Source organism: Leucoraja erinacea, chromosome 22 (genome assembly GCF_028641065.1).
Source record: "Leucoraja erinacea ecotype New England chromosome 22, Leri_hhj_1, whole genome shotgun sequence".
In the NCBI taxonomy this organism is placed as follows: domain Eukaryota; kingdom Metazoa; phylum Chordata; class Chondrichthyes; order Rajiformes; family Rajidae; genus Leucoraja; species Leucoraja erinaceus.
In genome coordinates, this window is record NC_073398.1 from 35812648 (window position 1) to 35868119 (window position 55472).

The 55472-nt window shown below is 47.2% G+C and overlaps 1 protein-coding gene across 2 annotated transcripts; it reads left to right on the forward strand.

The window, feature by feature from the left end:
- Positions 1-2640: 2640 nt before the first annotated feature.
- prpf18 (PRP18 pre-mRNA processing factor 18 homolog (yeast)) lies at positions 2641-38090 on the forward strand. 2 transcript variants are annotated; one of them, XM_055653481.1, is made up of 10 exons: positions 2641-2788; positions 5556-5633; positions 13007-13111; positions 20492-20605; positions 22543-22689; positions 27640-27708; positions 28858-28998; positions 31625-31696; positions 34836-34991; positions 37562-38090. In XM_055653481.1, the coding sequence occupies exons 1-10, from the start codon at positions 2732-2734 to the stop codon at positions 37640-37642; spliced, it is 1020 nt and encodes a 339-aa protein (XP_055509456.1). In that variant the 5' UTR covers positions 2641-2731; the 3' UTR covers positions 37643-38090. The 2 variants fall into 2 exon arrangements, with proteins under 2 accessions (XP_055509456.1, XP_055509454.1); XM_055653479.1 differs by having other exon boundaries at positions 2694-2780.
- The last annotated feature ends 17382 nt before the right edge of the window (positions 38091-55472 follow it).

Sequence of the window (55472 nt, forward strand, 5' to 3'; positions counted from 1 at the left end):
TTCCTCATCTCCATTCTAAATGACTTCCCCTTATTCTTAAACTGTGGCCCCTGGTTCTGGACTCCCCCAACATCGGGAACATGTTCCCTGCCTCTAGCGTGTCCAAACCCTTAATAATCTTATATGTTTCAATAAGATCCTCTCGCTTCCTTCTAAATTCCAGAATATACAAGCCTGATAATCTGTTCTCCCATTGTTTGTAAAACCCTAATGGTTAGTATCTAGTTTCTTTCCTGTGCTATCTTCAAAACTCCTTGGGACCATCCCACCACAACCAGAGAGCAGTCTTAAACTCTTACGAAAAGCTTTGTAATCACGTATTGTCTTTCCGCTGACTGAGTAGCACGCAACAAAAGGTGACAATAAACTAAACGGAACTCAACTCAGCGCCCCTATCCCCCACTTTTATACTCACTGGTCTATTTGGCATGGAAAATGTACTGTCATCAATGTTGTGGGAAATTCTAGATCTAGATGTGGTACACTGAAAAGCTCTAGGTAGAGCACCACTCAGCACTGGACAATTTTTACATTTATCAAGCCAATTAATCGAGCCAATTAACCTAGAAACCTGTACGTCTATGGAATGTGGAAGGAAACCAAAGTTCTCGGAGAAAACCCACGGGGAGAACGTACAAATTCCATACAGCCAGCACCCGTAGTCACGATCGAACCCGCGTCTCTGGCGCTGCATTTTGCTGTAAGGCAGCATCTCTGTCGCTGCGCCACCGTGACTGCCCTTCCTTCCGAGGTATACTAATGATTCTCATGGTTCTTCATTCTGAAGAAGGGTCTCGACCTGAAACGTCGCCAAATCCTTCTCTCCATAGATGCTGCCTCACTCACTGAATTTCTCCATCATTTTGCGTCCACCATAATATTATACTACCCTAATTCAAATTTATTCATGCTCAGAATATTGCACATATTCATATATTTGCACAAAAACCAACAAAGAAGTAAGAAAAGTTAGTATTAAGGTTAAGAGTCAAGAGTGCTTCATTGTCATATGTCCCATATAGAATGATGGATGGAATTCTTACTTGCAGCAGCACAATATGTAAACATACTGTAAACAATATAATAAACAAGAAAAATAAAGTCTACTAGCGAGAGAGTCTAGGACTGGAGATCACAGCCTCAGAATTAAAGGATGTTGTTTTAGGAAGGAGATGAGGAGAAATTTTTTTAGTCAGAGGGTGGTGAATCTGTGGAATTCATTGCCACAGACGGCTGTGGAGGCCACAAGTCAATGGACATTCTTAAGGCACAGATAGATAGATTCTTGATTAGTGCGGGTGTCAGGGGTTACGGGGAGAAGGCAGGAGAATGGGGTTGAGGGGGAGAGATAGATCTGAAGAGATTCCTCCAAATTTGAGGAAGGACATTATTGCCATAGAGGGAGTGCAGAGACGGTTCACCAGACTGATTCCTGGGATGTCAGGACTGTCTTATGAAGAAAGACTGGATAGACTTGGTTTATACTCTCTAGAATTTAGGAGATTGAGAGGGGATCTTATAGAAACGTACAAAATTCTTAAGGGGTTGGACAGGCTAGATGCAGGAAGATTGTTCACAATGTTAGGGAAGTCCAGGACAAGGGGTCACAGCTTAAGGATAATGGGGAAATCCTTTAAAACCGAGATGAGAAGAACTTTTTTCACACAGAGAGTGGTGAATCTCTGGAACTCTCTGCCACAGAGGGTAGTTGAGGCCAGTTCATTGGCTATATTTAAGGGGGAGTTAGATGTGGCCCTTGTGGCTAAGGGGATCAGGGGGTATGGAGAGAAGGCAGGTACGGGATACTGAGTTGGATGATCAGCCCTGATCATATTGAATGGCGGTGCAGGCTCGAAGGGCCGAATGGCCTACTCCTGCACCTAATTTCTATGTTTCTATGTTTCTATTAGCCATGATTGAATGGCGGAGTGGACTTGATGGGCCGAATGGCCTAATTCTTCTCCTATCCCTTATGACTGTAATTGTGATGCACCCTCAATACTCCACATGTAATTGTGGGCTGCTTCAGTATATTGTGCAGCAGCAATATTGAGGCAAGGATTATAGAGGGGCGCTCCTCTAGTATCTTTGCTTAGAGGTGCTAGCTCCCAATACTAAGTCTCTAAGCGTCACTAAAGGAGGTGCACCGTGAATGTCACGTCACTAAAGGAGGTGCACCGTGAATGCAACGTCACTAAAGGAGGCGCACCGTGAATGCAACGTCACTAAAGGAGGCGCACCGTGAATGTGACGTCACTAAAGGAGGCGCACCGTGAATGTGACGTCACTAAAGGAGGCGCACCGCGAGTGGAACGTCAGTAAAGAAGGCCTACCGTGAATGTGACGTCACTAAAGGATGTGCACAGCGAATGTTACGTCAATAAAGAATGTGCACCGTGAATGCGACGTCACTAAAGGAGGCGCACCGTGAATGCGACGTCACTAAAGGAGGCGCACCGTGAATGCAACGTCACTAAAGGAGGCGCACCGTGAATGCAACGTCACTAAAGGAGGCGCACCGTGAATGCAACGTCACTAAAGGAGGCGCACCGTGAATGTGTTACGTCACTATAGGAGGTGCACCGTGAATGCACGTCACTAAAGGAGGCGCACCGTGAATGCAACGTCAGTAAAGAAAAGGCGCACCGTGAGTGCTACGTCACTAAAGGTGGCGCATCCACTTACGACGTCGCCGACAGCAGCGCATGCGCGGCGGTTGCTGGGCGCCGCCATGGAGCGGCTGCGGGAGGAGATCGATCGGAAACGGCGGCAGGTGGACGGTCTGTCGGTGAGGGGGAGCGCCGCGTGGGGGGAGGGAGGGGAGGGAGGGCGCGCGCGTGGGGGGAGGGGTGAGGGAGGGAGCGCCGCCGTGGGGGGAGGGAGGGGAGGGAGGGAGCGCCGCCGCGGGGGGGGAGGGCGGGGAGGGAGCGCCCGGGGGGGGGGGGAGGGAGGGAGGGAGGGAGCGCCGCGGGGGGAGGGAGGAGAGGGGAGCGCCGCCGTGGGGGGGGAGGGAGGGAGGGAGGGAGCGCCGCCGTGGGGGGGGAGGGAGGGAGCGCCGCCGTGGGGGGAGGGCGGGGAGGGAGCGCCGCCGTGGGGGGAGGGAGGGGAGGGAGGGAGCGCCGCCGTGGGGGGGGGGAGGGGAGGGAGGGAGCGCCGCGCGGGGGTGAGGGGGGGAGGGAGGGAGGGAGGGGAGCGCCGCCGTGGGGTGAGGGCGGGGAGGGAGGGAGCGCGCGCCGCCGTGGGGGGAGGGAGGGGAGGGAGGGAGCGCCGCGTGGGGGGAGGGAGGGGGGGAGGGAGGGAGCGCCGCGGGGGGGGGAGGGAGGGAGGGGGGAGCGCCGCCGTGGGAGGGAGGGGAGCACCGAGGGAGGGAGGGAGCGCCGCCGTGGGGGAGGGGGGGTGAGGGAGGGAGCGGGCCGTGGGGGAGGGAGGGAGCGCCGCCGTGGGGGGAGGGGGGGAGGGAGGGAGCGCCGCCGTGGGGGGAGGGAGGGGGGGGAGCGCCGCCGTGGGGGGGGGGGAGGGAGGGAGGGAGCGCCGCCGTGGGGGGAGGGAGGGGGGAGGGAGGGAGCGCCGCCGGGGGGGGAGGGAGGGGAGGGAGGGAGCGAGGCCGTGGGGGGAGGGAGGGGAGGGAGGGAGCGCCGCCGGGGGGGGGGGGGGAGGGAGGGAAGGAGAGGAGCGGGGAGGGAGGGGAGGGAGGGAGCGCCGCCGTGGGGGGAGGGGAGGGAGCGCCGTGGGGGGAGGGAGGGGAGGGAGGGAGCGCCGCCGTGGGGGGGGGGGGAGGGAGGGAGGGGAGCGCCGCCGTGGGGGGAGGGAGGGGAGGGAGGGAGCGCCGCCGTGGGGGAGGGAGGGAGCGGCGCCGTGGGGGGAGGGAGGGGAGGGAGGGAGCGCCGTGGGGGGGGGGAGGGAGGGAGGGAGGGAGCGCCGCCGTGGGGGGAGGGAGGGGAGGGAGGGAGGGAGCGCCGCCGTGGGGGGGAGGGAGGGAGGGAGGGAGGAGCGCCGTGGGGGGAGGGAGAGGGAGGGAGCGCCGCCGGGGGGGAGGGAGGGAGGGAGCGCCGCCGTGGGGGAGGGAGGGGGAGGGTGAGGGAGGGAGCGCCGCCGTGGGGGGAGGGGGTGAGGGAGGGAGCACCGCCGCGGGGGGGGGGGAGCGGGGTGAGGGAGGGAGGGAGCGCCGCCGTGGGCAGTGAGCGAGTGGTACAGCTCGGAAACAGGCCACTCGGCCCACCGTGTCCATGCTAGCCCCTCCCCCTGTTGTCCACCTACACCAATCCCATTTGCCTGTATTGGGACTGCATCCTTCAACCCTCGCCTATTGAAGTGTCTGCCCAAATGCCCCTAAGTGATAAACACAAAATGCTGGAGTAACTCAGAGGGCCGGGCAACATCTCTGGAGAAAAAGGACGGGTGATATTTCAGTTTGGAAACCTTCTTCTGCCCCGAAACATCACCTATCCATGTTGTCCACAGATTGAGAGGGGATCTTATAGAAACTTACAAAATTCTTAAGGGGTTGGACAGGCTAGATGCAGGAAGATTGTTCCCGATCTTGGGGAAGTCCAGGACAAGGGGTCACAGTTTAAGGATAAGGGGGAAATTCTTTAAGACCGAGATGAGAAAAACATTTTTCACACAGAGAGTGGTGAATCTCTGGAACTCTCTGCCACAGAAGGTAGTTGAGGCCACACAGTTCATTGGCTATATTTAAGAGGGAGTTAGATGTGGCCCTTGTGGCTAAAGGGATCAGGGGGTATGGAGAGAAGGCAGGTACGGGATACTGAGTTGGATGATCAGCCATGATCATATTGAATGGCGGTGCAGGCTCGAAGGGCCGAATGGCCTACTCCTGCACCAATTTTCTATGTTTCTATATGCTGCCTGACCCGCTGAGTTACTCCGGCTCTCTGTGTCTGCAGTTCCTTCCCACACTTCCTGGTTCCACTATGATTTTCTGATTTTCATTTGATACCCAAATCTGACTTTGTCTCTCCCAAATCTTTTTTAAATCTGTTGAACCTTTTGTTTGTATTTAAAATATTTTAGTTTAAAAGTGTTTTTTCTTTAAGTTTGTGATGTTCAATGGAAAGAATAAGATTTGACAGTGCTCCCTGTGACTGCTGCCGGAAAGATTTGGTGGATGCTGCGATGGATGTTGAATCGGGAGCAATTATTTTTAGATTGTTTTGTACATCTTTAGACTTTAGAGATACTGCTTGGAAACCGCTTCGGCCCACCGAATTTGCACTGACCAGCGATACTCGTACTATCCATAGTCGAGGGACAATTTACATTTTTTACTGAAGCCAATTAACCTAATAAACCTGTAGGTGTTTGGAGTGAGGAAGAAAACCCGCGTAGATCACTGGTAGAATGTGCAAACTCCATACAGATGGCACCTGTAGTCAGGATCGAACCCAGGTCTCTGGTGCTGCAAGGCAGCAACTCTACTGGTACGTCACTGTGCCCCCCCCCCCATCAAGGACCGGGGTCTTTGTTGTTCTTAAGGCAGTGCGCAAGGTTTTATTTGCAGATTGCAGTGGTAATTGTTCTTTCTGTTATTACAGGAATCGAAAAAATACTTTAAACGTAGTGACCTAACCAGGAAAGAAGAAGAGAATTATTTGGAAAGATGTGGCTACAAGGTACTTCCTTTGCATTTTATTTTTTTTAAAAATATAAAAGTAGTGAATTAATTAATTGTTATTTCTATATATGCTATGTCCAAATACATTTTGCCAGTGAGATTGGACTGTAAGCACTTACGGCAAATCTTTCCTGTGAAATTGTGTCATTAGGTTGTAAGTGAGGAGCAGCCGATAAAGGTATGGGTTTGAAAACACTTTTGTTTTGAGCTGCATGCAAGTCATGTAGCTGAATGCATGAAGAAGCCAGTAATCTGAGAGTCTGTAGCTTGGCTTTGGGTTTTTTGTGTTGGTTTATGACATTTGCCTGGCCTTTTATTTTGTTTATACTTGTTGGAGTAAAATGTCTTTAAGTTATCAGCTGAATGATTGTTGCAATTCGCGCAAATACTATGCATGCTCACTATTCTCATTATAGTTGACAGAATGTTAGTAGTTTAGTTTAGAGATACTGCATGGAAACACGGCCCTTCGGCCCACCGAGTCCGTGCCGACCAATGGTCACCCATACACTAGCACAGTGGTTCTTAACCTGGGGGTCGTGACTCCCTATGGGGTTGTTTGGGGCTTTGCCAGGGGTCATGAAGGGGACACAAATAACATATCATGTTTAAGAAGGAACTGCAGATGCTGGAAAATCGAAGGTAGGCAAAAGTGCTGGAGAAACTCAGCGGGTGCAGCAGCATCTATGGAGCGAAGGAAATAGGCAACGTTTCGGGCCGAAACCCTTCTGAAAATAGGCAACGTTTCGGGCCGAAATCCTAATGAAAATAGGCAAAGTTTCGGGCCGAAACCCTTCTGAAAATAGGCAAAGTTTCGGGCCAAAATCCTTCTGGAAATAGGCAACGTTTCGGGCCGAAACCCTTCCGGGTTTCGGCCCGAAACGTTGCCTATTTCCTTCGCTCCATAGATGCTGCTGCACCCGCTGAGTTTCTCCAGCACTTTTGTCTACCAAATAACATATCAATTTGTTGAGCCCATGTTTAGGAACCTAACAAAGGTACATACCACACACAGTATTTTGTTCACGTACGCGCGTACTGGTGCCAAAAAGGTTAAGAACCACTGCACTAGCACTATCCCACACACTAGGGACAATTTACAGAAGCCAATTTGCCTACAAACTTGCACATCTTTGGAGTGTGGAAGGAAATCTGAGCACCCGGTGAAAACCCACACAGTCACAGAGAGGATGTACAGATACCACCTGTAGTCCGGATCTAACCCAGGTCCCTGGCGCTTTAAGACAGTCACTCTACTGCTGCACCACTCTGTCCCCCCCAAAAGTAGAGAAGTGATTTCACATTAAATTATCAAGGCAAAAGGCTACATGATGACGTTACTTCAATCTTTATAGGCTGTGCAAGTATATTGTATTAGCATGCTTCAACACAATTAGAGTCTGCTCAGGATTGAGCTGAGTGGGGTTAGCAAATGATACGCACGCGCTTTCTAGAAAAGGGTAGAAGAAAAATTGTGGAAGACGTGCAATCTAACAGATATAAGGTAGACACAAATGCTGGAGAAGCTCAGCGGGTGAAGAAGGGTCTCGACCCGAAACTCTGCAGAGATGCTGCCTCACCCGCTGAGTTCCTCCAGCATTTTTGTCTACCTTTGATTTTTCCAGAATCTCAAATTCTTTCTTAAACATCTAACAGTTATACAAATCTTTTGGGATAATTTACATTCTGGTATCGACTGAAGGTTAGAATCCTTTACATGTGGGAAAAGTATATATTTTATTGATCTGGCGTCCAAAGGAAGTGAGAAGGATAGTTACTAATTTCAGTGGTGGATTACAATCATAGTAAAGAGTGTCTTTGTACATTAATGGTATATTAATCTTGTAAAATGGGTACCTGTAGTGATGAATGTAAGATTTTGACTATTGATTCAGATTGTCCAGAATAGAATCCAGAACAATGTTGGCTAGTGGCTGTCTGAATATATTCTGTTCCGAGGTACAGTGAAAAGCTTTATTTAGCATTATATCCGGTCAGATAGAAACATAGAAAATAGGTGCAGCAGTAGGCCACTCGGCCCTTCGAACCAGCACCATCATTCAATATGATCATGGCTGATCATCCAAAATCAGTGCCCCGTTCCTGCTTTTTCCGCCATATCCCTTTGCTCCTTTAGCCCAAAGAGCTCAACCTCTCGGATAATACCATGCAGAAATTGAGTCGTTTAATGAGTAACCCAATTAAAATAACTCGAGAGGAACAAGAACGGCAGAAGCTCGAATCTTGAGCAGAACACAAAGTACTGGAAGACCTCAGCGGGTCAGGCAGCATTTAGGGAAGGAATCTACAGACAATGTTTTGGGTTGGGGCTCTTCAGACTAATGGAGTGGGGGGGGAAGCTGGAAAAGAGAAGTGGGGCCAGGACAAAGCCTGGCAAGCCTGGTGGGTACAAGGGAGGGGTGGACTAAGTAACAAAGGCTGCAGGTGAAAAGGAAATAAAAGGGGTTAGGTTTATTATTGTCATGTGTATCGAGATCCAGTGAGAAGCTTTGTTCTGCGTGCTACCTACACAGATCAGATATACCATACATCAATGCAATCAGTTCAAAATTAAGTACAATAGATAGAGCAAAGGGGAAGATACAGAGTGCAGAATATAATTCTCAGCATTGTAGAGCATCAATTCCACAGACAAAGTCCAACGGGGTAGAGGTGAATCGGACAGTACCCTAGCTTAAGAATAAGGAGTAAGCCATTTAGAACGGAGATGAGGAAACACTTTTTCTCACAGAGTAGTGAGTCTGTGTAATTCTCTGACTCGGAGGGCGGTGGAGGCCGGTTCTCTGGATGCTTTCAAGAGAGAGCTAGACACAGCTCTTAAAAATAGCGGAGTCAGGGGATATGGGGAGAAGGCAGGAACGGGGTACTGATTGGGGATGATCAGCCATGATCACATTGAATGGCGGTGCTGGCTGGAAGGGCCAAATGGCCTCCTCCTGCTCCTATTGTCTATTGTCTGGATTATGGAAGGACCGTTCAGAAGCCTGATAACAGAGGGGAAGAAGCTGTTCCTGAGTCTGGAGGTGCGCGCTTTCAAGCATCTGTGCCAACGGAAGCAGGGAGAAGAAGGAATTACCAGGGTGGGCCAAGGTTTTGTGTTAGCTACTTTCCCGAGGCCGTGTGAAGGATCTAAAAACCCAGCACCGTGCTAAACTGTTAGCCGTCGTATGCAGAAGGGCATGAGAAGAACTACTGTCCTAAACTGATACCTCTATCAGGCTCTAGGTTTTATCAGTGATAGTTCTTCACTCTTCTTTGCACCAAGACTATTTTGCAAGGTAAGTTTCTTCTCTGCAGCTGGTGGCCATTTGCTGAAATTGCACAATTTAAATGAGCATTTGATGCTTTACATTTGTTTTTCTTGCACCTGGCTGCAAAAGAATAAAATGCTTATTATTTACGTGAAACGGTGTTACTACCTTGTGCATGAATTGAACAGGGGGGGATGTATGTTGTGTGTGTGTGTGTGTGTACTTTGGACAATGTTGTTAGCAAATGGAATACAAATTAGCACCGTGATTTTATAGATGTGCCTGTTTGCCTGCCAGCAGTGTTATTGAGAATTAAGCATCTTTTTCCACTGACAATGAAAGTGTGGATATTGAGCATGGAACATAAGGACATTTATTCAATATTCAATTAAATTTCCCATTTATCACAATGAATTGCAGTACTCCAGAACTAACTACTCTTTGCCTCCTTTGTTCCAAAGTTAGGAAGCACAGTCACGATTATAACATTAGTTCTCACGCGTCGTAAATCTTCACTGCACCTGGTTCTGTTGTTTCAATAGCTTTCCAATTTATTCCTGTTTAAGAAGGAACTGCAGATGCTGGAAAATGGAAGGTAGACAAAAGTGCTGGAGAAACTCAGCGGGTGCAGCAGGCATCTATGGAGCGAAGGAAATAGGCGACGTTTCGGGCCGAAACCCAAAAGGGTTTCGGCCCGAAACGTTGCCTATTTCCAGAAGGATTTCGTCCCGAAAGTTTGCCTATTTCCAGAATGATTTAAGCCCGAAAATCTGCCTATTTCCAGAAGGATTTCGTCCCGAAACATTGCCTATTTCCAGAAGGATTTTGTCCCGAAAGTTTGCCTATTTCCAGAAGGATTTCGGCCCGAAATGTTGCCTATTTCCAGAAGGGTTTCGGCCCGAAACGTTGCCTATTTCCTTCGCTCTATAAATGCTGCTGCACCCGCTGAGTTTCTCCAGCACCTTTGTCTACCGAATAACATATCAATTTATTGAGCCCATGTTTAGGAACCTAAAGCTTCGGGCCCGCTGAGTTTCTCCAGCACTTTTGTCTACCTCCAATTCATTCCTGTGTGTATGGGTTGCGTTGACAATCTGCTTTCCCACTAGGTTCCCCTTTTCTGCACATGCAGCAGTTTGAAATCTAGAAATGCCTGATAATATATCACAGACAATGGATCCCATCACCTGTTGGCAGTGCTGAATTGGTAGAGGACCTGTCTTGCTAAGACTGCCTACTTTGGGTGAAGGCATTCACGGAAGTCTGATGCATGATGGTGTAATAAGTAGAATTGAATTGAATATTGAATCCCAAGAGTATGAAGTCAAATGGTATACAGAAAATGCTGGGGTAACAGCGTGACAGGCAGCATCTCTGCATAGAAGGAATGGGTGACGTTTCGGGTCGAGACCCTTCTGACAGAGTCACGGGAGAGGGAAGCGAGAGATAAGGAAGGGTAAGGTGTGAAAACGAGAGACCAAAGGGGACAATGATTAAGGAAAATGTAGAATGGATTGTTGTTAGCCAGGGGAATATGACAAGAGGCATATTAAGAATAAAGAGTAAGCCATTTAGAACGGAGATGAGGAAACACTTTTTCACACAGTGAGTGGTGAGTCTGGGGAATTCTCTGCCTCAGAGGGCGGTGGGGGCCCGTTCTCTGGATACTTTCAAGAGATAGTCACATAGGGCTCTTAAAGATAGCAGAGTCAGGGGATATGGGGAGAAGGCAGGAACGGGGTACTTATTGGGGATCACATTGAATAGTGGTGCTGGCTCGAAGGGCTGAATGGCCTACTCCTGCACCTATTGTCTATTAATCAGGAGGATAGTCGGACTGGTTGGAGAACTAGGATGGGGGAGGGACGGACAGCGAGGGAAAGCAAGGGTTACTTGAAGTTAGAGAAGTCAATATTCATACCAAAGGTAGACACAAAATGCTGGAGTAACTCAGCGGGACAGGCAGCATCTCTGGAGAGAAGGAATGGGTGACGTTTAGGGTCGAGACCCTTCTTCAGACCAATATTCATACTGCTAGGTTGTAAACTGCCCAAGCAAAATATGTTAAAGGATACGTTTGCTTTTGTACCAAGCGGGATTTGAACATAGTAGCAAAGATGCACATCCAGAGGGGATGATGAGAGCTGAGATTATAAAAACAGGGTGTAGTGTTTACAGGCCTGTTATGCTGCTACAAGTAAAAATTTCAATTGTCCCATTTTCAGTACAGGCTGTAATTAAAACACTTGACTCTTGAAAGTCATATTTCAGTTTTATAAACATCAGTCAGGGTACAGCCTTTGGAGAAACTACACTTGGGGTATAGAAACATAGAAATTAGGTGCAGGAGTAGAGGCCCTTCGAGCCTGCACCGCCATTCAATATGATCATAGCTAATCATCCAACTCAGTATCCCGTACCTGCCCTCCCCATACCCTCTGATCCCTTTAGCCACAAGGGCCACATCTAACTCCCTCTTAAATATAGCCAATGAACTGTGGCCTCAACTACCTTCTGTGGCAGAGAGTTCCAGAGATTCACCACTCTCTGTGTGAAAAAAAGTTCTTCTCATCTCGGTTTTAAAGGATTTCCCCCTTATCCTTAAGCTGTGACCCCTTGTCCTGGACTTCCCCAACATCGGGAACAATCTTCCTGCATCTAGCCTGTCCAACCCCTTAAGAATTTTGTAAGTTTCTATAAGATCCCCTCTCAATCTCCTAGATTCTAGAGAGTATAAACCAAGTCTATCCAGTCTTTCTTCATAAGACAGTCCTGACATCCCAGGAATCAGTCTGGTGAACCTTCTCTGCACTCCCTCTATGGCAATAATGCCCTTCCTCAGATTTGGAGACCAAAACTGTACGCAATACTCCAGGTGTGGTCTCACCTAGACCCTGTACAACTGCAGTAGAACCTCCCTGCTCCTATACTCAAATCCTTTTGCAATGAAAGCTAACATACCATTCGCTTTCTTTACTGCCTGCTGCACCTGCATGCCTACCTTCAATGACTAGTGTACCATGACACCCAGGTCTCGCTGCATCTCCCCCATTCCCAATCGGCCACCATTTAGATAATAGTCTGCTTTCCCGTTTTTGCCACCAAAATGGATAACCTCACATTTATTGTACACAGTTTTGTTTTTCTTGTCTCAGAATAGAGATTTCATATCCTGAGTGGGAATGTAACAAAAGGTTCTCGGGCTAATTTGTGGAATGGCCAAACTACCATAGGGGGAGAGATTAAGTCGACCAGGTTTATATCTGAAGAAGGGTCTCGACTTGCAATGTCACCCATTTCTCCTCTCCAGAGATGCTGCCTGTCCCGCTGAGTTACTCCAGCTTTTTGTGTCTATCTTAGGTTTATATTCAATAGATATATAGTAATGAGGAACTGCAGCTGCCGGTTTACCAAAAAAAAAAGACACAATGTGCTGGAGTAACTCAACAGGTCAGGTAGCATCTCTGGAGCACATGGATAGGCGACGTTTCGGGTAGGGACCGTTCTTCTGTGATTGTACGAGGTCGGAGGAGAAAGCTGGAAAATATCCCTGGACTATGCTTACCTGTTCGGTTTGGGATTATTTGAGCAGGGAACATAGAACAGTACAGCACAGGAACAGGCCCTTCGGCCCACATTGTCTGTTGCGAACATGATGCCAAGACCTCCTCTCATCTTCCTGCATAAAATCAATATCCCTCCATTCCCTGCATATCCACATGCCTATCCAGAGGCCTCTTAGAACACATCTATCCTATCTTTACATCTAAAACAACATGTAATTTGTGCTGAAGATAGACACAAATGCCAGAGTAACAGTGGGACAGGCAGCATCCCTGGAGAGAAGAAAAAGGTGATGTTTCGGGTCGAGACTGAAGAAGAATCTCGACCCAAAACGTCACCCATTCCTTCTCTCCAGGGATGTGGCCTGTTACCCCAGAGTTACTCCAGCATTTTGTGGCTATCTTTGGCTTAAACCAGCATCTGCAGTTCCTTCCTACACATGTAATGTGTGCTGATGTAGCCACTAGGGTGATGGATGATGTTAGTTTGTTTTTTCTTGCAGTAAATGTTAATGATGAATGTTCTCGATAAACAGGTTCAAGCACAAACCAGTGAGCAGGATGAGTCCTCATCGTCACATCCAAGAGTTGAACTGGGACTTACCGAGGAGAAGCTGCCTATGACTCTCTCCAGACAAGAGGTACATTCTGCTGGTTCCGTTTAGTTTATTGTCGCGTGTACCAAGGTGAAAAGCTTTTGTTGCATGCTATGCGAGGAGTACCATCAGCACTTCCCTCTGGAAGGCGACTCCGGACTGTCAAAGCTGCCACAGCCAGACATAAAAACAGCTTTTTTCCCATGGGTACTAGCTCTACTCAATAACCAAAAGTCTGTAGCCTCCTTTTGCTCTATTTTATTTCATTCACATGTTTAATCAACAATGTTTTACTGTTAATGTTTAATGTTTTATGTGTCATTCCTAACTCTCTGTATGCCATATTGTCACTTGTGGGCGGAGCACCAAGGTAAATTCCTTGTATGTGAATACTTGGCCAATAAACCCATTCATTCATTCATTCATTCGACAGACTGGTTCCACCAAGATGCAGGACAGAACGCCACAGGAGATCATTCTTCCTTGTGGCTGTCAAAGTGGACAACTCCCCCCCCCCCCCCCCCCCCCCCCCCCCCCCCCTTCTGTCGTGGGACAGACCGACCCACCCCCCCTAATCTTTGCACATCCCCAATCCTTTCCACTTGTCACTTTAATTTCATGTTTCATGTATTTTGTATTTTATGACTGTTGGCAAATCAATTTCCCTCCCAGGATAAGTAAAGTTCTATCGTATTGTTTACCCAGTCAGCAGAAAGACAATTACAATCAGGAAACGCGGTAAGCTCGTGAAGACTCGTGAAGATTTTTCAACATGTTGACAAATATCCACGAGAGCCCCGAGTACCTACGAGCGGCCATTACCGTAAATCTCCGAGTTCGAATCAGGGGAAACTCGGGAGAACTCTCGAATGAACTCGTACAGTGGGACAGGCCCATTAATATTTAATCAGGATTTGTACAATGAAAACTTTCAATAAGAATGGGAAATGGAACCTTTGTTATTCAATTTGGATCCAAAATGTCAAATAACAGCAGGTCTGTTTCCTTGTTTAATATATTGGATTATACTGCAAAAGAATCTATTTATATTTAAAGAGGGCATGGTAAGTTATTAAGTCCCATTTGTTATGAGTTTTATTTGCTTCATAAGATCCTGCTATGGCTTTGTCCCATTCAGCAGCATTTGGAGCAGTTTTATCATAGTACAGTACAGCACAAGAGCAGGCCCTTTGACCCACAATGTCTGTGCTGAGCATGATGCCAAGCCCATCTCTTGTCTATCTGTGCATGATCAATATCCTGGCACCGCATTCCAGGCCACTACCACCTTCTATGTAAAATATAAAACTTGCCCCGTACATCTCCTGCCTCTCTCACCTTAAACCCATGCCCTCTAGTACTTAATTGAGTATAGAAGCTGGGATGTGGTGTTAAAATTGTACAGGGCATTGGTGAGACCAAATCTGGAGTATGGTGTACAATTTTGGTCGCCCAATTATAGGAAGGATGTCAACAAAATAGAGAGAGTGCAGAGGAGATTTACTAGAATGTTGCCTGGGTTTCAACAACTAAGTTACAGAGATAGGTTGAATAAGTTAGGTCTTTATTCTCCGGAGCGCAGAAGGTTAAGGGGGGACTTGATAGAGGTCTTTAAAATGATGGGAGGGATAGACAGAGTTGACGTGGACCAGCTTTTCCCTTTGAGAATAGGGAAGATTCAAACAAGAGGACATGACTTCAGAATTAAGGGACAGAAGTTTAGGGGTAATATGAGGGGGAACTTCTTTACTCAGAGAGTGGTAGCGGTGTGGAATGAGCTTCCAGTGGAAGTGGTGCCGGCAGGTTCATTGGTATCATTTAAAAATAAATTGGATAGGATTGGGAATGGAGGGTTATGGTATGAGTGCAGGCAGGTGGGACTAAGGGGAAAAAAAAGTTGTTCGGCACGGACTTGTAGGGCCGAGATGGCCTGTTTCCGTGCTGTAATTGTTATATGGTTATATGGTTAATTTATCCGCCCTGGGGGAAAAAAGATATGTTTATTAAAGATGCAGCATTAATAAATATGTGTCACATTGGCCCCAAAACAAAATAATGGCGTTGAACACTGGTGCAGACGTTCACAATAACAGCACTCGTATCTCTACATCATCGTCTATATCTCTTGTTTCCCTTTCCCATGACTTTCAGTCTGAACAAGGGTCTCGACCTGAAATGTCACCCATTCCTTCTCTCCAGAGATGCTGCCTGTCCTGCAGAGTTACTCCAGCTTTTTGCGTCCAGCAGCTGCAGTTCCTTCCGACACATAGCACTGGTCCTGTTGTGCACCATGATGCCAGATAATCTCTTGTTATCCTCACTGCACCATTAAGCAGCTTGCACTTTCATCAACTTTAAGTGCAAAACATTTTTGAGTTGAAAAGTGCAGGGATAAAACGGGGCATGAATGGGATTATCTTACTTAAGATAGGCACAAAGTGCTGGAGTAACTCAGCAGGTCAGGCAGCATCTGTGGAGAACATGGATAGGTGACGTTTCACAGAGTGCTGGAGTAACTCAGCGGGTCAGGCAGCATCTGTGGAGAACATGGATAGGTGACGTTTCACAGAGTGCTGTAGTAACTCAGCGGGTCAGGCAGCATCTGTGGAGAACATGGATAGGTGACGTTTCACAGAGTGCTGGAGTAACTCAGCGGGTGCAGCAGCATCTATGGAGCTAAGGAAATAGGCAACGTTTCGGGTCGAAACCCTTCCGGGTTTCGGCCCGAAACTTTGCCTATTTCCAGAAGGGTTTCGGCCCGAAACGTTGCCTATTTCCTTAGCTCCATAGATGCTGCTGCACCATAACTCAGCGGGTCAGGCAGCATCTGTGGAGAACATGGATAGGTGACGTTTCACAGAGTGCTGGAGTATCTCAGCGGGTCAGGCAGCATCTGTGGAGAACATGGATAGGTGACATTTCACAGAGTGCTGGAGTAACTCAGCGGGTCAGGCAGCATCTGTGGAGAACATGGATAGGTGATGTTTCACAGAGTGCTGGAGTAACTCAGCGGGTCAGGCAGCATCTGTGGAGAACATGGATAGGTGATGTTTCACAGAGTGCTGGAGTAACTCAGCGGGTCAGGCAGCATCTGTGGAGAACATGGATAGGTGACGTTTCACAGAGTGCTGTAGTAACTCAGCGGGTCAGGCAGCATCTGTGGAGAACATGGATAGGTGACGTTTCACAGAGTGCTGGAGTAACTCAGCGGGTCAGGCAGCATCTGTGGAGAACATGGATAGGTGACGTTTCACAGAGTGCTGGAGTAACTCAGCGGGTGCAGCAGCATCTATGGAGCTAAGGAAATAGGCAACGTTTCGGGTCGAAACCCTTCCGGGTTTCGGCCCGAAACTTTGCCTATTTCCAGAAGGGTTTCGGCCCGAAACGTTGCCTATTTCCTTCGCTCCATAGATGCTGCTGCACCATAACTCAGCGGGTCAGGCAGCATCTGTGGAGAACATGGATAGGTGACGTTTCACAGAGTGCTGGAGTATCTCAGCGGGTCAGGCAGCATCTGTGGAGAACATGGATAGGTGACATTTCACAGAGTGCTGGAGTAACTCAGCGGGTCAGGCAGCATCTGTGGAGAACATGGATAGGTGATGTTTCACAGAGTGCTGGAGTAACTCAGCGGGTCAGGCAGCATCTGTGGAGAACATGGATAGGTGATGTTTCACAGAGTGCTGGAGTAACTCAGCGGGTCAGGCAGCATCTGTGGAGAACATGGATAGGTGACGTTTCACAGAGTGCTGGAGTAACTCAGCGGGTCAGGCAGCATCTGTGGAGAACATGGATAGGTGACGTTTCACAGAGTGCTGTAGTAACTCAGCGGGTCAGGCAGCATCTGTGGAGAACATGGATAGGTGACGTTTCACAGAGTGCTGGAGTAACTCAGCGGGTGCAGCAGCATCTATGGAACTAAGGAAATAGGCAACGTTTCGGGTCGAAACCCTTCCGGGTTTCGGCCCGAAACTTTGCCTATTTCCAGAAGGGTTTCGGCCCGAAACGTTGCCTATTTCCTTCGCTCCATAGATGCTGCTGCACCATAACTCAGCGGGTCAGGCAGCATCTGTGGAGAACATGGATAGGTGACGTTTCACAGAGTGCTGGAGTAACTCAGCGGGTCAGGCAGCATCTGTGGAGAACATGGATAGGTGACATTTCACAGAGTGCTGGAGTAACTCAGCGGGTCAGGCAGCATCTGTGGAGAACATGGATAGGTGATGTTTCACAGAGTGCTGGAGTAACTCAGCGGGTCAGGCAGCATCTGTGGAGAACATGGATAGGTGATGTTTCACAGAGTGCTGGAGTAACTCAGTGAGTCAGGCAGCATCTGTGGAGAACATGGATAGGTGACGTTTCACAGAGTGCTGGAGTAACTCAGCGGGTCAGGCAGCATCTGTGGAGAACATGGATAGGTGACGTTTCACAGAGTGCTGGAGTAACTCAGTGAGTCAGGCAGCATCTGTGGAGAACATGAGTACGTGACATTTCGGGTCGGAATCGTTCTTCAGACAAATATCCGACTGCTACTTATTCCGCTGGGTAGGAATAACAAGTGTCAGTGCTAGAAAGTAGCAGTCTCATCTCGGAGTCAGTCCCACCTCAGCTGCTCACGTCCCACCTCAGAGATGTTGAAGTCTAGGCTGATATTGCATTGTAGTACTAACATGATATTATACTGCGTTTTGGATGAGCTGTTAGAAGCTTTTTATGGCATTTTGCTAAAAGAAGAATTTCTTGCCTTTCTGTCTATATCCATCAATCATTATCACAAAACAAAATCTTTATGTTTAGGTTAATTATTTTCACGTGTACTGAGGTACAGTGGAAAGCTTTGTTCTGCACGCTGTCCAATCAAATCAGATAATACTAAACATAAATACATTCAAGTCAAACTCCAGTACAATAGGTGGAGCAAAGGGGAAGATACAGAGTGCAGAATATAGTTCTCAGCATTGTAGCGTGGATCATTATACAAAAAGTAGTAAACACAGCCCAGTCTATCATCAGCTCTGAGCTCCCTTTAATCGAGGGGATCTATCGCAGTCGCTGCCTCAAAAAGGCTGGCAGCATCATCAAGGACCCACACTATCCTGGCCATACACTCATCTCCCCGCTACCTTCAGGTAGAAGGTACAGGAGCCTGAAGATTGCAACGACCAGGTTCAGGAATAGCTACTTCCCCACAGCCATCAGGCTATTAAACTTGGCTCGGACAAAACTCTGAACATTAATAGCCCATTATCTTTATCAGTTTATTTATTCATGTGTGTCTATATTTATACAATTGTATATGGACACACTGATCTGTTCTTTATTCATGCTTACTATATTCTGTTGTGCTGAAGCAAAGCAAGGATTTCATTGGCCTATCAGGGAAACAAGACAATAAACTCTCTTGAATCTTGAATCAATCATACTGTTGTTTGTGGGAGGTTGTTCACCTGAAACCACTTCACAATCACTATCCTACACACTATGGACAATTTTACCAAAGCCAAGTAACCATCAAACCTGTACGTCTTTGGAGTGAGGGAGGAAACCGGAGCACCCAGGGAAAACCCACAGGCTCTGTATAGACGGCACCCTTAGTCAGGATGAATCTGGGTCTCTGGTGCTGTGAGGCAGCAACTCTACCGCTGCGCCACCGTGCCGCACTTCATACAAAGTGCTTTTTGAAATAATAGACATTATCTGTTATATCGACACAAAATGCTGGAGTTACTCAGCGGGTCAGGCAGCATCTCGGGAGAAAAAAAAAGATTGAAGAACCGGAACATCACCCGTCCTTTTTTCTCCTGAGGTGCTGCCTGACCCGCTGAATTACTCCAGCACTTTGTGTCTATCTTTGTTATGAAACTTCATCTGCAGTTCTTTGTTTCTATTTTCAGACATTACCTGTAACTGGAAGTTCCTTTCTTTCCTGTATTAACTTCTCAAATTGCTCACTTGAGTCTTGAATCGTGACTTACCGATCTGACGGGATGAAAGTTTTGAGCGTAATTACTATTCCTATTCGCTTCCAAGTGTTTGGGATGGGATTGCAGTAGATGGTGCTGTTGTACCACACCTAATGTATTTTAAGATGGATGGAGAGGAAAGCTGCTACCTCGGTTAATTCAGCTTGGTTCCCTGAAGGGAAAGGAAACCTCAGTGCCAACGCTTATTTCAAGCAGGAAGTTGTTTTGTCTCCTGAGGGTAACATTAAAAATTGTAGGCTTTGTATTTGGTTTTACTCTCACAAATACAGGGCCCTCCATAATGTTTGGGACAAAGACTCATTGTTTATTGATTTGCCTCTGGAATCCACAATTTGAGATTTGTAACAGAAAGAAATCACATGTGGTTAAAGTGCACATTGTCTGATTTTATTAAAGGGTATTTTTATACATTTTGGTTTCACCATGTAGAAATTACAGCAGTGTTTATACATAGTCTCCCCCCCCCCACCATTTCAGGGCACCATAATGTTTGGGACACAGCAATGTCATGTAAATGAAAGTAGTCACGTTTAGTATTTTGTTGCATATCCTATGCATGCAATGACTGCTTGAAGTCTGCGATTCATGGACATCACCAGTTGCTGGAGGATTGCCGAGCCCGGTATCCGCCCTCGTGTGTGAAATCCTTGGATTTTACTACAAATCTGTCACAACGGGAACCCAACGGGTCCACGGGTCGTCTAGTCAACATATATAAGACCTGCTCAATTGGGTTCAGACCGGCCAATCAAGAATTGACCATTTTTTAGCTTTGAAGAATTCCTTTGTTGCTTTAGCGGTATTTTTGGGATCATTGTCTTGCTGTAGAATGAACCGCGGGCCAATGGGTTTTGAGACATTTGTTTGAACTTGAGCAGATAGGATGTGTCTATACACTTCAGAATTCATTATGGTACTACCATCAGCAGTAGTATCATCAATGAAGATAAGTGAGCCAGCACCTTCAGCAGCCATACATGCCCAGGCCATAACACCCCCACCACCGTGTTTCACAGATGAGGTGGTGTGCTTTGGATTTTTCTTCTCTCCTCCATACTTTGCTCTTCCCATCACTCTGATATAAGTTAATCTTGGTCTCCTCTTCAAAAATAGGATGGCCAGGTTACAGTTTGCCAAGAAGTAATTGAAAGAGCAACCACAGTTCTGGAAAAAGGTCTTGTGGACAGATGAGACGAAGATTAACTTGTATCAGAGTGATGGCAAGGGCACTCTGTATCTTCCCCTTTGCTCTACCCATTGTACTTGAGTTTGACCTGATTGCATTTGTGGTATTATCTGATCTGATTTGATAGCATGAAAAACAAAGCTCGGTGCATGTGACAATCATAAACTTAAACAAATATTATTCTGGAGATGTCCAAAGAAGGGCTTACCAGCGTTGCAATTCCTGTGATTAAAATCATACTTGTTATTTTCCAAGGTGATTCGAAGACTCCGTGAACGTGGAGAGCCAATTCGCCTGTTTGCTGAATCCGACTACGAAGCTTTCCAACGTCTTCGAAAAATAGAAATCCTAACTCCTGAGATTAATAAGGTAATGTTTCCATTTTGTACGAGTGGCATTTTATACAGAAACAGAAACATTCCCACTTGAAGCTTGAATATCACAATGCTATGTTGGAGACTATGTTAATTCATGGATGGACACAGTGTGCTGGAGTAACTCAGCGGGTCAGGCAGCATCTGTGGAGAACATGGATAGGTGACGTTTCACAGAGTGCTGGAGTAACTCAGCGGGTGCAGCAGCATCTGTGGAGCTAAGGAAATAGGTAACGTTTCGGGTCGAAACCCTTCCGGGTTTCGGCCCGAAACGTTGCCTATTTCCAGAAGGGTTTCGGCCCGAAACTTTGCCTATTTCCTTCGCTCCATAGATGTTGCTGCACCATAACTCAGCGGGTCAGGCAGCATCTGTGGAGAACATGGATAGGTGACGTTTCACAGGGTGCTGGAGTAACTCAGCGGGTCAGGCAGCATCTGTGGAGAACATGGATAGGTGACGTTTCGTGTCAGGACCCTTCAGACTGAAAGTGAAGGCGGGGAGGGGTGGGGGGGAGGAGGGAGAGAGGAGGGGGAGAGAGAGAGGAGGGGGGGAGAGAGAGGTGGGGGGGAGAGAGAGAGAGGAGGAGAGGAGGAAGAGAGGAGAAGAGAAGAGCTGGAGGCGACCAAAGACCAGGAACAGTCGAGGCCAGTGGCAAATGAGCTTCAGCAGGGTGTTATCTTGTATGGTTGGCTGGGGAAGGTGTGATCTCAAGAGAAGCATGTGGAGAACTGTGGAACTGGTAAAATGACAGGGTGGGGGAAGGGGGCAGGGAGGGGAGGTGAGTGTATTAGAGAATTCAGTGTTCATTCCGCTGGGTTTTAAGAGATCATTTATGGCTGACCTGATTGGTCCTGGTCTTCTGTCACCTCCAGCTCTCCATCTCTCTTCTCCTCCCCCAACCCCCCCACTCCGCCCCCATCATCTCGTTTCAGTCTGAAGAAGGGTTCCAACCCAAAACGTCACCCATTCTTTGTCTCATAAGATGCTGCCTGACCCGCTGAGTTACTCCAGCTTTTTTGTGTCCATCTTTGGTATAAACCAGCATCTGCAGTAATGTCTTTAAACATACAGCGCAGAAACAGGCCTCTCAGCCCAGCAAGTCCACCCCGACCAGCGATCACCCCCATACAATAGGCAATAGGTGCAGGAGTAGGCCATTTGTCCCTTTGAGCCAGCACCGCCATTCAATGTGATCATGGCTGATCATCCACAATCAGTACCCCGTTCCTGCTTTCTCCCTATATCCCTTGACTCCGCTATCTTTAAGAGCACTATCCTACACACTACGGACAATTTACAGAAGCCAATTAACTCACAAACCTGTACATCTTTGGAGTGCGGGATGAAAACAGAGCACCTGGAGAAAACCCACAGGGTCACAGGGAGAATGCACAAACTCCTCACAGAAAATATCTGTCGTCAGGCACCAACCCAGTTCTCTGGCGCGGTGAGATAGCAACTCTACCGCTGCGCTACTGTGCTGCCATGGTTTTTTTGTTTCTACCTGTGGTGTATATTATATAAATGGTGTTACCTGCCTCCAAGTTAAAGGGGGAGCAGTGTGATATAATTGGCATGTGCTATGTCTTGTGCGAGGGGATTCATGCGCTAGGGAGACTCAAGGTGGCATTCTGGAATAATTAAACTTGTTAGTTTACTCCCGTATCTGAGTGTTACTTTAAGTCAGTTCCAAGCACCCAAACACACAACACTTCCCTTCTTGGAGGAAGATTGAGTGAACTTCATCGGTGAGGAATGTGATTCTACTGTGGTGGATGTTTATGTTACACTCCATCGTGTACTGCGTTTGTGTGACTTGTATGTCTGCACGGTAACTCAAATATCACTGGACCTTAATTGGTGCATGTGACAATAAATGTGGACGTTGAGCTGGAACTTCAGTCTGAACGTTTCTCTATTCCTGCCTGTAGGGTTTGCGGAATGACTTGAAAACTGCCATGGACAAGGTAGACCAGCAGAATCTGAATGAGTTTGCGGCTGGACAGGAGCAGGGTGAACAAGTGGAGCAGAATGACCTGAAAATTCATGAAGAAAACACCACCATAGAGGAGCTGGAGGTAAGTAAGGGCTTTGTACGATGGGGCTATCTGAAGGCAGGAGCTATGAAGGTTTTAAATCTTTGGTTTTATCATCTAACACTACCTTGATGAATAAATGGCAATTTGAAACACAGAATGGTCGCATTTTACAGTGGGGTTAGTTGGAAATTTTTATTCAAGATTATTTTGGGATTATGGACATTATTGACAACCAGTTTACTATCCAACCAAATCGACTTTTACAACCTGATCGTTTGTCTTTATATTCATGATCTAACTCTGGTTCATTTTGTTTAAGAAAGAACTGCAGATGCTGGAAAAATCGAAGGTAGACAAAAATGCTGGAGAAACTCAGCGGGACAGGCAGCATCTATGGAGCGAAGGAATAGGCAACGTTTCAGGTCGAGATCCTTCCGTCTCGACCCGAAACGTCACCTATTCCTTCGCTCCATAGATGCTTTCAGTATCTTGACCCAAAACGTCACCTATTCCTTTGCTCCATAGATGCTGCCTGACCCGCTGAGTTTCTCCAGCATTTTTGTCTACCCTGGTTAATTTTATGGTCGCTCTTTGATCTTGTCAAAATTACTTGGGTAAAAACTAACTGCTTGTCACAGAGCATGAAAAACAGGCCCTTTGGCCCAACTCATTCATTCTGACCATGATGCCCCATCTACATGAGTCCTATTTGGCCCATATCCTTTTTCAACTTTTCCTATCCTTGTCTCCGTCCAAGTGCCCTTTAAATGCTGTTCTAGTTCCTGTCTCAACTACCATCTCCAACAGCTCGTTCCATGCACTCACAACCTTCTCGGTTAAAAGTTTGTCATTTAGGTTTCTATTATACCTTTCCCCTCCAACTTTGTTCTCTAGTTCTTGATTCCATTACCCTGGGTAAAAGACTGCATTCAACCTATCTATTCCCCTCGTGTTATTATAATAATAATAATAATAATAATATATTTTATTGTCATTGCACGTTAGTGCAACGAGATTTAGTATGCAGCTCCAACCGATGTTAATGAAAAGTAAAATAAATAAATAAGCTGTGTGACGTGACCATCCAAGGGAGACAGTCCGGGGGGCGGGATGGGGGGCACTCAGCAGGGCCGGTTCAGAGCCGCTATAGCTCTGGGAATAAAGCTGTTTCTGAGTCTGGAGGTTCGGGCATAGAAGGCCTTGTAACGTCTGCCGGAGGGAAGTAGTTCGAACAGTCCGTTACAAGGGTGTGAGGAGTCTTTATGGATGCTGACGGCCTTCCTGAGGCACCGTGTGTGGTAGATGCCCTCCAAGGCTGGTAGATGTGTCCCAATGATCCTCTGCGCTCTGTGGACGACGCGCTGAAGAGCTCTCCTCTCCGCCTCCGTGCAGCTGAGATACCACACAGAGATGCCATACGTTAATATGCTCTCTGTGGTGCAGCGCTAGAACGTTGTCAGCAGCTGTTGGGGCAGACCAGTCTTTTTTATTGTCGTCAGGAAGAACAGTCGTTGCTGTGCCTTCTTGACCAGCGCAGCGGTGTTTGTGAACCATGTGAGGTCCTCTGAAATGTGAGTGCCCAGAAACTTAAAGCTGGACACTCTCTCCACACTTTCCATACTCTATACACCTCTATAAGATCACCCCTCATCCTCCTCAGCCCTAAGAGTTCCAGCCTGCACAACCTCTCCCTGTAGCTCAGGCCAGCGGGTCCTGACAATATCCTCGTAGATCTTAGGTTTGTTTAGTTTGGAGATACAGCTTGGGAACCAGGTCCTTCGGCCCACTGAGTCCGCACCGACCTGCGATCCCCGCTCACTTCCACTATCCTACACGCACTAGGGACCATTTATTTCCAAAACCAATTAACCTACAAACCTGCGCGTCTTTGGAGTGTGGGAGGAAACCGGAGCACCCGGAGAAAACCCATGCAGGTCACGGGGAGAACGTGCAAACTCCGTACAGACAGCGCCCGTAGTCAGGATCGTACCCGGGTCTCTGTGAGGCAGCAACTCTACCGCTGCGCCACCGTGCCGCCCAAACTCTGAACAGCTTCTCTGAACTCAATCCAGTTTCAATTTCCCGTGATTCAAAGCAGCCGATGCCACAGAAATAACTCCTGATGCTTGCTGCAAGTTGTTAGCTTCCCAGACCTAGCCTGGGGGCTGATCCTAGCTTTATAGACAATAGACATAAGTGCACGAGTAAGCCATTCGGCCCTTCGAGCTAGCACCGCCATTCAATGTGATCATGGCTGATCATCCAACTCAGTATCCCGTACCTGCCTTCTCTCCATACCCCCTGATCCCCTTAGCCACAAGGGCCACATCTAACTCCCTCTTAAATATAGCCAATTAACTGGCCTCAACTACCCTCTGTGGCAGAGAGTTCCAGAGATTCACCACTCTCTGTGTGAAAAAAGTTCTTCTCATCTCGGTTTTAAAGGATAAATTGGACCCCTTGTCCTGGACTTCCCCAACATCGGGAACAATCTTCCTGCATCTAGCCTGTCCAACCCCTTAAGAATTTTGTAAGTTTCTATAAGATCCCCTCTCAATCTTCTAAATTCTAGAGAGTATAAACCAAGTCTATCCAGTCTTTCTTTATAAGACAGTCTGGATAGATCCCTATCTAGCTCTCTCTTGAAAGTATCCAGAGAACCGGCCTCCACCGCCGTCTGAGGCAGAGAATTTCATAGACTCGCAACCCTCTGTGGGAAAAAGTGTTTCCTCGTCTCCGTTCTAAATGGCTTACTCCTTATTCTTAAACTGTGGCCCCTGGTTCTGGACTCCCCCCACCCCTCACCCCTCATCTCAGGAGAAAGTACATGACCTTAGCTTGACAGCGACGCAGTCTAATTTTAATCCCATCGCTCAGACTCCTACCTCCAACATGCTATCTTGGGCAGTGAAGATTAACAATTCTGTCGCCTGAAACAGAAATACAATACTGCTTGGCATGTCAGAGAACGTTTATATTGAGAGCAGCAACATTGAGGTATCAGATTCTCTGCTCCCAGGTCTCAGTGTTCCCAGTATTTTTTGTTTTTTGTTACCATTTAACGGAATTAATTTTGTTGAATATTAAGGAAGTAGTCAATGGACAATAGGTGCAGGAGTAGGCCATTCGGCCCTTCCAGCCAGCACCACCATTCAATGTGATCATGGCTGATCATCCCCAATCAGTACCCCGTTCCTGCCTTCTCCCCGTATCCCCTGACTCTGCTATCTTTAAGAGCCCTATCTAGCTCTCTCTTGAAACGGCCTCCACCGCCCTCTGAGGCAGAGAATTCCACGGACTCACAACTCTCTGTGTGGAAAAATGTTTCCTCGTCTCCGTTCTAAATGGCTTACTCCTTATTCTTAAACTGTGGCCCAACTGTAGGTGTACGGCATAGAAACAGGCCCTTCAGCCCAACTCATCAATGCCGACCAAGATGCCCTATCTAAATTAGTCCCATTTGCCCATATCCTTCCAAACTTTTCCTATCTATGAACCTGGCCATGGAATGGAGTGTTGGAAAGTGCTGCTCGCAGTGTGAGGTCGGCTTTGACCCACTGAAGGTGGAGTAGGCACAAGGGGCTGTGATGGCAATTTGTTCTGCTACTTGTATTCTGGAACTCCACGACTAGTTTACTTTTAAGATACAGCACGGAAACAGGCCCTTCAACCCACCAAGTCTGCGCCGACCATCAACCCTGCACATTAACATTATCCTACACACACACACACACACACACACACACACACACACACACACACACACACACACACACACCACACACACACACACACACACACACACAAGGGACAATTTACAATTTTACCTAGCCAATTAATCTACTAACCTGCACGTGTCTTTGGAATATGGGAGGAAAACGGAGCTCCTGGGGAAAACCTACGCAGGTCACGGGGAGAACGTACAAACTCCGTACAGACAGCACCCAGAGTCAGGATCGAACCCGGGTCTCTGGCGCTGTAAGGCAGCAGCAACTCTACCGCTGTGCCACATACTACCCTGTACTAGTATAGTCCCCTCCTACAGTGTGTAGGAAGGAACAGCAGACGAAGATAGACACAAAAAGCTGGAGTAACTCAGCGAGACAGGCAGCGTCTCTGGAGAGAAGGAACTGGTGGCATTCCAGGTCTGAAGAAGGGTCTCGACCCGAAACGTCACCCATTCCTTCTCTCCAGATACTGCCTGTCCCGCTGAGTTACTCCAGCATTTTCTGTCTCTCCTACAGTGTGTTAGTCATAGAGTCACGTTGCACGGGAACAGGCCCTTTGGCCCAACTCACACATGATGACCAAGGTGCCCAGTCTCGACTAGGCCCATTTTCGTGTGCTTGACCCATATCCCGCTAAACCTTTTCTACCTGTGTACCTGTCCAAGGTGTCTTTTAAGTATGGGACACAAATACATATTTTTAAATTTGAAAAACATAAATCGATAGATGCACAGATAAATGAATAAATAAATCAATAAGTAGATTACAAATGTGGGCAAGTGGCACTAACATCTTGGTTAAGTTGGGCCAAAGGATATACGATTCTGTGCTTATAGTACCTGCCTCCTGTGGCAGCTCGTTACACCCGCCATAGTCTATGATTCTGGCATCAGCACAGGGACAGGCCATTCGGCCCACAATGTCTCTGCTATCAATGGCGCCAATTGCGACTAATCCCAACTGCTTTTACGTGGTCTATATCCCCCTTAAGGGCCTGTCCCACTAGCCGTTTTTTTTCGGCTCAGGGTCGCCAAGATATTTTGAACATTTCAAAACCCAGCTGCGACAAAATAAAGTGTTGAAAAATCACCGCTCGTCAATAAGTCTTTCTCGGTGACCTGATACGCCAGTCGATGATACCGTTAGTCGCCGAAACAAAATTGCCGCGTGGGGCAGGCCCTTTATTCTATTAGCTACTGTTCAGTGTTTCATTTACAGTGCTTCAACATGTGAGCATTCATGGGTTGTTTTTTTAATGCAGGCGTTGGGCGAGTCCTTGGGTCAAGATAACGACTACAAAGACATGGACATCATAACCAAAGTTCTCAGGGTAAGGCTGAATACATTGATGGTATATTTACCGTGGCGCAGCGGTAGATTCTGACGACCGTACGGAGTTTGTTTATTCTCCCCGTGACCGTTCTCCCTGCAATTTACAGAAGCCAATTAACCTTCAAACTATTTATTTGAGAAGGAACTGCAGATGCTGGACAATCGAATGTAGACAAAAAGTGCTGGAGAAACTCAGCGGGTGCAGCAGCATCTATGGAGCGAAGGCATAGGTGACGTTTCGGGTCGAGACCCAGTCTGATGAAAGGTGGAGACCCGAAACGTCACCTTCGCTCCATAGATGCTGCCTCACCCGCTGAGTTTTTTTTTGTTATTTTTATTAGAAGTACGGTAAATTACAATACTACACAACACATATATCACCCACTGAGTTTCTCCAGCATTTCTGTCTACGTAGCGATATACGAGAGTGGACAGTTAGATTTAAATCTTTGATACTGACTGCATTTTTGATGCAGCACCTCCTATAGATCCCTTTAATGGTAGGGAGGTCAGTACCCATGATGCACCAGGTTATATCTTCAGATATGGTATTCTTGCAAGAAGGGTCTCGACTCAAAACGTCACCTATCCATGTTCTCTACAGATGCTGCCTGACCCGCTGAGTTACTCCAGCACTCTGTGAAACGTCACCTATCCATGTTCTCCACAGATGCTGCCTGACCCGCTGAGTTACTCCAGCACTCTGTGAAACGTCACCTATCCATGTTCTCCACAGATGCTGCCTGACCCGCTGAGTAATGGTGCAGCAGCATCTATGGAGCGAAGGAAATGGGCAACGTTTCGGGCCGAAACCCTTCTGAAAATAGGCAACGTTTTGGGCCGAAACCCTTCTGGGTTTCGGCCCGAAACGTTGCCTATTTCCTTAGCTCCATAGATGCTGCTGCACCCGCTGAGTTACTCCAGCACTCTGTGAAACGTCACCTATCCATGTTCTCCACAGATGCTGCCTGACCCGCTGAGTTACTCCAGCACTCTGTGGCCATCTCTGAAGCTGAACTTCACTGTGGAACTCTACTATTGATATATTGATTCAATTTCCTTTCTAAATTTCTGCGGAGAAAAGTGGAATTATTTGAATCTAATTTATTCGGTAATGTGCCGTAATCTACTTTTCTTTCTCCTTTAGTTTCTGCTGGATGTTTGGGCTAAAGATCTAAATGCTAGAGAGGATTATTTGAAGGTCAGTGTACAAGGCAAACTGGCTGGGGCGACTCACAAGCAAACGGAATCGTACTTAAAACCTCTCTTCAGGAAACTGCGGAAAAAGGTGAGCAGCCTCTTCTGCCAAAGCTGCAATCATGTCACTGTTTGTTCTAATTACTAGAGGAGCTGTTCTCTGTGGCTATGGATTTTGTTTAGCGATATACGGAGCAGGAAACAGACCCTTCGGCCCATCAAGTCTGTGCCGACCTGAGCCCCGTGCACTGGCACTCTCCAACACACTGGGGGACAATTTACAATTCTTGCAGAAGCCAATGAACTTGTACATCTTTGGAGTGTGGGAGGAAATCTACGCGGGTCGCGGAGAACGTTCAAACTCCATACAGACAGCACCCGTAGTCAGGATCTGTCTGTACGGAGTTTGCACGTTCTCCCCCTGACCTGCGTGGGTTTTCTCCGAGATCTTCGGTTTCCTCCCGCACTCCAAAGACGCACAGATTTATAGGTTAATTAGATTGGTATAAGTGCAAATTGTCCCCAGGGTGATCGTGTTAGTGTAGCGGGATTGCTGGTCGGTGTGGACTCTGTGGGCTGAAGGGCCTGTTTCCATGCTGTATCTCTGAAACCTAAACAATATATCCCTTACCCTGTGTTTGTACACTGTGGACAGGTTGATTGCAATCATTTATAGTCTGTTTAAGAAAGAACTGCAGATGCTGGAGAAATCAAGGGTAGACAAAAATACTGGAGAAACTCAGCGGGTGAGGCAGCATCTATGGAGCAAAGGAATAGGTGACGTTTCGGGTCGAGACCCTCCTTCAGACTGATGTGGGGGAGGGGGCGGGAAGAAGAAAGGAACAGTGGGAGAGCTGGGAAGGGGAGGGGAAGGAGGGAGAAAGCAGGGACTACCTGAAATTGGAGAAGTCAATGTTCATACCACTGGGGTGTAAACTACCCAAGCGAAATATGAGGTGCTGCTCCTCCAATTTGCGGTGGGACTCACTCTTTTATAGTGTGTTCACTGGAAGCACACCACAAAGAAAGCTTTTCACTATTTCATTCCATGTGATAGAGACAAACATGTAGGCAAGTTTCCCTGCCAATTCACCTGCAAAACTGGGATGTGGGAGCAAACCGGAACAGCCGGAGGAAACCCGGTTACAGGGAGGACGTGCAGACATCAGTCGTACGACAGGGAAACTTGCCCGTGCCGACCAAGATGCCTCATCTACGCTGGTCTACCGCCTTTAGCCCAGATCCCTCTAAATCTTTCCTTTCCATGTACTACCTGTCTTGTCAATGATGTTCTAGACTAGCACTTGTCGCAATTGCCCCCTCTGGCAGCTCATTCCATGCACGCACCACCCTGAGGGAGAACGTTGCCCCTCTGGTAATGATTCCCCTATCCGGGTAAACAACCTTGCATCTGCCCTCATGATCTTAAACCCTCATCATCTCATGAGAATGGGATTAAAAGGTGAAAGGTGTCGTAGACTTGATGGGACGAATGGCCAAATTCTGCTCCTATAACATGATTTTATGCACCTCTTAAAAAATCACTCTTCATCCTCCTGAGCTCGAAGGAATAAAGTCCTGGTCTGCCCAACCTCTCCCTGTAGCTCAGGCCCTCCAGTACCGGTAACATGCCTCGTATGTCTCATCTGCCACTGTGCCAAACATTTATCAGTTTAGTTTTAGTCTAGAGATTACAGCGCGGAAACGGGCCCTTCGGCCCACCGAGTCCGCGCCGACCAGCGATCCCCGCACTCTAACGCTCTCCCATACACACTGGGGCTAAGTAAACTACAAACCTGTACGTTTATGGAGTGTGGGAGGAAACTGGAGAAAACCCACGCAGGTCATAGAAACATAGAAATTAGGTGCAGGAGTAGGCCATTCGGCCCTTCGAGCCTGCACCGCCATTCAATATGATCATGGCTGATCATCCAACTCAGTATCCTGTACCTGCCTTCTCTCCATACCCCCTGATCCCCTTAGCCACAAGAGCCACATCTAACTCCCTCTTAAATACAGCCAATGAACTGGCCTCAACTACCCTCTGTGGCAGAGAGTTCCAGAGATTCACCACTCTCTGTGTGAAAAAAGTTCTTCTCATCTCGGTTTTAAAGGATTTCCCCCTTATCCTTAAGCTGTGACCCCCTTGTCCTGGACTTCCCCAACATCGGGAACAATCTTCTTGCATCTAGCCTGTCCAACCCCTCAGGGGGGGGGAGAACATGCAAACTCCGTACAGACAGCACCCGTGGTCGGGGTGGAACCTGGGTCCCTGGCGCTGTGAGGCAGCAGCACCACCCGCTGCACCGCCCGGTTCTGAACTGCTAAGTGTTTTCAGTAATGGGAATGTACACAGTTGAACATTCCCATAGCAATGCAGATTAGAATGTTTTTCCCAATTTGACCTCAAAAGGATATAATTTATTGCTGAATAAATTTGCCGAGTATTCCGGAAATCCATAAACCTTGAGCAGCATTTGATAGTCCCCTCGTGCTGATTGCACTTTGTGGCAGAGCGTGAGAAAGCTGACTGTGACATTCATCATCAATACATTATTCTCTCTGATTACTGCCACTGCCGTGTTTATCGGGGTGACATTGTACAGGCTATGAATGATTAGCCCATTATAGTTGGTGCTAACATTAAATTGCTATGATTTCATGTCATATGATATCGTGGAAATGAGAGTATGTTTCTTTTACTTTCCCCCCCACAGACCCTGCCTCAAGACATCAAAGAATCTATAACTGATATCATCAAGTTCATGTTGCAGAGAGAATATGTCAAGGTATGTCACCAATTATTAAGAAAGAACTGCAGATGCTGGGAAAATCGAAGGCAGACATAAAATGCTGGAGGAACTCAGCGGGTGAGGCAGCATCTATGGAGCGAAGGAATAGGCGACGTTTCGGGTCGAGACCCGGAAGGGTCTCGACCCGAAACGTCGCCTATTCCTTCGCTCCATAGATGCTTTCCAGGTCTCGACCCGAAAACGTCACCTATTCCTTCGCTCCATAGATGCTCTCCAGGTCTCGAACCGAAACGTCACCTATTCCTTCGCTCCATAGATGCTTTCCATGTCTCGACCCGAAACGTCACCCATTCCTTCGCTCCATAGATGCTTTCCATGTCTCGACCCGAAACGTCACCCATTCCTTCGCTCCATAGATGCTGCCTCACCCGCTGAATTTCTCCAGCTTTTTTGTCCACCTTTGCTAATTGTTAAACCCCTTTCACTATATTAAAGGTGCCTGTCCCACTTTCACGACCTCTGCCGAGTTTGCCCTCGACTCAAACTCGCAGCAGGGTCGTCACGAGGTCGTAGCAGGCCGTGATGTTAGTCATAGGTACTCGTGGCATCAAGTAGGTCGGGGCGTTTTTCTAGCATGATGAAAAATGTCTACGAGTAAAAAAAGGTTGTGAAAGTGGGACAGGCCCTTTCCAGTGTTGATAGTTTAATATGAATAAGATGAATTTTCAAGCCAGAATTGTTTGTTTGAAAGTTAGAAATCAATGAATTGTCAAAAAAGTGCAACATATTTACAATGACAAAGAAAATATGGGTTTATTTTTTATTTTCAGACAGATTGCTGTTTTTTGGGTCCATATCGGATCTTAAATGAGGGTCCTCAATGATTTCCACTGGAAATGTTAAATTTACGCAGGATCTAACTTAACATTTCATTTCCAGTAGGTAGTTACGTCCCACATTTTCCCCTCCTCATCCACCTCCTCTTCTGCTTCCACATTCATGACTCTCCCAGCATTAGACTCCCATCTACACCTCGCCTTGCCTCGGCAAGGCCAGCAGCCCAGACCATCACACACACAAACCAACCTCCCTTCCACTAACTCCATCTACACCTCACGCTGCCTCGGCAAGGCCAGCAACCCAGACCATCACACACACAAACCAACCTCCCTTCCACCGACTCCATCTCCACCTCACGCTGCCTCGGCAACGCCAGCAGCATCATCAAGGACCAGTCTCACCCCCGGTCACTCCCTCTTCTCCCCTCTTCCATCGGGCAAGAGGTACAGAAGTGTGAAAACGAACACACACACACCTCCAGATTCAGGGACAGTTTCTTCCCGGCTGTTATCAGGCCACTGAACCATCCTACCACAACCAGAGAGCGGTCCTGAACTACTATCTACCTCATTGGTGACCTTCGGACTATCTTTGATGGCTTTTACCTTGCACTAAACATTATTCCCTTATCATGTATCTGTACACTGAATGGCTATATTGTCATCATGTATTGTCTTTCCTCTGACTGGATAGCACGCAACAAAAGCTTTACACTGTACCGCAGTAACATTATAATAGACCAAAATCAACTCAACATTACCATGTCAAGGCTCATAGAAACAGACAATAGGTACAGTAGTAGGCCATTCGGCCCTTTGAGCCAGCACCACCATTCAATATGATCATGACTGGTCATCCTAAATCAGTACCCTGTTCCTGCTTTCTCCCCATACCCCTTGATTCCATTGGCCCTAAGAGCTGTATCTAAGGGGATACACCTCAATGCGATACTTCCCTTATTCTTCTAAGACAGCATGGTCCTCACGATTCTGGCCCTTCTTCCACTGCCCAATCTCCAAGGCAAATAATAAGTAAGTGGACTAAATGTACACACAAGGTGTCGGGTATGGTTGCATTAAAAACCATGTCCCATTGGCAAGAGATCCCTACTTCTGTCCTCTATCCTCCTTGGAGTAAAAGCCAAGCAGAATGCATGGAAATAATGAAGATTGTTAAACCAAGTTGGCACTGTGGGTCACCAGCCAGACTTTTTAATATACACATGGGTGCCTTACTTGATGGATTGAAAGATGCAGCTTGGAAACAGGCCCTTCGGCCCACCGAGTCCACACTGGCCATCGATCACCTGTTCACACCACCTCTGTTATTCCACTTTCTCATCCACACTGGGGACAATTTACAGAGGCCCGATATCCCACAAACCCGCACGCCTTTGTAATGTGGGAGGAAACCCATGCGGTCGCGGGGGAAAACGTGCAAGCTCCACATAGACAGCAACGTCACAGTTGGGATCGAACCCGGGTGTCTGGCGCTGTGAGGCAGCAACTCTACCGCTGTGCCACCGTGCCGCCCCTTGACGTGTAACAAAGAAAAATTCACTAGTTAACCAATTAACTAGTCACATTTTGTGTAGCCAAGTTGAGGAGTTGAGCCAATGAACATACAGGGGAATCAAGAACCTGAGGGCATAGGTTTAAGGTGAGGGTGGGGACGATTTAAAAGGAACAAGCGGTGGTGGGTGTATGGAACAAGCTGCCGGAGGAGGTAGTTGAGGCAGGGACTATCTCAACGTTTAAGCGATATTTAGACAGGTACATGGATAGCACAGGTTTAGAAGGATATGGGCCAATTGCAGGCAGGTGGGACATGTTGGCGGTGTGGGCAAGTTGAGCCTAAGTCAAGTCAAGTTTATTTGTCACATACACATACGAGATGTGCAGTGAAATGAAAGTGGCAATGCTCGCGGACTTTTGTACAAAAGACACAACAACAAAACAACCAAACAAATTATAAACACAATCATAACACACATATTCTTATTCATAATAAATAATGGAAGGAAAAACGTTCAGTAGAGTTAGTCCCTGGTGAAATAGGCGTTTACAGTCCGAATTGCCTCTGGGAAGAAACTCCTTCTCAACCTCTCCGTTCTCACCGCATGGCAACGGAGGCGTTTGCCTGACCGTAGCAGCTGGAACAGTCCGTTGCAGGGGTGGAAGGGGTCTCCCATGATTTTGTTTGCTCTGGAGCGAGGGCCCGTTTCCTCGCTGTATCACTCTATGACTCTCTCTCTCTCTCTCTCTCGTGGTTTCAAGTGATGATATTAATTTTGTGTATGTATGAATTTGACATACACGGTTTGCTTTCCCTGCAGGCGAACGATGCTTACCTTCAGATGGCCATTGGCAACGCTCCCTGGCCCATCGGAGTCACCATGGTGGGAATACACGCACGTACTGGTCGAGAAAAAATCTTCTCCAAGCACGTGGCCCATGTATTAAACGATGAAACGCAGCGGAAATACATTCAGGTTTGTCTGAAAGCTCTGAGTTTAGAGAGAAGATGCAAGGCCAGAGGGTGGTGGGTGTATGGAACGAGCTGCTAGAGGAGGTAGTTTAGACTGTCCCAACGTTTAAGAAGCAGTTAGACAGGTACATGGACAGGACAGGTTTGGAGGGATATGGACCAAGCGCAGGCAGGTGGGACTGGTGTAGATGAGACATGTTGGCTGGTGTGGGCAAGTTGGGCCGAAGGGCCTGTTTCCACGCTGTATCACTCTATGACTAGTGTAATGGGATTAGTGTAGCTGGGACATGTTGGCCGGTGTGGGCAAGTTGGGCCGAAGGGCCTGTTTCTACGCTGTATGTCTCTGCGGGTGCTGGTTTACAAAATAAAGTCTCAAGTTGCCTGACCCGTTACTACCTGAAACGTCACCCATCCTTTTTTCTCCAGAGATACTGCCTGACCCGCTGAGTTACTCCAGCAGTTTGCTTCTATCTTCATTTATAAACTGGCATCTGCAGTTCTTTGTTTCTACTGCAGTAGCCATCGGGAAGAAGGTACAGGAGCCTGAAATCTGGAACGTCCAGGTTCAGGAACAGCTTCTTCCCCACAGCCATCGGGCTATTAAACACGACATCAAACAAGCTCTGAGTAGTGAAGGTTACACAAAAAAGCTGGAGAAACTCAGCGGGTGCAGCAGCATCTATGGAGCTAAGGAAATAGGCAACGTTTCGGGTCGAAACCCTTCCGGGTTTCGGCCCGAAACGTTGCCTATTTCCAGAAGGGTTTCGGCCCGAAACGTTGCCTATTTCCTTCGCTCCATAGATGCTGCTGCACCCGCTGAGTTTCTCCAGCTTTTTTGTGTAACCTTCGATTCTCCAGCATCTGCAGTTCCTTCTTAAACATTAAGCTCTGAGTAGTAACAGTCTTATTATTATTGCACTTTATCTGTTTATTTATTGTGTATATATGGTCTATAGACACACTGAACTTTTATCTGCCGTTCTGTTTTGTGTTTGCATATTCTGTTGTGCTGCAGCAAATGGGACACATGACAATAAATCTCTCTTGGCTCTTGGCTTGAGTAATTCAGCAGGTCAGGCTGCCTCTCTGGAGAACATGATTAGTCGACGTTTCAGGTCTGGACCTTTCTTTAGATGTGTAGGAAAGAACTGTAGATTCTGGTTTAAATCGAAGGTAGACACAAACTGCTGGATACACAAAGTGCTGAGTTACTTCAGCTTTTTGTGTCTATCTTTCTTTAGGTATTATGGGGCGGGGGGAAGCTGGAAAAGAGAATTTAGAGACCCGCTTAGTTTAGAGATACAGCACAGAAACAGGCCCTTCGGCCCACCGAGCCCACACTGACCATCGATCACTCCTTTACATCAAGTCCTGTTATCCCACTTTCGCATCCACTCTTTACAGACTTGATACAATTTGACAGAGACTAATTACCTAGTTTTTATTTATATTGTAAATGTAAATACTGGTTCTGTTCTGTTTTGCACAATCCCACAGGCATTGCCACTTTCATTTCATCTTGTATGTCTTTTTTTTCTTTTTAATATTTTATTTTATTAGAAGTAAGTACAGTCATATGGCACCAAAGTGCCTAATATATATTTTCATAATACATTTTATGTACAACTTCTTTTTTTTTTGTTACATTGAAAAAAGATGAGAATAAGAAAAAGAAGTTAGATAGTAAAGGATAGAAAGATGTGAAATATATAGTGTGTGAAGAAAGAAAACGAGTAAATGAAGAAAGGTGAGAGAGAAAATAGTGAAAAGAAAATAAAAGAAAAAAGAAAAGGAGATCATTATTTATAATCTTGACCAACCCTCGTCCAGTCCTGAAACAGTTATTTTTTACAATTGTGTTGCACCATATGATTCCAAAAAAACAACGAATGGAGACCAACTCGTTATGAATTGGTCTGATTTATCCATTAGGAGGAATCGCATTTCCTCAAGATGAGCGGTGTCCAACATACTTGCAATCCACATTTTAAGTGTTGGTATTGATGTACCCTTCCAAAATTTAAGTATTAATTTTTTTGCTATTATTAAACCATAGTTAAGGAATAGATTTTGAGATGTGTTCAATTTATTCCCATCTTCCATTACACCAAATACAATCATTTCAGTATTAGGTTCCATTCTTGTCTTGAATAATTTTGTAAATATTTCAAAAATATAATTCCAAAATCTATAAAGTTTTATGCATGAAACTAAGGAGTGTGTTATAGTTGCCTTTTGGGCTAGACATTTATCACAAGTGGCGGATATATTTGGATAAAATTTGTTCAATCTTGTATGTCTAAGTGACAAATAAAGTTGACTTGACTTGACATGGGATGTGGGAGGAGACCCTTGCACGCCGTCACAGGGAGAACGTGCAAACTCCACACAGACAGTCACTGTGCCCCTCCTATTGTTTTTCTTTATCTGAAGATTCCAGCATCTGCAGTCTCTTGTGTCTCCAGTTATGATGGGGGGGTATTGTATTGTAACTTCAATGGGATGCAGAATGATTGAGCAATAGATGTCATGTATTAAAGATTGTCCCAGTGAACATTTGTTACTTGTTTCTAGGGGCTGAAGCGACTGATGACCATCTGTCAGAAGCATTTTTCTACCGACCCGTCCAAGTGCGTGGAGTACAACGCTCTCTGATCTGCGTGCTTCTGGACCGGGTACAATATGCTCACGAGTAAGAGAGTTGGGGCCAACATGAACCATAAACAATATATCATGTGCACCTAGTTAGTGCTTTGTACATTTTCTTCAGAAAGGCATCAAAACTCCAACGTTTCTCAACTGTTTGTTTAATATTAAATAACTTGTAAACATCTGTATTCAATTCTCTTCAATTAGTCTTCGAGTAATTCAAGACTTTTTTTAATGTGGACATAACTCACGCAGTATTTTGGGGGTTGGGTGGGGAGGATTAGCAATTAGAAGCAGAGTTATATTATTATGTATATCGTTATTAAATAGTCTCCATTTTTGTTCAGTTAGTTTTGGCTAAATTTCACTTTTGTCCCTCCGCTACTGTCTACTAATTGTACTTGCCTTGGTCGATAGTTTTTGTAGCATTGTAATATAAAACATTTATACGCTTTATGCTGGTTTATTATTGTCGTTAGATGGGGCGCGGCACGGTGGTGCAGCGGTAGAGTCGCTGGCTCGCTGCGCCAGAGGCCCGGGTTCCATCCCGACTAAGGGTGCCGTCTGTGTGTACGTTCTCTCTGTGACCGCGTGGGTTTTCTCCGGGTGCTCTGGTTTCCCCCTACACTCCAAAGGCATACAGGCTTGGAGGTTAGTTGGCTACAGAAAAATTGTAAATTGTCCCCAGTGTGTAAGATAGTGCTAGTGTGCGGGGCAATAGCTGGTCGGCGCGGATTCGGTGGGCTGAAGGGCCTGTTTCCACGCTGTATGTCTAAAGTCTAAAGAGATACAGGGGACAGCTTTGTTTGCGTGCTATCCAGTCAAATCATACTGTGGATGACGGCAATCAAGCCGTAAGCTGGACAATAGATAAATACCTTAATGCAGAATATAATGTTACACACTGTTCAAACAACATTGATTTGGATAATGTTATAATTTAACAAATCACCCTGAATATCTACAGACATAGTCATGTAACAAGGAAACCAAAATGTCCCATCAAAGCCCCTACACTTTTTCCTATCCATGTCCTTGTCCAAGTGTCTTCTCAATGGTCTTATGGTACCTGCCTCCACTGCCTCCTTTGGACACTTGTTCTATACATATAAATACATAAATAGAGTATTATACATAGATGGAAACATACATGGAAACATAAAACATTATAAACACACAGACAGGACAAGCTAGATGCAGGAAAAATGTTCCCAATGTTGGGCGAGTCCAGAACCAGGGGCCACAGTCTTAGAATAAAGGGGAGGTCATTTAAGACTGAGGTGGGAAAAAACGTTTTCACCCAGAGAGTTGTGAATTTATGGAATTCCCTGCCACAGAGGGCAGTGGAGGCCAAGTCACTGGATGGATTTAAGGGAGAGTTAGATAGAGCTCTCGGGGCTAGTGGAGTGAAGGGATATGGGGAGAAGGCAGGCACGGGTTATTGATAGTGGACGATCAGCCATGATCACAATGAATGGTGGTTCTGGCTCAAAGGGCCGAATGGCCTCCTCCTGCACCTATTTTCTATGTTTCTATACACCCACCATCCTCTGTGTGAAAGAGCTGCCCTCAGGTTCCTATTCATTTTTTCCCCCTTTCACCTTAAAGCTTTATCCTCTGGTTCTTGATTCCTCTACTTTGGATAAAAGACTCTGTGCATTCAGGTCAGGATTTTGTATATGTCTATAAGATCACCCCTCGTCCTTCTGTGCTCCAAGGAATAAAGTCCTGGCCTGCCCAAACTCACTCTCCCTGTAGTTCAGGCCCTCGTGTCTGGGCAATGTCCTCATGAATCTTGTCTGCACTCTTTCAAGCTTAAGGGGGGGGGGGGGTGGAAGATTGCAACCTTCACGTGGTCCGCCCAGTTTCGACATAATGCAGTCAACTCGACGTGCACAAACGGAAGATCAAATAGAACAAGTTGTCCAACAACGTTAGGCCCTGGACACACACACGAAAGAAGAAGCTTAAGGGCGGCACGGTGGCGCAGCGGTAGAGTTGCTGCCTTACAATGCCACAGATCCGGGTTCGATCCTGACTACGCGTGCTGTCTGCAGAGTTTGAGTGTTCTCCCTGTGCCCTGCGTGGGTTTCCTCCGAGGTCTTCAGTTTCCTTCCACGCTTCAAATATGTGCAGGTTTGTAGGTTAATTGGTCTGGCATGAATGTGAAAATTGTCACTAGGATAGTTTTAATGTGTGGCGCGGACTCGGTGGGCCGAAGGGCCTGTTTCCGCACTGTATCTCTAAACTAAACTGCAACAGGATGTCCAAAACGGAACCGCACTCCAAATCTATCCTAACTCTTAAATGTAACATTTTTAAGGCATTGACTTAACATGTTGACTTTGTTGGCACTTCCGCTGCAGATTTGGGTTGTTTTTCTTCTTGGAGATCGGGTGCTTTGAATAAAGATGCTGACTAAACAGCACTTGGCTGAGATCTCTTTATCTTGCTTGGATTTGCCAGTCTGAAGGAGGTCCCAACACGAAACGTCACCTTTTCACGTTCTCCACAGATGCTGCCTGACCCTCATTGAAATTTACCGAATAGTGAAAGGCCTGGATAGAGTGGATGTGGAGAGGATGTTTCCACAGCCTCAGTATAAAAGGACAAGGTAGACAAAGATGCTGCACAAACTCAGCATCTATGGAGCGAAGGAATAGGTGACGTCTGAAGAAGGGTCTCGACCTGAAACGTCACCTATTTCCTTCGCTCCACAGATGCTGCCTCACCCGCTGAGTTTCTCCAGCATTTTTGTCTTACCTTCGACTTTTCCAGCATCTGCAGTTCTTTCTTAAGAATAAAAGGACATATTGTTAGAAAGATGAGGAGGAATCTCTTTAGCCAGAGGGTGGTGAATCTGTGGAATTCATTGCCACAGACGGCGGTGGAGGCCACAAGTCAGTGGACATTTTTAAGACAGAGATAGATAGATTCTTGATCAGTACGGGTGTCAGGGGTTATGGGGAGAAGGCAGGAGAATGGGGTTGAGCGGGAATGATACAAATGGCGGGGTAGACTTGATGGGCCGAATGGCCTAATTCTTCTCCTATGATTTCTGACTGCTCCTGCCTGACCCGCTGAGTTCCTGCAGCATCTTGCGTGTAGCTCACAGCTGATTTCTGACCACCCACCAACAACTCTTTACAGGATTACTGACCTGGATTACATGCACGTCCTGGTGATAGACTTGAAGGGCATGTGCTTGACAAATGCACAGCCTACATGCACCAGAATGCTGAGCGTCAGACTGGAACGCTATCTGATGTCTTGAATATCTTGAGGCTGCAAAGATGATGCTTTGATGAAGAGTTTTTCAAATTAAAACCAAAGTTATTGTATTTTTCAAACTGGATGGCCATCTGAAACCGATCTGAAACAGATGGCCATCCAGTTTGAAAAGTACAATACACTTTGGTTTTAATTTCACACTATTCCACACCCTGAGGAGACTGAAGAAGGTCCATCTGTCTCCTCAGATCCTGGTGAACTTCTACCGCTGCACCATCGAGAGCATCCTTACCAACTGCATCACAGTATGGTATGGCAACTGCTCTGTCTCCGACCGGAAGGCACTGCAGAGGGTGGTGAAAATTGCCCAACGCATCACCGGTTCCACGCTCCCCTCCATTGAGTCTGTCCAAAGCAAGCGCTGTCTGCGGAGGGCGCTCAGCATCGCCAAGGACTGCTCTCACCCCAACCATGGACTGTTTACCCTCCTACCATCCGGGAGGCGCTACAGGTCTCTCCATTGCCGAACCAGCAGGTCGAGGAACAGCTTCTTTCTGGCGGCTGTCACTCTACTCAACAACGTACCTCAGTGACTGCCAATCACCACCCCCCCCCGGACACATATTATTATTTATTCAAATCGTTTGCTATGTCGCTCTTCAAGGGAGATGCTAAATGCATTTCGTTGTCTCTGTACTGTACACTGACAATGACAATTAAAATTGAATCTGAATCAAAAACAGACTCATCGGGAAGGCTGGCTCCATCCTGGGGGTGGGGTTGGAGTTGGATTCACGGGAGGTTGGTCTTGGAGGGCAGGATGCTCCTCAAACTACAGAGCACCCTGGACAATACAGCTCACACCCCCCTCCGTGACACACTGGTCAACCCGAGGAGCAGCTTCAGGAACAGACTGGTCCCACCAAGATGCAGCACAGATCCTTCTTCCCTGTGGCTATCAAACTGTGCAACTCCCTCCCCTTTCTGTCGTGGGGTAGACTACGACTGTTCCCCCCCTCCCCCCCCCCCAATCTTTGCACATCCCCAAAGCCTTTCCACTTGTCACTTTAATTTCACGTTTCATGTATTTTGTGGTTTTATGGCCGTTGCAAGATCAATTTCCCTCCTGGGATAAATAAATTTGCCTCGTATCGTAAAACGATCATCTGTATACACATATTTATTGGGTCATGTAAAGGCTTCAACAGTCCCTCAGTTGGCTTCCATCACCATTCTGTGCGTCTTTAAGTTTCCAAAGAGCCGAATGAATGATGCAGTACGGAGACAGGCCCTTCGGCCCACCGAGTCTATCGACAGGCAGCTCGATTTGTTACTAACACTTATGAGAGAGAAGCGAGTGTCACCAAACTTCTGAATTCTCTGGGGTGGAAGGAACCCTCTCCAAGACAGACAGACGTGAAGCTCACCGTTTGACCTGTTTATACAAAATGTTAAATGGTCAGCTCGACATAGACTACAAGACCTACACCAAACCCAAACCAATTAGGAGCAGACGAGGGCATTGGATCCAATTTGTGATCCCAGCTACAAAGACAGATTTGTTCTTCCCCCGCACAATTAAAGCATGGAATAATCTCCACCCAACTATAGTTACCCAACCAGATGCAACTACATTTAAAGTAGCTCTTTCTTCCCAATAACCCTTTCTGGCTTAAGCCCTCCCTTCACCACCTCCAGTTTCAATTCCAGTTGGAATATTTTGGAAGACCAAGAGTCCACGCCAACCATCGATCACTAGTTCTATGCTATCCCACTTTCTCATCCACTCCCTACACACTAGGGGGGCAATTTACACAGGGGCCGATTAACCTACAAACCCGCACGTGTCTGAGTGTGGGAGGAAACCGGAGCACCCGGAGGAAACCCAGGTAGGAATTTCATTGTTCCTTTCAATAGGCAATAGGTGCAGGAGTGAGGCCATTCAGCCCTTCGAGCCAGCACCGCCATCACTGTAATCAGGGCTGATCATCCCCAATCAGTCTTGCCTTCTCCCCATATCCCCTCACTCTGCTATGTTTAAGAGCCCTATCTTTAAGTCTGAAGACCTGAAACGTCACCCATTCCTTCTTTCCACAGATGCTGCCTGCCCCGCTGAGTTACTCCAGCATTTTGTGTCTACCTTCGGTTTAAACCGGCATCTGCAGTTCCTTCCTACACATTAACCTACAAACAACCCTCATAGGCTGGAAATGTGAGTCCAACAACACTGCTGTAGAAATGTACATTTAGTTTAGTGATACAGTGTGGAAACAGGCCCTTCGGCCCAACTTGCCCACACCAGCCAACAATGTCCCAGCTACACTAGTCCCACCTGCCTGCGCTTGGTCCATATCCCTCCAATCCTGTCCTGTCCAACTCCTATCCCAAACGATGGGATAGTCCCAGCCTCAACTACCTCCTCTGGCAGTTCCATACACCCACCACCCTCTGTGTGAAAAAGTTACCCCTGGGATTCCTATTAAATCTTTTCCCCTTCACCTTGAACCTATGTCCTCTGGTCCTCGATTCCCCTACTCTGGGCAAAAGACTGCATCATAAATCTTTTCTGAACCCTTTCACGTAGAGAAGGTACAAACTCCATACAGACAGCACCCGTTGTCGGGATCGAACCTGGGTCTCCAGTGCTGCAAGAGCTATGAGGCAGCAACTCTACCGCCATTCTAATTATTGGCTGGAGTTTTGGTCCCCTAATTTGAGGAAGGACATTCTTGCTATTGAGGGAGCCCAGCGTAGGTTCACCAGGTTAATTCACGGGATGGTGGGACTGTCATATGCTGAGAGAATGGAGCGGCTGGGCTTGTACACTCTGGAGTTTAGAAGGATGTGAGGATATCTCATTGAAACATATAAGATTATTAAGGGTTTGGACACGCTAGAGGCAGGAAACATGTTCCCGATGTTGGGGGAGTCCAGAACCAGGGGCCACAGTTTAAGAATAAGGGGTAAGCCATTTAGAACGGAGATGAGGAAACACTTTTTCTCACAGAGAGTTGTGAGTCTGTGGAATTCTCTGCCACAGAGGGCGGTGGAGGCCGGTTCTTTGGATGCTTTCAAGAGAGAGCTAGATAGGGCTCTTAAAGATAGCGGAGTCAGGGGATATGGGAAGAAGGCAGGAACGGGGTACTGATTGGGGATGATCAGCCATGATCACATTGAATGGTGGTGCTGGCTCAAAGGGTAGAAGGGCCGAATGGCCTGCTCCTGCACCTACTGTCTATTGTCTATAATGACTTTTCTTCCACTAACGCCCTGTTCAAGAGAGAGAGAGAGGTAGCCGTGAGCACAATGTCTTGTGTCCCGACCACAGAACATCTGTATAAATACCAGTTCTCCAACATAATATTGGAAAGGGAATTCAAAGGTCTGTTAATATTCATGTGTTATACATGTGCAGATATGTGCAGTTGTTCCTGGCTGTTGAACCGACACAATTCTTGACAGATGTGAGTTCGTTCCACACTTCTTCCAAAGTTAGGAGGGGGGGGGTGGGGGGGGGAGAGATAATTGATCACATTGGTGAGCAGAAGCATTTAAAGACGGATTTGAAGTTTTGATGGGGAAACTCTTTTTGTATTGAAATGTTTCATTTGAGAGAAGGCTAGACACAAACAGCTGGAGTAACTCAGCGGGACAGGCAGCATCGCTGGAGAGAAGGAATGAATGGGTGGGTGAAGTTTCGGGTCGAGACCTCTCTCATTGAAGAGAACTCAACGCAGAACATGGGTGAGTTTATAAATATTGTGCGGCAAAGTGGAACGACCTTTGATAAACGAGTTAATTTTCAATGGGAGCGGTCCCGAGTGACAATAAATCTGTACTCCAGCAATTTCTGGAACGGTGCCATCCAGAACCAGGGTCGTCTGTGAGAATGTTCTCACAGTATTCCCGTAAACTGTTTCCAGCTGCCTGTTGTATCTGAAGCCAGTAGCAGTCACTAGATTGTCTCGGGATAAATGATATTTGGTTAGCTGCATTCTATCACAAATCCATTCCTCCTCGTTTAAATTTAACAGTCAAACCAACACCCCAATGAAAGCTGGGCAGCCTGGCATGAGCGATTTAATTTCTAGATCACCGTGGCCTCTCTCTATGCACAAGGCGGTTGCTTAAAGTGCCGGTGAACACACAAGTAAAGTCTCACACAAGAGACCGCTCCCTCTGTAACTCCCTGGTCAATTCGTCCCTTCCCACCCAAACCACCCCCTCCTATCTTGCAACCGGAGGAAATGCCACACGTCGCCCCCCCCCCCCCCCCCCCCCCCCCCCCCCCCCCCCCCCTTGACTCCACCCCTAAGGACCCAAGCATCTTTCCAGGTGAGGCAGAGGTTCACCTGCACCTCCTCCAACCTCATCTACTGTATCCGCTGCTCCAGGTGTCAGCTGCTCTACATCGGTGAGACCAAGCGCAGGCTTGGCGATCGCTTCGCCCAACACCTCCGCTCGATCCGCAATAACCAACCTGATCTCCCGGTGGCTCAGCACTTCAACTCCCCCTCCCATTCCCAATCTGACCTTTCTGTCCTGGGTCTCCTCCATGGCCAGAGTGAGTCCCACCGCAAATTGGAGGAGCAGCACCTCATATTCCGCTTGGGTAGTTTACACCCCAGCGGTATGAACATTGACTTCTCCAATTTCAGGTAGTCCCTGCTTTCTCCCTCCTTCCCCTCCCCTTCCCAGCTCCCCCACAGCCCACTGTCTCCGCCTCTTCCTTTCTTCTTCCCTCCCCCACCCTCACATCAGTCTGAAGAAGGTATAGGTGATGTATCAGGTCGAGGCCTGGAAAGCATCTATGGAACGAAGGAATAGGCGACGTTTCGGGTCGAGACCCTTACGGGTCTCGACCCGAAACGTCACCTATTCCTTCGCTCCAGAGATGCTGCCTCACCCGCTGAGTTTCCCCAACAAATAATCTCTGAGCTGCAAAAGACAATTATTTGCACTATCTTTGTTCTTTATTGATTTTTTTCTCTTCCCCCGTTTTGTACATAGAAACATAGAACTTAGGTGCAGGAGTAGGCCATTCGGCCCTTCGAGCCTGCACCGCCATTCAATATGATCATGGCTGATCATCCAACTCAGTATCCCGTACCTGCCTTCTCTCCATATTTACATATTCTTTACGTATTCACATATTCTGTTGTGCTGCAACAAGTAAGAATTTCATTGTCCCATCCGGCACATATGGCAATAAAACACTCTTCACTCTAGACGTGTGTGTGTGGGTGTGTGTTGTCCGAGTCTATTTGTCTGTGATGTTGCTGCTGCTGCTGCAAGCAAGGTTTTCATTGCTGCACTCCTGCCGAACAATACACCAAGAAACTCTACTTAACTTACCTGAAAATAAACTTTAGTTGAGATTTAGTTAAGATCTTCTCAAAATTCATTTGAGAAGATAGAAACATAGAAAATAGGTGCAGGAGTAGAGGCCATTCGGCCCTTCGAGCCTGCACCGCCATTCAATATGATCATGGCTGATCATCCAACTCAGCATCCTGTACCTGCCTTCTCTCCATACCCCCTGATCCCTTTAGCCACAAGGGCCACATCCAACTCCCTCTTAAATATAGCCAATGAACTGTGGCCTCAACTACCTTCTGTGGCAGAGAATTCCACAGATTCACCACTCTCTGTGTGAAAAAAGTTTTTCTCATCTCGGTCCTAAAGGATTTCCCCTTTATCCTGACACTGTGACCCCTTGTCCTGGACTTCCCCAACATCGGGAACAATCTTCCTGCATCTAGCCTGTCCAGCCCCATAAGAATTTTGTAAGTTTCTATAAGATCCCCCCTCAATCTTCTAAATTCTAGCGAGTACAAGCCAAGTCTATCCAGTCTTTCTTCATATGACAGTCCTGACATCCCAGGAATCAGTCTGGTAAACCTTCTCTGTACTCCCTCTATGGCAAGAATGTCTTTCCTCAGATTAGGAGACCAAAACTGTACGCAATACTCCAGGTGTGGTCTCACCAAGACCCTGTACAACTGCAGTAGAACCTCCCTGCTCCTATACTCAAATCCTTTTGCTATGATCTGGGAAAAATGGACCGTTTATTTGAGCCATGACACCAAGTAGATAAATGCCGAGCTGGATATGGGAAGATTATGTTATATAGAACTAGATGGTATGAATGTTGAATTATCTCCAGATAACTAATCAATGTCATGTTTTTTCTTTTTTAATTTGTGAACACACGATCTTATTCCAATTTTTAATTTAATTACTTTTTTCCCCTATCTACTTATTTTATTTATTTTGATTGCTTGTTTTTCTTATTTTGTTTTATTTATGGTGACGGTGTTGCACTGTTTTGTAGATATCTCTGAAAAATCAATAAACATTTAAGGGAAAAAAAGTTTAGTTTAGTTTAGAGGTACAGCACGGAAACAGGCCCTTCGGCCCACCTAGTCCGTGCCGACCAGCGATCCCCGCACACTAACACCATCCTACACACACTAGGGACAATGTACATTTTTTTTACCAAAGCCAATTCACCTCTTCAGAGATGCTGCCTGTCCCACTGAGTTATTCCAGTCTACAAACCTGGAGTGTGGGAGGAAACCGGAGCACCCGGAGAAAACCCACGCAGGTCACGGGGAGAACGTGCAAACTCCGTACAGACAGCACCAGCAGTCAGGATTGAACCCGGGTCTCTGGCGCTGTGAGACAGCAGCTCTACCCGCTGCACCACCGTGCCGTCCCTACTTCTAAACAAACAACTCCAATGGAAAGAGGGATTCCCAAGGTGAAAATCATAAATGGTGATAAATTGGACATAAAACTCACTTCATAAAGAGGCCCATTAAATCAAGAATATCACGGCTGGTGTCAAAATTATCCACACATATTGACTTTGCTTATTCTATGTAGAATGAAAGACTCCTGGGATTCCATCCTCTGTGAATTTTGGCTGCCGACAGAATATTCAAGCAGAATGTTTCAGGTAGAGAAATAATGTTTGCAAGACCACAGCAGGGAAGTTGTTGGTACGGTTATACTTGGCTGTTAGTCTGCGGTGGTGTTCAGCTAGGCAGACACAAAATGCTGGAGTAACTCAGCCGGTCAGGCAGCACCTCTGGAGAGAAGGGTTGGGCGACGTTTCGGGTCGAGACCCTTCTTCAGACTGATGTCAGGGTGCAGAATAAGTCAACCTGGCATCAGTTTGAAGAAGGGTCTCCGCCCGAAACGTCGCCTATTCCTTCTCTCCAGAGATGCTGCCTGTCCCGCTGATTTACTCCAGCTTTTTGTGTCTATCAATCAGGTAATATGATATATAAATACAAACAAGCCACACTCCAGTCCAACAGGTGGAGAGGTGAATCGGACAGCACCCCAGCTTATGGAAGGGCCGTCCAGAAGCCTGATAACAGAGGGGAAGAAGCTGTTCCTGAGTCTGGTGGTGCGCGCTTTCAAGCTTCTGTACCTTCTGCCGGACGGGAGCGGGGAGAAGAAGGAATGACCGGGGTGGGACAGGGACAAGTCTTTGATTATGTCGGCTGCTTTCCCGAGGCAGAGTGAAGTGTAGATGGAGTCAATGGTGGGGAGTGTGGTCTGTGTGGGACTGGGCTACATCTACAATGGTGGGGAGTGTGGTGTGTGTGGGACTGGGCTACATCTACAATGGTGGGGAGTGTGGTGTGTGTGGGACTGGGTTACATCTACAATGGTGGGGAGTGTGGTGTGTGTGATGGACTGGGCTACATCTACAATGGTGGGGAGTGTGGTGTGTGTGTGGGACTGGGCTACATCTACAATGGTGGGGAGTGTGGTGTGTGTGTGGGACTGGGCTACATCTACAATGGTGGGGAGTGTGGTGTGTGTGGGACTAGGCTACATCTACAATGGTGGGGAGTGTGGTCTGTGTGTGATGGACTGGGCTACATCTACAATGGTGGGGAGTGTGGTGTGTGTGGGACTGGGCTACATCTACAATGGTGGGGAGTGTGGTGTGTGTGATGGACTGGGCTACATCTACAATGGTGGGTAGTGTGGTGTGTGTGTGGGACTGGGCTACATCTACAATGGTGGGGAGTGTGGTGTGTGTGTGGGACTGGGCTACATCTACAATGGTGGGGAGTGTGGTGTGTGTGTGGGACTGGGCTACATCTACAATGGTGGGGAGTGTGGTGTGTGTGTGGGACTGGGCTACATCTACAATGGTGGGGAGTGTGGTGTGTGTGTGGGACTGGGCTACATCTACAATGGTGGGGAGTGTGGTGTGTGTGTGGGACTGGGCTACATCTACATCTACAACTCTCTGCTTGCAATTTCTTGTGGTTTACTATTTTGCCTTTGCAATCAAATATCTTTCCCAGACATTTAAACTAACATGCAACATGATACAAATCAGGAACAAGGTTGAAATCAAACATTAGTATTAGCATCATTACAAAATAAATAAGAAACTGTGCGCAGTTGTGGGAAATTGTACTATTTCTGGACGTCTTGTGGTACGGGTCACTGACGTGGAATGTAGTCTTGCACAAAGCAATTAGATTAGCCGCTGAATCCCCAGATGGCTGTTCTCTTATTTTCTATCTTTTTGTTTTTTTATATAAGCTATCTAGAACGGGCTGTTCAATCACTTCCCTCTGGAAAGCAACTCCAGACTGTCCCAACTATGTTCCCCACTGTTGGGGGGAGTCCAGAACCAGGGGCCACACAGTTTAAGAATAAGGGGTCGGCCATTTAGAACGGAGACGAGGAAACACTTTTTCTCACAGAGAGTTGTGAGTCTGTGGAATTCTCGGCCTCAGAGGGCGGTGGAGGCCGGTTCTCTGGATGCTTTCAAATGAGAGCTAGATAGGGCTCTTAAAGATAGCGGAGTCAGGGGATATGGGGAGAAGGCAGGAACGGGGTACTGATTGTGCATGATCAGCCATGATCACATTGAATGGCGGTGCTGGCTCGAAGGGCTGAATGGCCTCTTCCTGCACCTATTGTCTATTGTCTACTGTCATGGTTGCCACAGCTTTTTTCCACGAGTAGTAGCTCTACTCAATAACCAAAGCTGTAGCCTCCTTGTGCTCTGGTATTTTATTTCATTCACATGTTTGATCGATAATGTTTTATTATTAATGTTTAATGTTTTATGTGTCACTGTGTGTCACGTTGACACTTGCGGGCGGAGCACCAAGGCAAATTCCTTGTATGTGAATACTTGGCCAATAAATGTATTAATTCATTCATTCATTTAAAAAGTTAAGTTAGAAAGTTAAAAACAGCGGTAAAAGTTGAAAACTTTTTAATAGACTTGTAGAAACACAGCGGGTAGAGTTGCTGCCTCACAGCGCCAGAGACCCGGGTTGGATCCTGACTAAGGGGGCTGTCTGTACGGAGTTTGCACGTTCTCCCCACCCCCGAACCTGGCATTCCTTTCAGAATATGGACACACGTAAGGCTGGAGTAACTCAGCGGGACAGGCAACGTCTCTGGAGAGAAGGAATGGGTCTGAAGATGGGTCTCGACCCATGCCTTCTCTCCAGAGACGCTGCCTGTCCCGCTGAGTTACTCCAGCCTTATGTGTCCATCTTCGGTTTAAATCAGAGTTCCTTCCTGCACATTCCTTTCAGTGAGATCACCTCTTCCTCCTTAGTTTTCGGGGAATAAAAGCCAGTGTTTTTCACAGTGGGGGGGGTGGGATTGTGCTGGGGATACAGAGGCCAGGACACAGCTGACATCTGACAAGATTCAACCACTTAGTCACAGTCATAAAAGTCCTGGAGGGTTGCTATGGAGACGACAGCATAACACAATAGCAGAGCAAATCCGACTTCCTTTCCTCCACAAGAAGTCCTGCAGATTTAATCACACAGCTGAAACAAACTCAACGTTGACAGAGAAAGTCAAACGTTGGCAAAAATGCTGAGAACTGCACTCTACACATGTGAAATAGTGAACCAGTCCCACTCACCTCGACCCCATTGCAGACATTGGACTTTGTCTGTGGATCTGATGCGCTCCAATGCTGAGAACTATATTCTGCACTCTGTATCTTCCCCTTTGCTCTACCTGTTGGACTGGAGTTTGGCCTGATTGCATTTATATTCAGTGTTATCTGACCTGTTTGGATGGCACGCAAAGCAAATATTTTCGCTTTAGATGATTATACATAAGTTTATAAGGGATAGGAGAAGAATTAGACCATTCGGCCCATCGAGTCTACTCCACCATTTAATCGAGGCTGATGTCTCTCCCTCCTAACCCCAATCTCCAGCCTTCTCCCCATAACCCTGACACCCGCACTAATCAGTTTACAGATGGGGTGGGAGATTGCAACCTTCACGGGGTCCGCCCTGTTTCGACGAATGCAATCATCCCGGCGTGCACAATCAAATAAGATCAAATAGAACAAGTTGTTTAAGAAGGAACTGTGCAGATGCTGCAAAATCGAAGGCAGACAAAAAAGCTGGAGAAACTCAGCGGGTGCAGCAGCATCTATGGAGCAAAGGAAATAGGCAACGTTTCGGGCCGAAACCCTTCCGGGTTTCGGCCCGAAACGTTGCCTATTTCCAGAAGGATTTCGGCCCGAAACGTTGCCTATTTCCTTCGCTCCATAGATGCTGCCGCACCCGCTGAGTTTAGACAATAGACAATAGGTGCCGGAGTAGAGGCCATTCGGCCCTTCGAGCCAGCACCGCCATTCAATGTGATCATCCCCAATCAGTACCCTGTTCCTGCCTTCTCCCCATATCCCCTGACTCCGCTATCTTTAAGAGCCCTATCTAGCTCTCTCTTGAGACCCTCTGGACTATCTTTGATCGGACTTTACCTTGCATTAAACGTTATTCCCTTTATCCTGTATCTGTACACTGTGGACGGCTCGATTGTAATCATGTATTGTCTTTCCGCTGACTGGTTAGCGCGCAACAAAAGCTTTTCCCTGTACCTCGGTACACGGGACAATAAACTAAACTGCAGTGTCCGCAGTGTCTCCACGTGTGGTCTCACCAACGACATGTACAGCTGCATTGTGGTCACAATCACAGGATTATTTCCAAAGTACTTACCCAGTTCCCCGATGGTTTACACTGGATCCTGCTGTTCGAGAGTTGAATCCCAAATTGTAACCACATGCTTTGTGCAAAGATTAATTTCCCTCATGTGATCTCCCATTCCACATATTATATTCATCAAGGAAATGAAACATCTTCAGCAAATTGGCAGCTGCCTTTGGAATGCAGGAACGGACGGTGCAATCACCAAAAATATGGAGCCTCCTTCTGCTCCCGTGTTTTATTTAATTCACATCTTTAATCGATAATGTTTCATTATTAATGTTTAATGTGTCATTCCTAACTGTTGTCACTTGCGGGCGGAGCACCAAGGCAAATTCCTTGTATGTGAATACTTGGCTAATAGACTTATTCATTCATTAACCATCGGACAGGCAGCATCTCCGGAGAGAAGGAGCAGTTGACGTTTTGGGTCGAGTCTCAGTCGGAAGAAGGCTGAAACGTCTTGACCCGAAACGTCACCCAATTCGTCTCCCCAGAGAAGCTGCCCGTCCCGCTGAGTAAAGGGCCTGTCCCACCTGGCCGTCACGATGCACGCGTTGTGATGCGCACGAGACGCACGCACGGTACGTGGTGACGTAGGCAGTGACGCACGGTCACGTGCTGCGGCCCAGGATATTGGGAGGTACAAAATCTTCACTCGCCATCTCTCGTTCAGCATTTTGTGGAGACCACCCCAAACAATTACCCATCAGAGTTCTGCTTGCTCAGCTCACAGCAGTGGCTGGTTTGCGACAACTCGCAGCGCCAGAGACCCGGGTTCGATCCTGACCCTGGATCCCCGTTTGTGTGTCTGTCTGAGTGGAGTCTGCACGTTCTCCCTGTGACCGCGTGCGTTTTCTCCGGGTGCTCCAGGTTCCTCCCACACTCCAAAGATTTCTTCCCACCCTCCTATATGACGTAGGGTCCCAACTCTAAACGTCACCTATCCATGTTCTTCACAGATGCTGCCTGACCCACTGAGTTACTCCAGCACTCTGTGAAACGTCACCTATCCATGTTCTCCACAGATGCTGCCTGACCCACTGAGTTACTCCAGCACTCTGTGAAACGTCACCTATCCATGTTCTCCACAGATGCTGCCTGACCCGCTGAGTTACTCCAGCACTCTGTGCAACGTCACCTATCCATGTTCTTCACAGATGCTGCCTGACCCGCTGAGTTACTCCAGCACTCTGTGAAACGTCACCTATCCATGTTCTCCACAGATGCTGCCTGACCTGCTGAGTTATGGTGCAGCAGCATCTATGGAGCGAAGGAAATAGGCAACGTTTCGGGCCGAAACCCTTCTGGAAATAGGCAACGTTTTGGGCCGAAACCCGGAAGGGTTTCGACCCGAAACGTTGCCGATTTCCTTAGCTCCATAGATGCTGCTGCACCCGCTGAGTTACTCCAGCACTCTGTGAAACGTCACCTATCCATGTTCTCCACAGATGCTGCCTGACCCGCTGAGTTACTCCAGCACTCGGTGTCCTTTTAATTTGTAAACCAGCATCAGCTGTTCCTCGTTTCTCCAACCCCTAGACAGACACATATTGAAACCATGGGATTGAACGATGAACGAGAGATTGCTCTCGAAGCACGACTGGCCAATGTGTGTCACTGTTGCTTCTGGCTGTGCTGACATTTTAGTGAAACCACCAGATTCCTAAGCTGCAGAATCCTGTGTGTGTGGTCTCGGAACTAAAGCCACACTGTTTATTTTCTGAATTGAATGATCCAGTTCAAATGTGAAAAACAAGGCAGATGTGTTAAATTGTCACACAGTCATCAAAGATCAGTCTCAAGAAGGGTCTCGACCCGAAACGTCACCCATTCCTTCTCTCCAGAGATGCTGCCTTGTCCCGCTGAGTTACTCCAGAACTTTGTGTCTATCTTCATAGTTCAGATACAGCGTGGACGCAGCTCAGATCTACAAACCCGCACGTCTTTGGAGTGTGGGAGGAAACCGGAGCACCCGGAGAAAACCCACGCAGGTCACGGGGAGAACGTGCAAACTCCGCACAGACAGCACCCGTAGTCGGGATGGTCTCCGGCGCTGCGAGGCAGCAGCTCTACCCGCTGCACCACCGTGACTGCTCCCGACAGTTTTATTTTAGGAGTGAATATGTCAGAGTCTTACTCCTGACCCTCTGGACACTGCCCTCGGGGCAGCTGCTACGGGGAGGAGACATAGAAACATAGAAATTAGGTGCAGGAGTAGGCCATTCGGCCCTTCGAGCCTGCACCACCATTCAATATGATCATGGCTGATCATCCAACTCAGTATCCCGTACCTGCCTTCTCTCCATACCCCCTGATCCCCTTAACCACAAGGGCCACATCTAACTCCCTCTTAAATATAGCCAATGAACTGTGGCCTCAACTACCCTCTGTGGCAGAGAGTTCCAGAGATTCACCACTCTCTGTGTGAAAAAAGTTCTCCTCATCTCGGTTTTAAAGGATTTCCCCCTTATCCTTAAGCTGTGACCCCTTGTTCTGGACTTCCCCAACATCGGGAACAATCTTCCTGCATCTAGCCTGTCCAACCCCTTAAGAATTTTGTAAGTTTCTATAAGATCCCCTCTCAATCTCCCAAATTCTAGAGAGTATAAACCAAGTCTATCCAGTCTTTCTTCATAAGACAGTCCTGACATCCCAGGAATCAGTCTGGTGAACCTTCTCTGCACTCCCTCTATGGCAAATCAAGGAGACAGTTGTCCACTTCTTCGCAGCTGGTGTGGAGAATGACGCAAGCGTTTCTTTGTCACCGCCGCTGCCTCACGGCGCCAGAGTCCCGGGTTCGATCCCGACCTCGGCTGCTCCGGTTTCATAGACCATGGAACAGCAACAGGCCCTTCGGCCCACCTTGTATTTTCCTCCCACATCACAAAGACGTGCGGGTTTGTAGGTAAATTGCCCCTAGGGTGTAGGGAGTGGATGAGAGGGTGGGTATAACATAGAACTCGCTGGTCAGCACGGACTCGGTGGGCCGAAGGGCCTGTGCCCGCGCTGAATCTCCGCGGGCATTGTTCAAATTAAAACTTTTTATTCTCTTCAAAAAGTTTATTGAAGTTTGAAAAATAAAATGCTTTCGTTAAATAGGTCAGTCTGGCCTTTCAACAGTTTAACTAGTTTAGAGCTAGTCACTAGCTAGTGCGGGTGTCGGGTAGAAGGGGGTTAGCAGGGAGAGATAGATCAGCCATGATTGAATGGTGGAGTAGACCTGATGGGCCGAATGGCCTGAATCTGCTCCTATCACATGAACATAGAAGTATTTGGGATGTAATATTTAATTTTTAATGTGTTCATTTTAGAACTTATCCTTATTAGTTCATAAAATTAGAAGTTGATTTGGTCACAAAATTAAAAAACAAAAAGAGGATTATTCTGATGGGAAATTATTTCTTGATAAATTGTTAATTGATATGCAGATGGGTAATATTGTAGTTCTTCAAAACAAGCAGCGTTTAGTTTATAGACACAAGATGCTGGAGTAACTCAGCGGGTCAGGCAGCATCTGTGGAGAACATGGATAGGTGACGTTTCACAGAGTGCTGGAGTAACTCAGCGGGTCAGGCAGCATCTGTGGA

Excerpts from the sequence above, each read along its gene's own strand:
- prpf18 (XM_055653479.1), top strand. The coding sequence starts at position 2,706 with ATGCGCGGCGGTTGCTGGGCGCCGCCATGGAGCGGCTGCGGGAGGAGA. Across the intron at positions 2,781-5,555 it reads GAAACGGCGGCAGGTGGACG|GAATCGAAAAAATACTTTAA; the intron begins GTCTGTCGGTGA and ends CTGTTATTACAG. Across the intron at positions 20,606-22,542 it reads TAACTCCTGAGATTAATAAG|GGTTTGCGGAATGACTTGAA; the intron begins GTAATGTTTCCA and ends TCCTGCCTGTAG.